The sequence below is a fragment of the Narcine bancroftii genome, chromosome 12 (genome assembly GCF_036971445.1).
Source record: "Narcine bancroftii isolate sNarBan1 chromosome 12, sNarBan1.hap1, whole genome shotgun sequence".
Taxonomy (NCBI): Eukaryota; Metazoa; Chordata; class Chondrichthyes; order Torpediniformes; family Narcinidae; genus Narcine; species Narcine bancroftii.
The window spans coordinates 89,156,276-89,228,364 of NC_091480.1; the positions used below are offsets into that span (position 1 = coordinate 89,156,276).

The 72,089-nt window shown below is 39.4% G+C and overlaps 2 protein-coding genes and 3 long non-coding RNA genes across 5 annotated transcripts; 4 read left to right on the forward strand and 1 right to left on the reverse strand.

The window, feature by feature from the left end:
• Window positions 1–20,927: 20,927 nt before the first annotated feature.
• On the forward strand, window positions 20,928–25,429 carry dlx3b (distal-less homeobox 3b). The gene is made up of 3 exons (XM_069906326.1): window positions 20,928–21,513; window positions 22,873–23,063; window positions 24,226–25,429. The coding sequence occupies exons 1-3, from the start codon at window positions 21,180–21,182 to the stop codon at window positions 24,529–24,531; spliced, it is 831 nt and encodes a 276-aa protein (XP_069762427.1). The 5' UTR covers window positions 20,928–21,179; the 3' UTR covers window positions 24,532–25,429.
• A 4,330-nt stretch (window positions 25,430–29,759) lies between these two features.
• LOC138746477 (uncharacterized) lies at window positions 29,760–32,475 on the forward strand. Its single transcript, XR_011346981.1, has 3 exons — window positions 29,760–29,937; window positions 31,511–31,599; window positions 32,213–32,475. It is a non-coding gene; the product is annotated as an uncharacterized lncRNA (long non-coding RNA).
• On the reverse strand, window positions 32,465–38,614 carry LOC138746475 (homeobox protein DLX-6-like). The gene is made up of 3 exons (XM_069904669.1): window positions 38,032–38,614; window positions 37,247–37,440; window positions 32,465–34,432 (listed from the first exon to the last, which is right to left on the reverse strand). Exons 1-3 carry the CDS (start codon window positions 38,330–38,332, stop codon window positions 34,184–34,186), a joined length of 744 nt encoding a protein of 247 aa, XP_069760770.1. The 5' UTR covers window positions 38,333–38,614; the 3' UTR covers window positions 32,465–34,183.
• LOC138746478 (uncharacterized) lies at window positions 38,553–41,247 on the forward strand. The gene is made up of 2 exons (XR_011346982.1): window positions 38,553–39,410; window positions 40,672–41,247. It is a non-coding gene; the product is annotated as an uncharacterized lncRNA (long non-coding RNA).
• A 10,512-nt stretch (window positions 41,248–51,759) lies between these two features.
• Window positions 51,760–53,825, forward strand: LOC138747455 (uncharacterized). Its single transcript, XR_011347506.1, has 3 exons — window positions 51,760–51,841; window positions 52,485–52,590; window positions 53,761–53,825. It is a non-coding gene; the product is annotated as an uncharacterized lncRNA (long non-coding RNA).
• Window positions 53,826–72,089: the final 18,264 nt, after the last annotated feature.

Consider the following 72,089-nt stretch of genomic DNA (forward strand, 5'->3'; position numbering starts at 1 on the left):
CTTAAAAAGCATGTACTTATATGGAAAAGTCTGTTCAGAAGTTCTGGAAAATTAGATGTTTGTCTGGTCAAACATGCAACTTGTGAGCCACATGGCAGACTCCCTTAACGACGAGACGAGCTGCCTATGCCAATGCTTCTTGCTGTAACAGAGTTCTCACGCTTGGTAAAGCAACACTAAAGAAGGGTGAAATTTGTAACCATATTTGCATAGTTTTACAAGTAAACTCAGGTCTATCTTCACATTACTGACTGATCATGTCACTTCCACTGGACCCAGCAGTATCCAGATCACCATCTCCTGCACATGCACAACACGACCAAGTTATTTTTAAACCGATGATCTCAGTCAGTCCACTGACTTACAAATGCTTTTCCATGAGGTGCAGAAGGTGCAAACCACTGTTCCTTCTAAGCTACGCACATGTGCGCGGACGCACACATTTTGCAATCAGCGTAGAAAAGGAAATTCAGGTGCGCACAAAAGATTAGCTACCTAAAATAATGTTGTAATTAATAATTATATTTATTGAAAATAATCTCTTGGCTAACTCTTTCTGTTAACTAGTTAGTCGGTTTTTCAAATATCACATTTGTACATCACTCATTTATGTCACCGCCCCTTTCCTGTCCCGGTTTGTGCATTTACACAAGCGTTCAGTGCGCACATACTTTTGCCACAGGAAAAAAAATTGCACAACGAAAGATTTTTGCACACACTGACTCCTAAACGTTAGAGGGAACATTGGTGCAAACCAGACAGTAGAAGTCTGGAAAAATATTTTATTCCACGTGTGAGGGTAGAGTATAATCTGGGCAAATGCAAAATTTTCAAAAAACTGTGGCAAAATGTTTTCCCTTACTCTCTGTGCAAAGATTGTGAATCTGCATTGGTCTTCTTTGTTAAATTCATTCATCTAATGCTCCTTTATTAAATGCCAAATGGCTTATTAACACACCCTCCTCTTGACCCATGCTACCAATGAACTTTGTTGTCTACATTCAACGCTCCATGGTTCCATTTGATTTTCCACAAACACAACATCTCACTGCACCTTTATTGTGTTTAATAAACACCAGTCCCTCTGATGATTTAGGTAGAAAGTTAAGTGCAAAGTATGAATAACGGCAGCTTTTACTGTGTTGAACAATCTCATCAACGACTGGAAATTAGCATGACCCTCAATAGTAGAAAAATCAGCCAGGCATCTCTGCTGGAAAATGTGAATGTGTAAAGTCACTTGACAACAGTATCAAGGACGTTGTGATTTCCTCATGACATAAATTAGCTTTTAATTAGTCTCTGATTACAAAAAAATTATCTGATTTAAGTCCATTGATGTGGAAAGTTAAATACCTTGGCACTTTTCAGAACAAGGCCCAAGGATGTCCAAAGCTAGAATGACTCATCCCTTAAGTCTCCTCCCCTTTTGCCTTGGCTATAAAGGTCACATTACCTCCCCCTTTCCTGCAGTCCTGTACCTAAATCCAGGCCAGCCAAAGTCTTGTGTGCATTAAAGCCTGTTGTTCCTGCAGCCTTATGACTCTGTGATTATTGATAGAGCCAATCAATTCATGAACATGGAGTTAGATAGAAACACCATGGAATGGAAGGAGAAGGGAGGCACATATCCTACTCTTCAACATTAATAGACCTTGTGGGCTTAGCCTTGGAGAACAAATTTCATGCTCATCAATACTGATGCAAACTCTTAATTTTTATTATTCCTTTTTAAAATATTTTTATTGAGTTGAACAAAAACCCTTTACACAAGGTAAACTAATGATAACATAAATCAAATCATATCATATACATATCACATATCAATTGTAAATTAGAAGCAGACCATAATTATTACATAACTTATTTCATTTGGAACAACAAATTCTATAATTATAATATTTAAACAATTAAGTCATGACTTGTACAATGTCCAAAAATAATATTGAATACAAAAATTATAGAAATAATACACGTAAAATTCCATTATATAAGATATTTTATAATTGTCTAATGGGATCATTTTGTTCTGTGATATGATTGATGATCTATAGTTAAACCCCCCCTTTACTTATTAGTCTTAATAATAAAAAGGAAAACAAGGGGGCTGTTATTTGATTCATATTTACAATATATACAGATAACCTTGTTTAGGGGGAGGGGTAGATTGGTAGGGATAATTTTTTTTCCATTTGTTATTATTCCAGTTAAACTTTATTTGTAACTAACCTTTTAAATACATTATTATTCCTTCGCATATACATTTCAAAATACAACCTTACAATTAAAAAATAGTTCATTCACGATAGTTTTTTCTACATGTGAATATTCCAATCTTTATTTAAAGATTATTATTTATGAGTTTACAAACTCATAAAAACACGTATTTTTATTTCCCATATTTAAGAATTCTTTAACATGAGAAGACGTTCAGCCAACTTAATGACAGGTCAGCCAGTGATGCCATGGATCCACATTGAACAGACAGCCGACAGAAGTTGGTGTCTGAAAAGGGAATCACCCACTGAGATTGTAATAACATTGCAGGCAGCTTTTGTCAATGTCAGTAGTGAGTGTAACCTTAATCTTAAACTTTGAAGGACGTATCTATTGCCCTTCATTTCAATTTTAATTGCTATAACTGTGGATGAATGATATAATAATACTGAGGAGTAAAATGTGTGAAATGTAAGGATTCCGAATTTCCTGCCAGCAACGCACCAGCTGTAATACCTTGCGACCAAACCATTATGACTTCAGCAGATTTACCAGTGGCCGTGTCCTCCATAAAGCCAACTCCTACCTGCCAAGTACAGCTTCTATCACAAAAGATGACTTGAGCCCCAAAAGCAAAATTGTCCACAACTAACTTACCTGCTGAAATAGTCAAAAACCCGTGTATCCTTTTGAGAAGTACCTGGGCCTCATTCTAGGGACTTCAGTGCAAGTGGCTACAGAGATGTTGGATGCTGAAGAGGTTCCAGGGGATTGAGAAAACTTCAAGAACGGATGGAGTCAAAATATTGGAAACTGTGGGCCAGTTAAACTGACATCAGTCTTTGGGAAGATCCTGGAAACCATTCTTGAGGAGGTAAAAGTAAGGCACTTAGAAAATCATAGGACAATTGAACAGAGTCAATGAGGTTTTAGAAAAGGAAAATTATGTTTGACAAATTTACAATAGTTCTTTGAAGATGTGGATGGATAAAAGAGAATCAGTTAATGTAGTGCATTTGGATTTCCAAAAGCATTCAATAAAATGGCAGATTACCAAGGGACTGAGACTAATATATTGGCGTGGATAACGGTAAATTGAACTAATACAGCAAAATCCCAATTCTACGGAATTCAAGCAACCCATCAAAATAAAATTGTGGAAAATAAATAGGTGAAAAATACAGAAATTTAAAATTGGCTCCTCCTAGTGGTTACTTTGCCAATCGGTAGCATGCTGTTTCAAGCAACCGAAAAATTCACTGATTCGGCATCTACCAATTCCTAAAGTTGCCGGATAACGGTGGTTTTACTGTAGTAAACAGAAAGTTGGGGAAATGAGATGTGTTTGGATTGCTAATCATTAGTTAGTGGAATTGCATGGAGATTAGTGCTGGGACCGCAATTATCTATATTAATGACTTGGATGAAAGATACTGTAAACTAACGCTGATTACATAAAGAAAGGTGGGTCAGCAGACTATGAAAACAGACAAAAGGTTTGCAAGAGGATGCAAAATGGTGAAGTGCATGGGCAAGGCGTTGACAGATGGGAAAAGTGAGTTTATCCACTTTGGAAGAAAAAAATGAAAGGGCAAATTATTAATTAAATTGAGTAAGACTACAAAGGGAGTACAAATGGTTTATAGGGGTTCCTAATGCATGAAAGCTGCCATGAAAATTTACCAGGAAGACTCGAGGGATGTTTGGTTTCAAAGGTAAAGGGGTTTTGATGAAAATTTCCAGAGCACAGGTAAGATCACACCTCAAGTATTGAATACAATTTGGGTCTCCATATTTTAAGGAAGGATATTTTACATTACAGTTGATGTAAAAAAAGGTTGATTTCTTGGGTCAAGGGATTGACATGTGAGAAAAAGGCTGAACAAGTTGGTTGTGTAGTCAGTGGAGTTTAGAACAAGAGGTGGTGTTGTTGAAATATAAAAGATACTGAGGGAGATTGACAGGATGGATGCTGAAAGGATGTTTCCCCAGTGATGGAATAATATCAGAATAAAGAGTAGTCCACTTAAAATGGAGATAAAGGAGAACCGATTCTCTAAGAGGGGCTTGAAATATTTAGACTTTTCTATCGCAACGGTCTTTGAATATATTCAGGACAAATGTTGCCGGAGATTGATACCGCATGGAATACTGAGAGAGAGTAGACAAGTGGTGTTGCATCCAAGAGTGGATCAGGAGTGATCTTATTGAATGTCAGAGCAGGCTCGAGGGGTCAGGTAACCTACTCCCATTTCTTCTGTTTCTTGTGCTCTTACGCTGTGAATCTTATTAAATAACTAATTACTAATAAAAAAAATTATAAGGACAAATCCAAATTTATAGAAAAGCTCATTGCTTAAGATTGTGTAACAATATAAAAACTTAAACTTGATTGCTTGAAAAAATATGAACCATTTATTATTCAGATTTCTAATTTCAGATTTATTGCCAGAGTATATGCATGACATCAAATACAACCCTGAGAATCTTTTTCCTGCAGGCGAGACAGAATCACCACTTCCTGGTGGTGCAATAAGACTAAGATTATGCATTTACCTTAGTCCTTTGAACCTCGTTTCTGCATTTCAATTAATAAAGGCAAAATGTCTCTGCTGTCTCTACCTCAAAACTGCAGGTGGATATCCCAGCATAAATGTGGAGAAATCAAAACAGATGTTTAATTTTTCAATTTCATTTTCATTTTTTGGAGTTCAGTGGTGGGAGTGCAGTTGAAAGTACAGGAGCAAGTAAATATCAGCCAGGAAATTTGGAACATCCATATTTGTGCACTCGGGAACTTTCAGGTAGAAGTACAGATGCTCCTCTACTTCGATGGTCCGATTTACAATTTTTCAAAGTTTACAATGCTCATTATAGTTAAATTTTATGATTAAAATTTGTTTTTTTTTTCAGTGTGGAATTATTCAATATTTAATTATAAAATAGGCTTTGTTTTCGATAAATTTGCCCGGCTGTAGGTTACGCTAAGTGTTCTGAGCACATTTAAGCTGGGTTAGGCTGTGATGTTTGGTAGGTGCAGTGCTGAATTCTTTTATGACTTGAGATTTTTCCACTTACGATAGGCTTATCAGAAGGTAACCCCCCCCCCCATCGTAAGTCGAGGAGCACCTGTACCTAAAATTCCACATTAAAATTACAGGACGATTTAATTTTTTTGTATCTACAGTTGACTTCTACTGTATATTGAAAAAACATAATAAATTGCTAAACATACATATAAGGTCAAAATCCAAGAGAGAAAGAAAGGAACTATCCTCAAAGGTCCTCAGCTCTGTAAAATATTTTATTATCTTAAATTGATTCAATGAAATCAGTGCAACAAATAAGGAGCATGTGTTCCACAAGTTTGCAACTGTCATACATCATCATCGGTACATAGAAATTACAATCAAACATTTTTATCATCCCAGAATAAATATGGAAGTCATCGCCAGGTCAGGGAGAAAAAAAACAACAAAATTAATATTTCATTGAGATTGGAAAAATATTTTAAGATGTCGAGAAAAAACGATGGAAAGGAAGAATAAAACAGATCAATAACAATTAGATGTTTAATGACCAAAAAAATGATAATATGTCTGAGTCCAGAAGACAGAGGGCAGAGGGTCAAAATAAAAGCTCAGCACATGACGGTAAGGGACATTACGTCAGAATCAAATGTCAACCAACCGAGATAATGATTTAAGAAAAATTTGTTTATTCAGGCAAGGTTAGCATGGTAGTTAGTGCAATGCTGTTACAGTGCCAGCGATCCGGGTTCGAATCGGCGCTGTCTATAAGGAGTTTGTATGTTCTCTCCGCATCTGCGCAGGTTTCCTTCGGATGCTCCGATTTCCTCCCACCCCTCAAAAATGAATGGGGGTTGTGGGTTAATTGGGTGTAATTGGGTGGCACGGGCTCGTGGGCCAGAAGGGCCTGTTACTGTGCTGTACGTCTAAATTTAAAATTTAAAACACCTTCCTCCAGGGATCAGTGATGACTCCATCATCAAATCTCATTAAGGCTAAGAAATATTTGCTTTTGGACACAAGGATATATTGGGATGAGCTGAGAGAATGGACTGAAGATCAGTCATAAACTTATTAGAGGCTGGGCCAGAGACAAAGAGTCAGATGGCCTATCCCTATTTCTATTTAGAGTGTTCTTCTGTTACATTTAGATTAGATTTTAACATCAAATACTTAAGGTGTTCCTTTTAGCATTCTGTCAATGCTATGGAAAATTTAAATGAAGACAGTTAATAAGAATTCACAACTAAAATTATCCATCCTTATTAAGCAAGTAGTCAGCTTTCAAACGGAACATTTCCTTCAATTGAGCGAGTGTGGAATAACTACATTATGTTGCTTACATTATTAGCATTATTTTTCAAAGTAAAACTTTAATGTTCTTCTCACCTGCCAGATTGTGTTTGAAAAGCACAATAGAATAACCTAAAATCCTCCCAAAAAGGGGAAATCATTGTCTCTAGTGGTTTAAGTTAAAAAAAATTGCAAGATACACTTTGTGATTTTAAAAAAGCCTTGCATTCCACTGCAACGACATAAAAGGCCAAATCTGAAATGCCATCTGCAGAAAGTAATATTCTTCAACCTATATGTTTGGTGCCAGTTGAAGTAGGAATTTATTCTGAGTTATTCAGATCATCTTTCCATATGTCTCAGAAATTATTATGGTTCTCTATATTGATAGGAATATAATGTTCCATTACAAGTTACACCTTGCCTCCTTCCTATTTGATGTTCTGTGTCTATTTACCTACACATCTCTGGATCAGGAAAATAGATTAACGTATGACCAAGGTTCACACATGAAGGACTGTTGCATGGGGACTGAGGATTGAGTGTGATTGAGGAGATACTGTTTTCCATGTGCGGATGGTCCCCCCGATCGGGAGTGCAGAACTCGGGCTACAACTTCGAGCTAATGGGCATGCCATTTAAGACTAAGATGAGAGGAAGTCTGTTTTCTCAGAGGAGTGATAATCTGTCCTTGAGCGTTGTGTAGAGTGAGTCATTACCTGAAGCTGAAGAGGAGAAATTAAATGGAAATGGCGAGGTATGCGGATCAATGAGACAGTGGAATAGGACCAAAGATCAAATCAGCCATAATTGTCATAAAATACAGGGTTATCTCAGGGGACTGGAGGTCACACTCCTGGTCCTATTCTTTAAATTCTTAAAATAGTAGGAACATGTAATTAAGAAAAAAAACTCCCCTGTGCAAAACTAGTCACTCACATGCAAAGACTTATTTTGACTTGAATGCACTTGTCTTTATGCACTGGTTGCATTTCAGTGGTGGAAAGCTGTTCACATAATTATATATGGTTTTAAAATGTCTCAAGTAAACAGACAGTAGATTGTGTTACAGACCAGGCAGAGAGAGAGAGACCTATGCCTTGAAGAAAGCTGCTAACCTGCTATAACCCTGTCTCGAAGACTCAAAACATAGACAGCAATGCTTTATTTTTTTATACGTTCCCAGGGACTGACAAGTTGATTCTTTCAATATGGGCTTCATCTGGCTAAGATCTGAAGGGTCTCATCTGACCTCGCATGAATATTTGTCACCATGAGAGGGAGCTTGAAGTTTACACTTTTGGGATCAGTATCGCTTTAAATAAATGTCAACCATGACCAGCAAGTTAATTTTCCATATGGTTAAAATGCACATTTGCAACTGCTGGGGATTTCAGGGGTGATTTTCAATTACTGACTGTCTGTTTCTTGCCTGATAAATGGGCAGCTGGCAATTGCAAGTGGGGAGAGGGTTGGGGGTGGGTGGAGGGGGGTGGGGAGCGGAAACACCTTGGCCACTCTATTAAAACCCAAGGACTGCCGGTTACAATTTCCAGCCGGCTCTTTAAGAGTTTGAGAAACAGGACGATCTGAAACAGGGGAGTAGCTGCTCAAATGTGCAAACCAGGTGTCTACAGCGCATGCGAGGCTCTGACTGCAATTTTCAGGTACCAGCGGGTAAAATGTGTTCCCTCCACTTTAAAATTTAAAACACCTTCCTCCAGGAATCAGTGATGACTCCATCATCAAATCTCATTAAGGCTGGTCTTGAGGATAGGACATAAATATAGACCATGGCCAGATCAGCCTTGAATTTATTGAATAGTGGAGCAGATTTGATGGGCCAGATTACCTACTCCTGCTCCTATTTCTTAGGTTCCTATGTCAGGTATCGATGGAGAAAGAAACAATGTTTATGGCCCAAATGTGCTGCATAAGAAAGGGCAGCAATTCCACAATTCGGAATATGCAGAAGTTCACAAACATTCAAGATTCTTGACGGCTGTTTCAGTGCGGAGATGTGGCTATCTGGCTGTCAGAGTATTTCTGTGGATTGCCGATCAGCCAGTGAGCTACTTAGCTCAGTGTCAGATTCATGTTAAAGTGCTTCACCAGGTAACAACAGCAGGTTCAGCAATCAATGGTTCTGTAGAAATTCTAAGCCCCTATTTGGGCTGAAAATCTTTGCCTTTTTCTTTGTGGGTGAGATTTGTCCCATTAACTATTTCCAGCCCTTTCGGTTTGCATGTGCGAATTCCAGCATCGACAGTATTGTGCTTCAGTCCATTAGTTCTCATTGTATTGTGGAAATCGCTGTGAAATGCTTATGAAGTATCGACCAGGTCATTCCTATTTTGTTTCTGATGGGGTCTAGTGCAATGGGATATTTAATGACATACTGCTGATTGTATCTATCCCACAGGATCATGACTCCGTTTGCCCTCTGTGAAAGTCCAACCGGTAGCCTGGTTCTGCAAAGGAATCAAAAGGTCTCCCACTTCTCTGCAACTAGCAATCTTTAAACAGATGAGATCAAGGGCTCAAAATGGCAAAGTGTATATTTCGAGCTGCATCGAAGGTTGCTTCCATTAGGCTTAAGACCCGCTTGCAGCTGACAATGGGATACTTCCCAGCGAATTACTTGTTGAGCTCTCAGCGCTGGGATCATGAGAACTGTGAATGCCATCAAACTCATAGGATTCTTGCTGTTGACAGAATGCCTTGGAGTCACTCATACAGCACCTCAATGCTCACAGGTTCAACAGAAACAGGCAGATTCGACAGCCGGATGAAAAAAAAAATAATGGCTAATGCAAAGCATATTTTCTGAAAGATCCTTTAGCATTTTGAATGTGTGCGATACAAACCGGGTCGAATTCCTTCCACTAGTTATGTTATCCAGAATGATGATCTTTCAAAAGGAATGTCTTGTGCACAAATCAAGGTTATTTTTCATAAAACTACTGACAGGAGGTATTTCATTCCAATGTAATTTTATAAAATAACCTAAAGATGGAATTTAAGTTAAACAGGAAAGTCAGGAGAACTTCTTCAGGGTAGGCAATCCCAAAGATGGAATTTGATCTATTCATTTTTAAATTGTAAATGCATAGGAAAATTGTTCTACATAGGAATAACCTCTCACATCAAATTAGTGTTAGTCATTATTTGGATCAAATGATGAAAGGAGACATCCACTGACAGGGGGTGTTGATTCACTTCCATAATACATTCAGATAGATTTTGGTTAAATTATTTTGGATTGGATTATGTTGCTTACCAGTTGGTAGAGTTAAAAGAAAGTCCATTTCTGACCTGCTGCGCTTGCTCTTTACAATGCGAAAGACAGGAACTAGCTGAGAGTCAGATGTCAGTCCCACTGGCCTTTCAGTTCAATGCCAGCCCTTTGTTCGAAAGAGGTCGTTGAAAAGGGAAGTGGAAGGAAAAGATAAAGTGGAGGTAAAAGTGCACATCATTTTATTTTTCTTTTCATTATATATTTTTTAATTATTTTCTGTCACTTAAATGTGTTTTTTTTTTGCTTTAACAAAGCTTGATTTAATTATTAAAATCCTTTGAACTGTTTTTGAGTCTGATAGCCTTTAACAACAGCAATCCATCAGTCCAGTCTGGGGTCTGTGTTTCTGGATCAGCAACCTCTGGCCTCTTCGCTGCTCGAAGTCCGGGTGTCTTCTGGGCCAGGAGGTGTTTGAACCTTCAGGGCTGCAAAAAGGTGCTGCCGGAGCAACAGCTGGTGGTGGGGGGGGGCTTAGAGGAACGCCAGTGTGTGTTCAGGAAGCAGGCTGGGTGGAGCTTGGTTGAGAAAGAGCGAGACCCAACCCATTGCCACTGTTATAAGATGTGAATGGTGAAGTTCACAAGTTTTTACAAAATGATTTTATTTGCTCACATAATGATAAAGTGAACCCATCTGAAACAGGCTTTCTGTTTATTTGCAATAAATATATTATTCCCATTGGAATGAATAACTCATTTATTTTATTGTATTTTTCCTTATGTGAAAGAATCTTTATGTTTATTGGATCAAGAGCTCGTTAAATCTCAAATTACTATATTCATTTAATTACCTTTTTTTTAAGTTTGCTACACTATTTTAAATAGGCAATCCCGGTGACCAGGTTTCATGTATAGCACATAAAGGAAATAAATTATTTCTTTCCAGCATTGATCAAGACCAAGTTCCGCTCTTCTTCCAGTCACATTGAAGAGCCTTCTATGCCCTCTTTAACAAATGGCCAAAGCCCACCATCATTTAATAAATAGCATTACTGACAATAGAGTCCATCCTTGTACTAGAGCAGTATTTAACAAATACTGTGGTCTGCAGATCACTTCTGACCTATTGCTTTATCATAATTGACACAGTGAAGGCAAACATCAATTCAGATTTCAGATCAGATTTTAGATTTGTTGTCAGAGTACATACATGACACCACATGCAACACTGAGATGCTTTCTCCTGTGGGCCAGGCAGAATTTCCACTTATTGGTAGTGCAAGAATAAAGCTTTACACAACCTACACGTAAAGAAATGTAAACGAACTGACTGTGCAATACAGAGAAAAGCAATAAATTGCAAAAGCGAGAGTCCTTAAATGAGTCCCTGATTGAGTTCGTTGTCGAGGAGCTGATGGTGGAGGGGTAGCATTTGTTCCTGAACTTGGTGGTGCGAGTCTTGTGGCACCGAGACCTCTTTCCTGATGGCAGCAGCGAGAATGGAATATGTGGTGGGTGGTGTGGATCCCTGATGCTTGCTGCTGCTCTCCGACGGCAGCGTTCCCTGTAGATGTTCTCGATAATGGGGAAGGGTTTTTACCTGTTGTGTTCTGGGCTTTGTGCTCAGGGGTGTTGTTGTCCCCAGATTGTGATGCAGCACACTTTCCACCACAGAATACAGAAGTATTTCATAAAACAGGGTTGCAAATTTCATGGAAAAAAAATTTAACATTCTCAAAAAATGTTCCCATCAAAACTAAAATACCATTGGTGGTTTGGGAAAGGCTCAAATCACCTCTCCCCTCCTTGGCCCATAGGTTTGTTCTGCGGGTGCATGTTGAGTAAAGAAATACTTCAAGTCATCTGTGGGTGAGAAAAGGTTAAGAAGCTTTATTCTCTTTCTTTTTAAGTTATTTTTTATTGAGGTTTACAAAAAAATACAAAAATTAAACAGTACAATTATGTAAGGAAAACAAATTGTAATAAAAAGGGATAAAAAACATAATTCAGAACCCTACCACTCTACAAGGTTAGGAAAAAAAGAACTAGCGGTGGATATCAAGTGAGTTCAACCTGGAAATACAGTAGGCAGCACAGCATCGAAGGGCATGACAACCCTTTAATGGTCCATAAAAGGGTCCCATGTCTTTATTAATGAGTATTTTAATCTTTAATGGCATATCTATTTTTTTATAAACTTAAACAAGAAATAATATAATTTAACCATTTTGTGTGTGTATGTGTGTGTGTGTGTGTGTGTGTGTCTGTGTGTGTGTGTGTGTGTGTGTGCGTTTGTGTGTGTGTGTGTGTCTGTGTGTGCGTGTGTGTTTCTGTGTGTGTGTGTGTGTGTGTGCGCGTGCATGTGTGTTTCTGTGTGTGCGCGTGTGTGTGTGTGGGTGTGTGTCTGTGTGTGCGTGTGTGTGTGTGTGTATGTGTCTCTGTGTGTGCGTGGGTGTGTGTGTGGGTGTGTGTCTCTGTGTGTGTGTCTGTGTGTGTGTGTGTGTATGTGTGTGTCTGTGTGTGTGTGTGTCCCTGTGTGTGTGTGTCTCTGTGTGTGTGCGTGTGTGTGGGTGTCTCTCTGTGTGTGTGTGCATATGTCTGTGTGTGTGTGTGTGTGTGTGTGTGTGTGTCTCTGTGTGTGTGCGTGTGTGTGTGTCTGTGTGGGTGTGTGGGTGTGTGCCTCTGTGTGTGCGTGCGTGTGTGTGTCTCTGTTTGTGCATGTGTGTGTCTGTGTGTGTGTGTCTCTGTGTGTGTGCGTGTGTGTGTATGTGTGTGTCTGTGTGTGTGTGTCCCTGTGTGTGTGTGTGTGTCTCTGTGTGTGCGTGCGTGTGTGTGTGTGTGTGTGTGTCTGTATGTGTGTGTGTGTGTATGTGTGTGTATGTGGGTGTGTATCTCTGTGTGTGCGTGTGTGTCTCTGTGTGTGCGTGTGTGCGTGTGTGTCTCTGTGTGTGCGTGCGTGTGTGTGTCTCTGTGTGTGCGTGTGTGTGTGTCTGTTTGTGTGCGTGTGTGTGTGTGTCTGTGTGTGTGTGTGTGTGGAGGTATGTGTCTCTGTGTGTGCGTGTGTGTGTGACTCTGTGTGTGCATGTGTGTGTGTGTGTGTGCGTGTGTGTGTGTCTCTGTGTGTACATGTGTGTGTGTGTGTTTGTGTGTGTGTCTGTGTGTGTGTGGATGTGTATCTCTGTGTGTGCATGCATGTGTGTGTGTGTGTGTGTGTATCTGTGTGTGCGTGCGTGTGTGTGTGTGTGTGTGTGTGTGTGTATGTGTGTGTGTGTGTGTGTGTGTGTGTATGGGTGGGCGGAGTGTTATCTTTCAATTTAATTAAAACTGCACTTCTGGCTATCAATGATGTAAAATATAAAATTCAATTTTGAATTAAGTCAGTCAAACATCATCATCTTGAAATGACCAACTAAAGGGCAAGGTTTCAAATTAATGTTAAAAAACACTGATAATGTTTGAAAAATGTCTTTCCAAATTTTTTTATAAACTAGGGCAAGTACAAAACATGTGGATTAAAAAGCCTCAGAAATTTAACATTTAGAGATAAGTATTCAAAGATGGCATGATTAATTGAAATCATGTATTTAGTTTGAAAAAATAACATATAGTTTACATTATAAGCATATTTGAAATGTATGGATCTGAGTATATGTTAATTTTATATATATATATATATATATATGTAATGCAGAGGCACTAATCTATTTATGTAAAAGGCTCCGTTTTTAGGTCGAGATAGGGGTAGATTGGTTTTTTTAAGTCAGGTGGTTGGGTGGGGGGAGGGGTAGTATACTAATTTACTAATTTATTACTTTGTATTTTATTAATGAAGAATTGTAATAGGAGTATTTTATATATACATTCTTGTATTTTATATATTATAAATAAAGTTTTAAAAAATTATATTTATCACATAGAGGGTTCATATCAGACATAATTAACTTTGGACATATGTACTCTATGGACCACTTTAAATTGCAATAAGCAATGTTGTGCACAAAAGGAGGCCATATTAATCAAATTACAAATGGAATCCCAAAACCTCATCAGAGAATGAAAGATTCAAATCCTGATCCCAGTGTCTCATGATCTTAACTTATGAGGCTATTCTTAAATCAAGCAAAATGTTTAAAAAAAAAGAGATATTGAACCTTTATGAGAAAGTTGTCAATCAAGAATATTTGCCTCAGGAATTGCAGAAAGTCAGAGATCCGAACAAAAGGTCTAACTTGTAATTTTTTTTTCAAACGCGTTGATCGGTCCACAGAAGTCCACACAGTAATCATAATGAGACAATGGTCAAACTGGGATTTTAGTGTTTAAACATAACAAAGCAAATTCGATTTTGGGGGTGAGATTTAGTAAACATGTAATATTCAAGTAAAATTTCATCAGATGCAAGGATCGACAATGAGATAGACAACAGACTCGCCAAGGCAAATAGCGCCTTTGGAAGACTACACAAAAGAGTCTGGAAAAACAACCAACTGAAAAACCTCACAAAGATAAACGTATACAGAGCCGTTGTCATACCCACACTCCTGTTCGGCTCCGAATCATGGGTCCTCTACCGGCATCACCTACGGCTCCTAGAACGCTTCCACCAGCGTTGTTTCCGCTCCATCCTCAACATCCATTGGAGCGCTTTCATCCCTAACGTCGAAGTACTCGAGATGGCAGAGGTCGACAGCATTGAGTCCACGCTGCTGAAGATCCAGCTGCGCTGGGTGGGTCACGTCTCCAGAATGGAGGACCATCGCCTTCCCAAGATCGTGTTATATGGCGAGCTCTCCACTGGCCACCGTGACAGAGGTGCACCAAAGAAAAGGTACAAGGACTGCCTAAAGAAATCTCTTGGTGCCTGCCACATTGACCACCGCCAGTGGGCTGATATCGCCTCAAACCGTGCATCTTGGCGCCTCACAGTTCGGCGGGCAGCAACCTCCTTTGAAGAAGACCGCAGAGCCCACCTCACTGACAAAAGGCAAAGGAGGAAAAACCCAACACCCAACCCCAACCAACCAATTTTCCCCTGCAGCCGCTGCAACCGTGTCTGCCTGTCCCGCATCGGACTTGTCAGCCACAAACGAGCCTGCAGCTGACATGGACTTTTACCCCCTCCATAAATCTTCGTCCGCGAAGCTAAGCCAAAGAATATTCAAGTCAAGGTTCTGGATTCTGAACGGCTGAGTAATGTATTTTGGGAATTCATGTAAGTGTTGGTGTCAGCAGGCATAGTTCAAATATGTTAAATGACTGTAATTACAAATATTGTTTCAGAGCAAAATTCAATCATCTTGCAGAAGGCCTCATTTGAGACTTGGTACATATGTACACTGTGCACGTGCCATTTCAAGATTGAAGCTACTCAATATCCGCGTAAGATGTTTAATGCAAATGGTGTGTTACTTGTAATGTTCCCATTGTATTTTTAACTGAATAAAACAAGTCAATTTCTCCATAGCAACAAGTAGTTTGAATTTCAGGAGTCTGAAATAACAATATTAAAAATCGGGAAATATTCAGCGAACAGTCACTAGATGAATTATTTAGGGAACACTGACAGCAATGATTGAAACTTCATTCTCCCTCAGGTGCTGACATATCAGCGATCCATTTTGAGTATTTTCCGTTCATTATTTCAACTGTTGCAATGCTGTACTCAATGGTCTGCAAAAGCTCATTACTGAAATAAGAACAGAAAATGCCACTGAATTCTGTGGTCACCAATGGGAATCCTGGATGGTGTATGGTCTCCCGAGGGCAAGGGTCAGGGTGGTCTTGGAGCAGCTGCAGGGCATTCCGAATTGGGATAGTGAAATACAGGTAGAGGGGGGAAAAATCATGATGTGGCCCTACAAGCCAAATTTGGGGAGCTAGGGAAAAAGTAGTACAGTACATCGATGGTAGTAATCTCAGGATTATTATCTGTGTATGAACTAGTCAGAGGGGGAATAGCAGTATAGTTAGGACAGTGGTTTTCAACCTTTTTCTTTCCACTCACATGTCACCTTAAGTAATCCCTTACTGACCACAGAACATCTATGGCATCCTATGCAATAGGTGCTCTGTGGTTAGTAAGGGATTACTCAAGGTAGTATGTGAGTGGGTAAAAAAAAAGGTTGAGAACCACTGAGTTAGGATGAATATGTGGCTTGAGCAGTGGTGAAATGGACGAGTTTCAGCTTCCTAGGGCATTGGAACCAGTTCTGGGGGAAAAGGACAAACCTGCACACCTGAGCAGGATCAATATCCTAGGGGGAATATTAGCAAGTCCTGCTGGGGAGGGTTTAAATTAGTGTGGAGGTGGGAATCCAAGCAGAAAGACAGAGTGAACCAATGCTGACACAAAGCAAAAATTGGAAAAGAGAAATATAAGAGTGGGGTACATAAAAGCCAAATGCAAAAGGCACAAAGATACTAAATGGATAATTAGTGTAAGACACTTTATCCAAATGCCCTTTGGAATTCAAAGCAAGGTCAGTGAACTTGTGGCACAAATTAACAGAGTTGCAGAAGGAAAACCAAAAAGATCAGATTATTATTTAGGTGGTGAAAAATTGCAGCATGCGGTCATGTAGAGGGATGGGCATAAATTGAAAAAGGTTGGTTTGCAGGTGCAACAAGTAATCAAGATTCAAATGGAACGTTGGCCTTCATCACTAGTGAGGTTGAATTTAAGAGCACGGAAGTTCTGCTGCATTGTACAGGGCACTGGTGACTGGGCTGCCCCTGGAGTATTGCATGATCTCTTTACTCGAGAAAAGATACACTGGCTTTCATGTCAGTGCATAGAATGTTCACTAGGTTGATTCCAGAGATGAGAAGAGATTGAGTTGCCAACAATTACTGTAGATTCACTGGAATTTAGGAGAATGTGAGAGAATCTTATAGAAGCATACGAAAGGATGACAGAGATAAATGAGAGAGGGACTAGAACTACAGAGCACAACCTCACCTAGATGCTACCTGACTAAATATATTTAACACACAGTTGGAAAGATTTTTGCATCAAAGAGGAATTAAGGATTATAGTAAAAACGCAGGCAGGTGGAGCTGTCCACACCCAGATCAGCCTTGAATTTATTGAATAGTGGAGCGGGTTTGATGGGCCAGATTACCTACTCCTGCTCCTATTTCTTAGGTTCCTATGTCAGGTATCGATGAAGAAAGAAACAATGTTTATGGCCCAAATGTGCTGCATAAGAAAGGGCAGCAATTCTACAATTCGGAATATGCAGAAGTTCACAAACATTCAAGATTCTTGACGGCTGTTTCAGTGCGGAGATGTGGCTATCTGGCTGTCAGAGTATTTCTGTGGATTGCCGATCAGCCAGTGAGCTACTTAGCTCAGTGTCAGATTCATGTTAAAGTGCTTCACCAGGTAACAACAGCAGGTTCAGCAGGTGGGCACACAGGAATCAGTGGTTCTGTAGAAATTCTAAGCCAGTAGTTGAGCTGAAAATCTTTGCTTTTCTCTTTGTGGCTGAGATTTGTCCCATTAATTATTTCCAGCCCTTTCAGTTTGCATGTGCGAATTCCAGTATTGGCAGTATTGTGCTTCAGTCCATTGGTTCTCAAGCCATTGTGGAAATCACTGTGAAATGCCTGTGAAAATTTATTTATAAAACCACTTTCTCCAAAAAATAAAGTAAACAGAGTAGATGTTCAAAAACAATGGTCTATGATTTAAATTATTTCACAACATAGAGAGTGAGGAAGGATATTGGACAGTGGGGATATCTAAGGATCGAGATCATTTGGCAAGGTGGGTCAAAGAGTAGCAAATGGAATTTAACTCTAACAAGAGTTGTATATTGTTAAGTGAAACCTGTTTGGACTTAGGGAACAGAGTGACTGGTGGGCCCATGGAAGTGTTGTTGAAGAGAGAGTCCTAGATCTACAAAAGCATATCTTCCTAAAGTGGCAACACAGGAATCCAAGATGGTGAGGAAGGTATTTGTCACGTTTCTGTTCTTTGGGCTGGGTAGTGAGTATCAAAGTTGGGACATGTTGTACAAGGCGTTGTTTTTTTTTAACAAAAGTCTATTCAAACAGCAACAACCCGACAAAATGCAAACTATACACAGATCTGCATTTAAACATACCATTTATATTGTGAGAAGTTTGCAATAGGCAATAAATCAATACCTTCCGTCTGTTACATACAATTTACATTTTCAAATTAAAATCCCCTTGTTACTATTTACCCTTGGTGGGGGGGGGGGGGGGGGGGTCACTGTTGCCAGGGTGGTCCATATCTGAAAGGAGTTCACACGTTCTCCCCGGGTCTGCCTGGCTTTCCTCCAGGTCCCTCCCTCCTTTCAAAATGCAAGGGAGTTGTTGGTTAATTGGGATATTTAGGTGACACAGCCTCATGGACTGGAAGGCCTGTTACCGTGCTGTATGCCTAAATTTTAAAATAATTAAATTTGAAAGCTGTAGGTTAATTATGTTTGATGTCATTCAGTTCTGATGAACAAGACTTTCTGAGCACATCCATCATGTGATACACCTCACTTCTCGCCAGGCACGCACGTTATTAAAGCCAAACCAACATATGCAGGTGATATGTCAGAAATATACAATGCAGTCACAACAGTATTACCTTTTTGTTCAGCATGCAATCTTTCCTAGTCTTTAAATCATTTGTAGTATGTACTCTCCACTGTATCCAACCAAGTACTCAGATTTTTTAAAATGTACAAATATTTCAATATTCCTATTTTTAAACACATCATAAATTATAGTATTGTAACAGTCCACTTAATTATTAATCAAATTAATTAAGATGTGTTTGCGTTATCCCAGCTAGCTAAAAATGAAATGCTGGTGGCAAGATGACTAAAAATGGGCTTTTCAGATAGAGAAATCAAACAATAAAAGAAAAAAAAATGCACATTCAGGATCATCTGAAATAAATAGAAAATGCTGAAAACCCTAAAGGGGCCAGCAGTATATGTGGAAGGAGAAACAGTTAAATGTTTCAACTCTCGGACTTTTCATTCCAACTGGCCAACATGGTCCAATCCACCTTCAGACGAGTGAAATCGGACTTGGCAGTTCTATCCTGAGGAAACACTAGGCGGCACCGTTGTACATTGAATCGTTGCCTGTCATCCCGGGAGAGTGGAAAGAAGGAGGTTGACTCAATCGTTTGGTCAAAGTTATTTATTTAAAATGTGATTAAAGCGTGATGTCTCTTCTCACATTCTACAGCAGGCGAGTAAATGAGTGTCATTCACTTGAGGATTCGCTCTGTTTATTTTCCATGTGGTTGAATAATCTGTCAGAGAGAGATACAAGTGTATGGGGGAACAATTTTAACCAAGTGCGTTATTGTGCCTTCCCCTAACAACTAAATTGATTGTATCCCATTCTATTCACGCCGCACACAGTCAAAGGACCTCCCCCCACCCCCCCTTGCATTTATTGATTGCATGTTTGCCTGCCCCAGACCAAACACTTGGACCAGAAAGATCCAGGGCGGAGTGGGCTTTGGATTATTGCAATGTTCCAAATGCTCTCTTGCAGGTGACCAACATGGTCATCTCTCGCTGGCAAAGGTGCTGCATCTCAGCCACCGGGTGTTTTATCTCTTGTTGGCCCCTCTGAACACATGGCAGCGAATATATATCTCTTTAGAACCCACAGAAATGCCAGTCTCGACGCTGCGAGATGGGTTGATGAGTTCCTCCACCGTGTCTGTGCGCTTTGACTGCAATCACAGCGTCTGCGGGCTTTCGTGTTTCATTCCAGCTAAGAGAGATGTTCAGCCTTTTAACGGGGAAAGAATCTTAAGGTACTTCAACTGGGGTGACAGCTGCCCGTTCGGGAATACTACGGCCACTATTGGGAGAATTGACCAAAATGTACTGGCCACTCTTTATCGATAGATTCATTTGATCTTCACTCGTGTGGTTTCACGTGCTCTTTGGAAGAAGCTCTGTGCAAATTGGTGGTGCATTTTCCGCTTCGGATTCAACAACTACTCCCATTGCCTGTCAAGCAACCGACAACGTGCCATGAGAGTACCATGTAGTGTCAGGGTGGTGTCCTCTTTCTGACCAGAGTATTAGACAATACCATCGGAGAAAGGCTTTGTTCAAAGGGTGCACCTCAGAACCGCTGGGACGAACTTTTTGCGCGTCTGTTTTATACGACGGGGATGGCAAGAAGAAACCAAAATGTCATGGGCACATGCTGGTCGTAAACATGCCCCTTTCCAGCCACGTTCGGCTGGAATTGCTCATTCAAAATATAAAGTTAATCATTAAATTGCATGCAAAGTATTGTGTTGTGCTTTGCAAGATTTGTTGGGTTCGCGTGAGCATACAATTTAAAACGTTTATTACGGAAATGTTTTCTGGGTGGGGGGGGGGTGTTGACATTTTAGTTCTGCAGCGCTTTCTCGGTCTTCCTGCGGGTCTTAACTCTTTCTGGCGTGCCAGGTAAGCAATGAGTCATCCTGACGGCGCCTCTCGATAGAGTGACTCCGCGGGGATACATGTCACGGACAACCTTTCTGGTTTCCACCTTCTTCGAGGCGTGCGGAGGAAGGGGGTTTCGCAAAAGGAGGAGACAGCATTGTTTTCTGTGGGTGTGTGTGAGGCGTCTGAAACCATGCGGAACCTGCCGCGCAGGTTAGACCACACCTAACAAACTCCCAGCCAGCAAAACGGATGAGCTGTGGGTTTGAAGTCATTTTGCAGTTTGTCCACAGTTGGCATCAAAGAGAATTTAAAACGTGATGGCAGGTAGCGATAAATCCATCAATATAAACCGTATTACACCGAAAAGAAAACTATTTTCTAAAGCAAACCCCATTTGACTGAAACTTACTGGAACTCAGCAAACTTCGAGAGGAAAGGTTAATTGCAGATATTTCAAAGCACCTCGTGTAATATGCGTGTCGAAATCCCCTTTCAGTCCTTCTGAGATGCACGAGTTACAAAACAAAAGTTGCCCGGGTTAACTTCAATTGTTCTTTAAGTTGCCGAGCGGGGGACGAAAAGAAGCGTGCCAGAACTTGTCTGAGTCTTTTAAGACTCTTTTATGGGTTTTTTTTTGGAGGGAACATCTACCAACGGGCAGACATGTTTAATAATTGAGAAAGAGTGATAATGGACTTGGCTCCACAAACACGAGCGTGGGAAGTTGAAAAACTTGGACCGATTCTCCCGGCTACATCTCCGCAACCAATCGGATTCCTGTCTCCACCCTCCGTTTCTGATAATTAGGGGTTTAACCACGCCGGGCTCGTTGGGTTACATCAGTTTGCCTTGAGTTGCAAATGCTATAAGGATCTCGCTTCTCCGGAGCAGAGTGATGTGTGCATAGTTTGTGCTTTTCGGTTGAAAGATCAGATTTTTGTTTCCGTTTCTTGTGTTAAATCTCGGAAGAATGAGTGGGACGTACGAGAAAAAGCTTCCCGGTCTCCTGACGGACATTCAAGGTTCGATGGGATGTCATCCTGCGAAAGATTCTCCAACTCTTCCAGAGTCTACGGCGACAGATGTTGGTTACTATAACCCACAGTCCTGTCACCCTTCGCACGACTACTATCCAGCTTCAGCCTACTCTCAACCAGTGAACCATTATCCGTATCATCAGTTGAATTTGAACAGTCTTCCCGGGCCTGGCTCCTACTCAGAGAAGCCCGAGTATGTTTACAATAACTCGTACCGTCAGTATGGCCATTTCCACAGGGATCACCAAGTTTTGGCTGCCGAAAGAGGTAAGGGCTCGTCGAATTCCTGTCTGCGGCTAGAAACAGTTTTTGGAAGAGACGGAATGCCATTTCCAAAGTAATTGCTGCATTCTGCGACATGGGAGGAGAGCCATCGGTTGAAAAGACTGTCGGAGAGGGGTCTGTCTTTGCATCCGACTGATCGGCGGCTTCTGGCCGGTCACTCCATATTCCTAATCTGTCCATGCATGGTGACCCGAACCTGCCGAAACACTGAATGCACGTACTCGAACAGAGTGGCTGCACGGTAGATTTGACCCACCGTCTCCCGAGGCGAATCTTTCGGCTGTCTGGCGATGTTTAACGCGCACCCAAGGCACGGCGCTGCCCAGTCCTGGTTTTGTTGAGGGAACCACTGTAATCTTGACACGGCCCAAGTGACCTGGAAGGTCTCGGGGACCGAATACGCAAATTGCATGCACGTTCACGAGAGCAGCGGCCAGGATAAGAAAATCAGGTCTTCCCTGCTAAAGTGAAACCGGAACGCCGCGCAAATGTGAAAATCGCGGGGTTCTGGGACGGGATTTGTTTTTAAACTGTGGGATTTGCAGCGATCGGAATCGTGGAGGAGGTTGGAAATTTTCAGGAGCGCGGTGTGTCAAGTGACTTCCCCCTTTTTAATTAACGCACAAAGATTTGGGGGGGGGGGAGTAGGAATGGGACAGAGAAACTCTATTTCTAGACACACTTGAATAGATGGGGGGGGGGGGGGGGGCGGGTTAGGACCACCACCGAATTGCTGCTCCTCGTCGGAACGACCGCGGTTGGGTCACACTCGGTAGGAGCAAGCGAGAATATGGGGCGACAATCCTGCAGCCATGGTTCGGGGATTGTCAATTCTACTGGTAATAATAAAGATTGCAGGCGAGAAACTCCCGAGTCCGAGTATCTCCGTGGCGTGGTGAGTGACATCGCTGGAGTAACGCGCATTTTAATCTGTCACAATGCCCCCCATATGGGCGCACTCCAGACGTCAATATATAAAGTCACCAATACATAAACAGATTACACCAGGCATGAATGCAATGGAACTGGAAACCTGAAAAGAGATTTCCAGTATTCTCAAATCAGTCAATAAATCTCTCATATTTTGCAACCATAATAATTAAAGTTCTCCCTCTTTCAGCAATTTTGTGCAATGGAAAATAAAAGTTGACCTGAGTAGTAGGATGAGAAAGGCCTGGAGAATTCAGACAATTAACCACCGTGATGGCCTTGTACCATTCGTCGGGTTTTAATGTTATATTCCATTTCATTTATGCCACATTCCCACCGTGAAATTCTTTTGCTGTGTTGTGACATCTGGACCAGAGAGAATCTGTGTTTGAATGTTCGTGTTGTGCTAAGTTTCAGTAAAAGAAGAACCGGATCCCGAAGTAAGAATTGTGAACGGGAAACCCAAAAAGATCCGCAAACCGCGAACAATCTACTCCAGCTTCCAGCTGGCGGCTCTGCAGAAACGTTTCCAAAAGGCGCAGTATCTCGCTTTACCTGAGCGAGCCGAGCTCGCTGCTTCTCTGGGACTGACGCAAACACAGGTACACTCTAATCCCACAGTATCGGTGCGCCCAGTGCTTTTGCATTTCTCCCTATTACACCCCCCCCCCCCACCCCCCCAGGCTAAGGCTTGTCCTGGGAAGACGAAGTGGAGATTTCGATTCCACGCCCGTTTTGTTATTAGAAAGGCCTTGCCTTTCTTTCTTCACCCAGTCCACCAGCCAAGTTTCCTCCCAAATACCGCAGGTGTCTCCTCCGAACGTCCTTCCCAAACATGGTACATAATCTGGCAATACCATATCACTTGTACTTTGTTGCTTTGTTTTGTGAATCTACTTCAGGCTAAATAATCTTTCATAACATTTTGCCTTCAATATTTACCCTATGCCACTGTATCATTTTCGTATTGACAACCCTTATTCTTTATCATTAGAAAATAAAGCTTTGGGGAAGAAAAAGTACCAAATAAATTATGATAGAAAAGCTTTGACATACAGAGTTGCGGGTAAATTCATGGCCAGAGCTAAAGAAAACAGGAATGATGTGTATTCATAGTTCTAGATAAGTGACAAAGTGAAGTTCAGCAAATATTTATGTCCACATCATTCACTTTGAATGTACAAAAGTCATAGAATTTTTTGTTCCTCAGTCTGAACTGGAGAGGTTATTACCAGTGGCTTCATAGAAATAAGGGCCATAGCATTTCTGAAGCTCAGTTATTCGAAGAATTATGTCCCTCAGTTCTAATTTTGTTGTTATAATGCAGCATTGCCTGTTTGGTAAATGAGTTGTGACTTTAAGAGGACTAAACAATCTCCTCTACTGGAGATTTTATTGGACAACACAGGTTTTATTGGAACAGCATATTTCAGTTCAAAGTATTTCAGAAGAATTTGTTTTTTTCTGTTGCTTTCATTGTATTACTGAAAGAGGGTCCATGAATATCAGACACTCGATTAAGTGTTATTTTAGTAATTCAAAGTTTACATGTGTTACAAAGAAAATGTGAGACACTGACCATCAAAAGGAATCAGATAGCCACGAGAAAGCAAGTCGGTCAAAATAATTTTATGACAATAATATAGACATGAAATTCCAAGTGATGAATTATTTTGGTTCATCTTGTCATTATCGATATACATGTTCTCTGTACTTGATAATAAAATATTTCCTGTCAATTCTAAAAAAAAATTTGTTTTCCAGGTAAAAATCTGGTTTCAGAACAGAAGATCCAAATTTAAGAAATTATACAAAAATGGGGAACTCACAATGGAGCACAGTCCTAACAATAGTGACTCAATGGCATGCAATTCACCTCCTTCCCCAGCTATTTGGGAGAGTCACAGTTCGACTCGGAATCCCCTCCAGCACCAGACCCCACATAATTCTTCTCAGAGCTACCTGGAAGACTTCAATCACTGGTACCCAACGCACCCCTCAGGCTCTCACTTATCAGCAACGAGTTCGCTACACCAGCCCCCACCTCAGAGTACTGGAGCAGTATACTAAAACTTTTATTTTTACATCGAAACTTTGAACTTTTTGCCTTTTACTGTATTGGAAAACAAAATCAACTTACATGTATCTAGCGCATTTTAGCATTGGGGTGAAAGCTCGTTAGAAAATGAATAAATAAATTTCAACATCTACACCATGAAGAATGAGGGCAAAAATAATTAGCCATCAATTACTACAAGTACTTTCAAGAGTCCCTGCACCCCTTTTATTTTGTATGTGTAGTAACAGACATCTGTTGTAAATAATAACAAAACTGTATATCAGTGAAAATAGATCGGAGCATTTTGTAACTGTCAGTTGTCGCTGCACACATATCCCAATTTCAGTAACAGACAATATTCGGCATTCTTTGTGTCTGTTTTATTATGTTATTTAAGGTTTTTTTTTTGCTTATTGGAGTGGTTAAGTTATTACTGCCTGTATATTATTAGATTAGGAGCCAGTTTGTTTGATGTAGCAGATAAATGTATCCAATGAATTATGTCCAATGCAGTATGATGTTAAACACAGAATTCACTGTAAAATAGAAACTCAACTTGCAGTAGTAATATGATGGAGCACAAATGTTTTGACAAATAACAGAAACTGTATTTATGATATTCTGTCTGAAGTTATCTTTTTTTTTCTAAAATAAGTGTACATAAAATTTTACACATCAATTGTAGAATAATAATTAAGAAACTATCCTTGCGGGTAATTTTGAAGAACCTGTGTGACACTGGGAGAGGAGTGTTCCTCAAAGAGATTCAACATTTCATTGGAACTATTTGGCCTGTAAATGACATGCAAAAGACAATCACCTCTGTTGTAACTTATGGTCTGTTTTGTACTAAAATATTTTAAATGTTCTTGAGAGTAATGTTAATAAAACTCATCATTCCATGACTTACCTTATTTGCCTTATTTTGCAAAAAGAAATGATTATGCCATGAATAATATTGACAAGAATAGCTACTCAAACCTAAACTCGTACTTATAATATTGCCTCATTAAAAACACCATAATTAATGGAACATTCATACTTTCACATGAAGTTCCTGGAAGTGCCATTTTGAAAGTGCTCCAGGTTAGTTTAAAGAATACGATGACCTGAAGTCTACACCTGTATTTCACAGAGGACAATGGCATTCGATCTATAAAAGTATGAGATAGTTCACCGATTGAGATTCTAATCCGTTTCATGGATCATGCTTCAATACAACATTCCAAGAGCAGAAAGTGTTAAAATGATGTATAACTGAATGAAAAATATAATTCTGCAAAAGGACGGCATGTGGACAGCAAATAGTTAAAAGTGCACCCTTCATCTGCTATTAAAGCCAGTTTGGTTTGAGGGCTGCGTGCAAAAGCTCTATAGGCGACAGCGAGGCAGACATACTGGAGACACTGAGTTGTGTGGAGCAGGATTTTATTAGGCACGACTGCCAGAAAAAAAAACTGCTCCATCGCCTGGGGTTAATATCGTGCTAGAACTCACATACCAGCAAGTGCATCAAAGCTATTGCAATTGCCAGACTGACTGCAACAGAAGCTGCCCGATTTAACCCTATTCTTACCAAACTCTGCTTCGAATACAATACAGGTCCTCAAGGCAAGGGGGACCTGTGCATCATTTAAAACTGAAACGGTGCTGGGGTTGGAGGAGGGGAGTGGGTGAAGATTATAACTTCATCTAAATGACAAAAGTTTTTGTGTTATTCCGCCCTACCTTTTCTTTAAATCTTAAGGTGGAAATCCAGTTCAACCATTTTCATTTTCCTCAGGTAATCAACTAGAATTGGAGATGTAAATTATCAATTCAGGGAGTGAGTTTTAACAGCACTGGCCGTGATAACTTTTAAAATAATTTGACACATTCCTCGTTCAGACTTTCATCGACAGTAAATATAGCCGGAACAATGCTTTTGTAACCGCTCATTAACATAACCTTACATGTATTAAAATGTAAATACATGCCCTGTACAAGATTTCACTGTTATATGTACACACTGTGCATAAACAGATCCGCGGGTGGTCCATTTTATAAGCTTTCTGGGAATATGTTCTGCACATCTGAACGATGATAATACTTGAGGACGCGTTCAGGCTCCGCCGTTCAGGCTTGCAAGTGCGATGTCCTAACAGATCTTGACTTTTTACATCAACTGGGAAGCTCGTGAGTCAGTGATGTCTCTCCAGTTGTGGTCCTAACAATCATTAAGGCTGCATAACACACACGCTACATTAGCAAAATACCATAGGTGGTCATTAAAATGATATAACGGAACGCTTACAACATTGCAGTTGAAAAGATTTTGTATGTCTGCTGCAAAGGACACGTCGCGCTTTTGAACAACCCCAAATCTACATGGAAGGACAGGGCAAGAACATTTAGAATTGCTTTACTCTGCAGGATACGTGTGAGGTACACAAAGGCTGGTTTCCACGTTGACAGGGACCAAGATCTGGTCTGAAATTATATTTCTAAAACCAATGGTCCCCATTAATGTAAAAAGAATAATTGGGGAAAAATATAATTTGCACCTCGATGAATGGTGCGGATTCAGTGGAATATATTTGCGCCTGATCAAATCATTTGAGAAGGCGAAATTCCGGACGCACGAGTTTAAATAATTCAATTATATCTCCGGAAAACACCCAAGACCAGTGTTGTTGAGAATCTAAGTCTTTAAATGTTGACTGGAAGAGAGAAGCTAGGTGCATTTCTTAAAAGTCCACTTCAACAATTTCATTGAGCCAGCTTTTCACTTCTTTCTCGTTATTAAAAAGGCACGTTTACACTGTTTCACTGATATTATCCGTAATTCTATCCCAGAAAGTACACTGCAGCTTTTGTAATAAATAATTTACAAATAACTTTCCCACTTGTCCACGGATGTTCCGCTAAAATATGGAATGGTTGTGGTGAAAGGTTACAATAAACGGCGTTGGTTTTTTAATCGTGTTGCATCAATACCCAGTGGACGACTTCCAAAGTAAAACTACGAGATGTGGATCGGTTTAGTAATATGGCGGTGTGGATATAATGTAGAGGAAAAAAAGAAAAATGATTCATTCTGGTTGATAACCCCGTTCAATGTGTCCTTGCCACGTCAGGAAGACTGCAATGTAAACAAAAATCCAATTTTCTGTTCAATGCATTGCGGACCCCACTGCAATAAGCCCCCAATTAGGATTTTTTTTTCTTACAAAAGGTATACGTGGATAAGTAAAATATATAGAGATTTTGTGGGAAGAAATCTTTGGAACAAAGGCGCCTGTGAGAACCCCTCGTACCTCCTTCGAAACGTAGGTCACCCAAAATTATGCTCAAAGACCGGGATAAGGAATTAAGATGTGTCGAGGTCTGCATTTATTCTCAATTATCGGCTACTGCCGGAATGAAGTTTGAAGAGAACATTGTCGCTGAACAGGTGTATATCTCCACCAAATTGCGGGTGGGGGGAGCTGACGCTGTACGAGTTCAGCTCATTCTCGAAAGTTTTTTTTTGTCACGACTATGTTTATGGTTTTATCGGAATCGGCGTGTTACACCCAAAATATCTGTTTGAGATGCAACGAAAAGATTCTGTTTCTCTGTTTGACCTTCGTGTTCATTTTTATCTGTGCAGGTGAAGTGGTGACTTACAACCTGGTTGCTTTTATTAGATGTTTTGCTGTGGGAAAAAAACTACTTTGCTTTCACTTCTCCTTTTGTAATTTTAATTACAGATACGTCGACTATGGTATATATTGAAAATACACTCAGACAAGTCTGTAAATATATTGTGCCAGTGCGTGGAAGTGTTACAATTATCTACCGTGCTTGAACCATTGGGGATGTGGATGAAATGGTGGGGGGAGTTTAAAACTGGGGCCAGATTTCTGCATGCTGGGATATATTAGGTGACACAGGTAGAGGGAGCAGTGGACTGCAATCGTTCAAGATGGTAGAGATAATGCTGCTTTTAACGGAGGGCGCCTCGCAATACAAGAACAGCTCGTAGTGACTTCTGTTAAAATCGTGTTTTAAAAACAGCCATTAAGTGAAATCGTTGCGCCGGGTTGGAAGGGGGTAAAGATTGAGGGGAGGGCGGTTAGGGGTGGTGATGTAGGGGTTATAAATGAGAAATTGGTTAAAGCTCTTAATTCCATTGTTCATTAGCTTTCATGTCCTCGGGTGCTGCGTAGAATATAAGAATGGTTTTTTTTTTCCCGTGCACTGTATCTGAAAGGAAAGGACTAAGCGTATCGAATGTCGGTGCAGATGTTAAACCACGAAATGCATGGCATATCACGGCATGTTGAAAGCATGACATGCCATTTAGAATGTAGGAACTTATCTTCAACACACTCTTTAGGTGTGTCTCATTGTGGAGTGTTTGCATTCAAATGCAACAAATGCATCGTGCCTCGAAGAGAATAAAACACTCAGCATCTTACACATGATGGCAGGATATTGTGGAAAACAGCCCGTGGTAGCCCATGCAGAGTTAAAACGAACATCCTTGCAGCTATTTTCGTACTATTGGAACCGGGGGCTCTAATCACACTTTCGCTTGCTTAAAACCGAAAATAATACCGAAATCTAGTGGTGTAATTATAATTTTATTTGCAACTAAAGACTCTGACCGTTAGACATCAAAGCGAACAGCAGAATTTAATTTCCATTTTAAGAGCCCAATCTGACCTCAAAAATATTTTTCAACGATTACAATGGAAAGTATTTTAAGTATGTCCGAGGCAAGTCCCCTCACCTCACCTTAAAGGGCCACCTTCCCAACCTCTCTCGGGTAGGCAGAGAAATATTTAAAAAAAGACACTCAGAACCTATTCGCTCTGGACCAACAGATTTACTGCAGAACGTGTCCCAAAGGCTGGTAATCATAAAAAAAAAACATAATCCGAACTGTAATTATATCAGTACGATTTGTATTCATCAAACAGCCCCAAGTTCGTCAAAGAGAAGAGTAAATAATGAATTCAGTTCTCTGGAGTTCCGAAACCTTTCCAGTAATTATGCTGTTTGGAAGACTATACGTAGGCTGTCCAGATTGGACTGCTATTATTATAATCTCAAGCTTTAAAATTACCTATAATTTGCAAAGATGAGCAATTTCTCTATTCAACACATTTTATCCCATCTCTCGATGAGTAAACATGGCCAGTAATAAAGGCTAATTGAGCTGAGAATATAAAGGGGACGCTGATAGCAGAATTAATTCACACTTGGAGCTTTAACCAGAGCTTGCTGCACCGTCGTTGTTAGCTCCATTCCCCATACTTTTACTGAATGTATTTCAGGGGGAGAGAGAGAGAGAGAGAGAGAGAGAGAGAGGAGGGGGGAGGGGGAGCTGACAAATTGCCATTCTTTCCAGGCTGAAAAAATAATTTCTGTGTAAATACCAGCCGTAACAGGTAAGCCGTTCCCTTCTCTTATCCTTCTCTGAAATGCTCTGAAATGGATATTTTCTCGACTAGAGTTAAGAGATGTAATTACCCTATATATTCAGTGTATTGGTTAATGAGAGGGAGAAACTGCGGGGATGTCCAGCAATATTGCAGATCAGCACGTTTAAGTTTCGATTTGAGGAGAATGTGTGTTCAGTTCACCCCTGTGGTAGTACGTGGTATGGTTTTTTTTTGTGCCTCGAAGCCATTCTTAACGTTTGGCAACCTGATTTTGCTCATGATCTTTGTTAATCCCACAACTTTTCTGCATCGATGCTCGATCCGTTAGGGTGCGCCTGGGATACATTTTCTGAAAACCACGGACAGGAATATCGGCTAATTGTTCAAATCCCACAACTGTAGTCGACTGGGTAAACAAAAGCTTGATTAGATCAGTCAAATGCACCGTTTTTAAAAAAAAATCTACACCCAGTGATAATTTCCTGGCGTTCTCCGTTCCCCGATTTCCCCAAAAGATATACCGAGTATTATTTGTTCCCTCTTATCAGGCAGGTTTGTTGATACATTATTGATTACTCCAGTGGATGAAAATTACTTGCAGGCCTGATGTTGTAAGTGCGGGGACTGAACTGAACTCAATAGGCAGGTCATTGGAAAATATGCTAACGTTTAAGAGGAGAAATTTTAAGGCTAAAGTATTTTGAGATCAAATGTGTCATAATAGATGGTATTTCAGGTGGCAATGGTTTAAACAAAACTTGTTCGAAACTAGATAGGGATGGTTCAAGACTCAGTTTTCTCTTGGGATCACTGCTTGCTTTCTATCTCAACAGTAATTTCGGATCCTTTGGCACCGCTTTTCCTTCCTGTCACTCACTGGGCAGTGAGAGGGATGAGCGGAGTGGTTTGGAAGCAGGGGGCAAGGGGAGAGTTGCTCTTTATCCAACCCCCACCCCCTCAAAAATGGGTTATGGAATGTGAGGATTTAACAATTCAGCTGTCTTCTGTCCAGATCTCGACAATAGGTTGTCCATCGGTACAATAGCTGCCTATTACCAGCATGAAGGACAAATATTTAGCAATACAGAGAGATGTTACTGTGGCAGCACAAATGGCTTTGTAATGCAGATTTCTTGGTTTGCTTTCTGAATCGATCCAAAACATATTTCATTCCCTTTTATCAGTATTTTGTTGATTACAATATACACCTGCAAGTAATTTAGGTAATAACAACTCAAATCTGTTCAACAAAACTGCAGCCGGAGCATCTGCCTGATTTCGCGTTTTTTTTTCCACTCGGAATTGTTACATATTAAGCAGTGCATTTAGGCGACCGAAAATTGCTGGTAATTATCTTGATGGAAAGCGCTTTATTCAGGGAGCTACAGTCAAAATTGCTCTAATTACAGCCCCTTTCACACAAGCATAAAAAAATCTTAAAATAGCAGAGAAGTGGGTTTTGCACACGGTTTCCAGTGCAGATGTTACGGGGGGGGGGGGGGGGGGGAGGGAGAGAGAAGGCTTGACATGGGAGCTTTTATGCATTAAAATCTGTAAATACCTCTATCTTGTCTTGTAGACTGACTGACAAAAAATTGGGAGAGCTAACCATGGATTTCAATACATGTTGTAGTTTGAGGCATGACAGGTAGCGATCAGAGACACGTGGTAAGTAATACGTTTCTTAATTGGGAATGTTAGACACAGGTGTATATGTCAGACCTTTGAACAAGGAATATAGATTTATTCGCTTTCAGCTTTTTGTGGGGAGAAAAAACCCGTCGACCATATTGTTCCTTGCCTAAAGGCTGAAAGGCCGTTATTTCCGACTGACAATCAGTACATATTATTACTTAATCAATCACTTGGGCAGGACGGATTTGTGTTTACTTGGCTAACCGCAGACTTGCTGTAGCAGATTCTTAATAGTCATTAATATTAGTAAAGAAACCTTAAAATGATGGCATAGGGCTTGTAAAAATGTGCTATTTACCCATTTATGAATGACTTGTATGAGAATTGGCCTCCAAATAGTGAAATGCACCGTAAATTCTCTCAAACTTTCATCTAAAAATAAAAGTGCAGGGCTAAAGAAATATTTGCGTCAATGGAGTTAAACCTAGACTTTGTGTTACGCCAGTCACGGATTGCCCCGAAAAGGCAGGGTGAGGTGAGTTCTAACCCACTGCGCGCACACGGAACAGGAGAAAGATGGGTGATGACCTATAATTAGTCAATGGGTGACAAGTACTAACTTCAATTTTTTTCAATTGAATTTTAGGGTCATGAGATGGCGTGCGTCATTCTTAAATAGAATATACATCCTCCCCTCACGCCGCCAAACCAAAAATAAAATGTTTCATTGGACTTGTCCTGCATCTGCTCCAAGTAATGTCGTTAGTTTGGCAGTTTCTTCCAAGAGATGGAGATGCAACAATAAAGATAAATTTGCTATCAAACTCTTGGTCTAATTGAACATCAATGAAGGTAACAAAGGAGGTAACCCCTCGGTTGCCACACTCCAAACAACAGCTGAATTTTAAAAGTCCAAGGCCTTTTTAATCAGAAAGACATAACAACATTTCGAGAAATGCACCAATTCTTCTCGGCAAATTAATATATGGTCATGCAAAAATAAAATCACGTTTCTTTCACTTTTTTTTTAAACGTGACCGCAGACATTTCATATAATTTTTAAAATCTAGTAAGCTTCACGTCTATGTTTGACCTCGGGGAAACCTAAGTAAGAAATTGTGTCGGGATGTAGAATGAATGGAATAGTTTGATCAATTACATGCAATCGTCCTGCCCTTTCCTTTACACATAATTACAGTTAAGTCCACAGTTAGTCGGCATTGATTTTTTTAAAAAATGCTATCACTCTCCGGCTTCTATAATCCTGAGAAACGTTCTAGTAAATCGAGTAGCCATGTTTGTCCGAATTGGGTGTATATAGGATGCTTTGAACGCGTATCACTAATTTACTTAGAATAATGACATAATACAGATGCACTATTTACAACTAATTTAACAATATATACACACGTGCTGTGTTTCATCGTTCTGTTCTCCAAGACCTTTTTTTTTGCCTTCATATTGCTTGGAGGAGCTAAACGTGTCCCTTTTATTTCCCTCTATAGGCTGTATTTCAAATGGGAGGCACATTCAGTTGTTTCCTGTGTTATAACACAATCGATGTCATCATTAATTGCGCTGTTTATTGTTGGGGGTGGGTGGTGATTCGGGAGAGAAGAAGGAGTGGGGGACCTTCCTCGCAGTCATTGGACTGGCCTGACCCAAAGCAGGTCTTTAAGTATTTTGAACACTTGCAGTCTTGATTAGCAATCATCTAAACTTAAACATTGCAGATTAGAATGGTTGAAAACACTGTGGCGAAATTAGACTTGAGCTGTTGATAAGCTAAAATTGGGGGTTGGGATGTATTTACACCATCCTTTTCAGACTTTTTTTGTTGCTAAAAACGTTGGAAATGCACTGCATTCCCCTTGGAATCTGCCAACAAATATTTGACTTTTTTTTCCAGAATTTTAGATTGAGCATCAAACCCCTGCACTTTGTTCAGTCATTTACTCTTTGTCGATTCTGGGATAGTAGCTTTATATTTCCAAGTGTACACATCTTGGCAAATGTAGGTGTATGAATTCATCATATTCATTTCACTCTGACGAAAATGCATGCCATTTAGAAAATACCCCCTGAAAATTCCACGATGATACTTTTCAACTAAACAGGTGTTTGCAGTTTTGTCTCGAAATCCACGCTTCAAACTGGAATTAGGATAATTAAATAAAATGTAGTTTACATGGCATTTATCCCCCACAGGGATTAGGGGGCCTGTCTGTTAACACTTTGAAATACAGCCTTATTAATTTTAACCAACTAAAATGGATTTGCATCCTGAAGTTTTCTTACATGGACATTAAAATTGCGCTTAACAGAAGAGCTATAAAATCAGTTGTTTTTTTGCAATTCACAACATAGATAAATGATGCATCAAACTTCTCCAACAGATTTCTAAACATTGTACAAGGTTTGCATTGCACTCATTAGAAGAGGAGCTTGACTCTATATACCCATTGCATTTCTAGAACAAACCTGTTTAGATACGACTGAAAGCACAAAGCCATTGCTATAGCAAACCAGTCATATTTTCTGGTCCATAAGACTATCTCAAATCGTATGACCTTTTTTGTTTAAATGAGTCTGTGGGATAAATTGTACTCCTGGTCAATCACATCATCTGGGGTCTTGGCATGGTATCCTGGTGGGGTGATGGGTACCATGACCCAAAACTGTTAATGTAACTGTTTGGCAGAGTGGCACCCTTATTTGCCATGGCAACGTCCCAGACTGGTGGGATATTAGGTGAACATGGAGACATAGCAGCAGATGTAGGCAGATGGTCACCTTCTTGCACACTGGAGCCATGTTTCATTAGCTTCTTATACTTGGAGCGTTTGTTCTGAAACCAAATTTTCACCTGAAACAAATTACACATCATATTTACTGTTTAAGTTAAAGTGAATATTTGGGGGTGAAACACAAATTTGCAAATTCTGTCACTGCAAAAAGTCAACTCATCTAGCGGTGTCCATAAGGAGGTAAAGATATCTCCTTGAAGGGCTCAGGCCTGAAATGTTGGTCATGTATCTTTACCTCCTCTGGATGTTGTGAGACATCAGTATGTATTTTTACTCTGAATACTTGGTTCAAATCACAAGATGATTTTTTTTTTTTGGTAATGGATTATTCAGGTGATCCAAGTAAAAGTACAACAAAGTTTGCATTGTTTGAACGTGAATTATTTTGTAAAATATTTTTTAATGTGAAGGAGTAGTGTGGAATATAGATGGTTTTAACATACTGTGACACATTTCCAATAGTCATCAAACCAGTGAGGTGGCAACACTCAGGCTAATCTACAAAATGGCCCATCAAAATATAATTGCAGCAATCACATTTTGAATCTTCCATGGGAAAAAATGAATAACATTGTATGTAAAACATTTTTTTTTTGCTTAGATATGGACACAAAAAAATAAGGCTTTTATTCAGGTGCAGAGCTAATGTTCGTGAGGCTCACTCTTTGACCTGGAGTTTTGTACAAATGATCAATCCAGTAGTGGATTTGCAATCGTGTCCTTAAGGAAAATGTAATTCAGTTATAAAGTACATTTTTAGCATAGAAGTTGACATTTTTTAATATGAGTTGGCCTGAAATTAAACTCACATTTTTGGCCAGTGATATTTGAGGGATATGGAAAATGGCCAGTTTTTCTGCAAACCAAATTGAAAACATTTCTTGGGAGGACGTTTGCAGTGTGTTGGCAGTGAAGTGTTTAGAAGCGAGTTTCAATTGACCCAAGTTTTAGATTGAAAATACGTGCTAATTTGGATTTTACCATTCACTCTCCGATCTCCTGCAAGTACCGAAAACGTGCAACGCTAAGATAGAATGTGCAATTTATCTCTGGAGAGTAACAAGGTGGGGGGTGGGGGGAAGAAAGAGAATAGGAACACACCAATTAAATGCACTAAGTATTAAATGAGTAACACGCATTAGGATACTTTCACTTATTATTTCCCAGAAGTGTCGTTTTAAAGTATTCTTGCGGATGAGTTGAACGTTGGTGGAAAATGAGTGTCCCTGTAAGAACTCTATGAGATCAGAGGCGAACTTTCAAAGAAAGCCCCTTTCTCTTTGAAACGTGTCTATTTTGTCCTTCGTGTATGCTTGAACAAATTTTGTTTAGATACGTGGTGGAGGGAGAAGGGGTCCTCCTAAAGCAGTCGAACTGTGCAGATGACCTATCTACTACACCTGTATATTTTGTATTTCAAGCGAATTTAACTTCAGTGTTTCTTTCTGATGGTCCAGTGTGTCCAGTGTTCGGCCACACTGTTCAGCATAAATTTGAGCTCGAGGGGTTGAAGCTGAGATATGAAAGATTGCAGCGCCTTTTACTATTGTTTTTAAACAGTTTTCTACGGGCGTTTTGAAGATTCTCAATTAATTTGAATATTTAGTTTAAGATCTGTTCTAATAATTAGGTTCGGCAGTTTTAATCGGGATTACTAAACCTAATTTAATTCAACATGATTTCCATTTTTAGACACAAGCGCTCTTTTTTAAAAAAATCGAGTAACACATTCAGAATGATTGTTAACATTCAAACGAACTTAAAATACTGGTGGTGGGATCAACTTTTTTTTAAACGCGAACTTCAGGAAATTCATTTCAACCGAAAATATTGGGAAATCCAGGGAGCGAAGACCGTGAAAAAGAAAATCTCCTGCACAAGAGGGACCAATTTGGCTTCAAGAATACTGAATCACCTTTACAAGCTTGAAACAATTCAATAACATGACAAGAAAATAGACATTCATATAATCTTGGCAGTTGCCCAAAATATTGTTGATACTTCAATAACATGTTGCTACCTTAGGGTACTTGCTCAAAATTAAAAAGTGCATGATATGCCGTGTTGAAAGGTATTTTTCTGCTGCGTGATCTGGCTACCTTCGCTCGGATTTGTTTTATGCACCGCACGACCCGACGTTTTGAAACATTAAAGGGTCTATCTTTCACTGCCCGTGGCCACCTTGAATTAAGTAAATTTGAATTGAGGATTAGAATTTGTAGACATTGAACACGTAGTAAAATTGACGATGAAAGCAAAGGCGTTATCGTCAAGTGTTTCATTCCGCAAGTTTGCAAGCCTACATTCCGGGGTTTTTAAGATTAAAAATTAACCAATGTATCGTTCCTTTTAATTTCTATAATTGAATGGAGGAATAATGACAGATGAAATATTTTTTTTAAAGTCCAAGAAGGAAACTCCAAAAAGTGGCGCCACGAGAACTCAGACATTCTGATGGGGATTGGTAAAATGCTTGGGTATAAACACGCTCAAATTGCATCTTCACAGACAGACACACTGAGATTAAACTAACCCGAGAAGGGACGTTCCTCCGTGGAATGTTAAAACTCATTACGGCTCCAAGTGTGGCGAGATCACACAGGAGTAACCGCGGCTACTGCTGGACGTTGTAAATGATCGGTAATGACGAGAGTTATGCAAATTCAGTGGCCAAAGTTACCCAGTTCAACTCCACGACGGTGGAGAAGTTTCGTCAATGGCAATTGACTTGGGTCAATGTGGATGGTTGACAAGCGCGCACGCTGATGTCGGGAGCTGCGCGCTTGCTGACAGCAACAAAGCGCTGGTCTTTGCTTGAGGTGGACCCGCGTACTTTCAAGAGGGAAGAATGTGTTCTGGGCCGCCAACCCTACCTGTGTCTGGGTGAGTCCGAGAGAGGCTGCCAGTTCTGCTCTCTCCGGCAATGCCAAATACTGCGTCTGCTGGAAACGATGATTGAGAGCCTGCAATTGTAAGCTCGAGTAAATGGTCCTCGGTTTTCGGATCTTTTTCCCTTTTCCGTTCAATCGGATCTCTCCATTTTCGATTACAGTCGACTTCTCGTGTTCTTGGAGAGAAATTGGAAACACTGAGCCTTTTGAGTTTTTCAATCACGACCACCCCTCCCTTATTCCTTCTCTCCCCCCCCCCCCAAACGGGACTAAGCAAACGGCCGTGAACCCCCCCCCCCCCAAATAACAAGTGCACAGTGTGAATTCTTACACTGAGGGGAAAATGATGTTTGACTCGGTCAAGGCCTTGCAGGAACTTTCAACCGATACAAAAAATATACATCAAAGAGTCACATTTCCAAATTCTTTCCGACGGCAACATTGGGTCGGGGAACATTCAGGCAGATTATTGAATTGGACAAGTACCCCAGCAGAGTGGATTTCTCGTCAAACAATGGATTATTTCGCCAGTCAATTGCTCAGACGGAATGATGGAGGACTCCCGATTTCCCCAGCATTAAATTAGCCTAATTGCACGAGTCTATTTAAAGACCGCAATTAAAGAACATTTTTGTTTAATGAATGCACAAATCATTAAAAGGCCTCTCGAATCCCGGCACCGCGATCCTGCAAACGCTGTCTCAAAGGAGACATTTAAGTCATCGTGTAGAACCGGGGGTAGGGGGTTGTGTCCGAGCGGCACTTACCCGTGTCTTCTAACCTCGTGTGACCCAAAGTGCTGCTGTTCTGATATGGCATGTACGGATTAGGTGCGTGATTGCTAACTGGGCTGGGGTACGGGTATCCCAGCGATCTGCCATAGGAAGAAGCGCCTGAGTAGGAACCATCGTGCTGAGAGTGTCCGCTCGAGTGCAAGCCGTGCACCGGATAGTGTCCATGGGACATGCCAGGGGAGGTCTGCTGAGCTGGATGTCCAAACTCCAGAAAGGCCGACTTGGAGGAGTCTGGTGCTAACAGACCGTCAGCCATCGCGGTCATAGTCATCATTTACGAGGAAGTGCACGGGACTGACAAAGAATTAGCAGCCTGTAGGAAATTGACATGGAATTGAGGCGCAACATGAAACTGACACAGAGGCCGATCCCCAACCAAATCCAAGCAAGCGTCTTCTCCTCGAATTTTCCAAGTCGAGGTGATTTCCCCACTTGGAGGCTGAGTGAAAAAAAAGAGGGTTAAGTTGAGAGAATTCCCCGTGAAATTCAGCAAAACTTCTGGATTTGCATGGCTGCTTCATGCATATGGATCTGTTATGCAAACGTATCCAATTGGAGGTCTCCTGCCTGGCGATTGGACGAAGGGCGTATTACATCACTTGGCCGGCGGCGATCCTAATTAACTTTAATTAGAATCAGTTAATGAAAGCTGCATTTCCATCAGCCCATCCGAAATAATCGACAGACAATTCCATCAACACGTTATAACATGCTAGGAAAAGTGCTCTCTGAGTCCAACGATGGCGTGCACCGAAAAGCTCGTCCACAGATATTAAATGAACATGGGAGTCATCCGAACGCACCACCAATGGACGTTGTTTCATCTTTCCAAAATAACGAAGCGGGGAGTCAACACGAAAAACCATTGACGAGAGAACGCTGGCTACTTTAGCGATCTCTCTTGGGCTTCACCTACCGTCCTGTCTCGCTTATTCAACACTCTGGATCCAGACAAAAGTTCACTCAGCCCTGTTTATAATGAAACCTAAAATGGCTCCATAGAAAATGCACACGTTATATCATATTGAGAATAAGAAGCTTTAAGCTGTGTTTCCTTCCACCAGTTCTATCTGTCACTCCATATTGTTACAATCTGGGACTGCATTCCACACACGTTAAAAAAAAAACCTAAGCATCGTTTTCGTAAAGCACGATTTGGGACATTTACCTTCTACTTTATCCCTTAATTATACCTGGTCTCTTCCGCTATCTGCTAATCAATGCGGCAATTTAAATGACATTCTCATGTGATACCCACTTCAACTATAAATGTCTTTAGTCCTGTCACAAACGGCGAGTTGTTTGGCGTTGTCGCTGCAGGCTTTCCAGTTTGGAATGGCTCGTTGCATCAGGTATTTGTCACGTTAGGGGGAAATGCTTGTATTGATCATTTTACTGAGAAACTGACTGGAACATTTCCAGAAAAGGTCATTTACTATTTTTCTGGGGTTTTTTTTTTGTTGCAATTGCTATGTTCATACCTCGCTGGGCGTGTCGTTGAGTTGCCGGCTGATTCTCGAGTCTGTGTGAAGAGAAAAGACAACGGAATTTTTGAAAAAACAATCTGAATGCAATATCCTAATAATAGGTGGCGGAGGGAGGGGTTATCAACAGGTGAAAACGATATTTACACGAAGGATGAACGAAATGTCAATGCGTTTTTTTTCCAAACGCCGCAAAATGCATTTACTTTTACACACACGAGTCGTTGGTGAAAGATGATGGATAGGGAATCGTTATTGACAGCAATAGATGGCGGCTGGGAATGAATGAAGGAGGTACCTCGCCTCCGTACACCTAAGCAAGAGGTTCAAAGGTGTTGGAAAGCATGCGGAGCGTCGGAGAATTTCTTTGTTTAGCTCTGTATGTTAACCTTGGAGTGGAACACGCGAGAAAGAAATCCGATCCCATCCTTTCTCTTGACTGTCTGGGAAATGTACAATATGAAATACTCGGGCGATCTTTAGAATTCACCAACAATGAAAAAAAGAGGGGGCCTTGCCTTTATTTTTAATTGAAATCGCCCGTCCAAACGCCAAGGCGTCATCCGATGGATCTCAAGTTCTCTAAACAAAAAATATATAAATGATATGAAATCAAATCAAGCAGCCTAATACTTGTAGATACCGGGACTAATCTTTCTAATTTACCGACTGCAAAAGCTGGCACTGCCGGTCAGAATATTTCACTCTACTCTTTTTTTGGAGGGGCAGAATAGAAGAGTCAAAAGACGAGACAAAGGCTTGTCGCTTACATTTGTCTGTAATTGATCTCTCATCTCTTCAGCAGATCCGAGGTATTTAGAAAATGGTACAAATACAGTCTCATTTTCTTGAACAGTGGCAGATATTTTCTGAAACCTCAAAATACATTAAACGCGAAATAAGCGCACGCCCTGCAAAAAACAAAAACAAATACAGGTGAATGCTTTGGAGTTTTAACTTGTGTGGACAAACGTACAAACTGAAGTCACTTTTTAAAAAAAAAAGTCCTGCGTCGAAGCGTATTCTGTTATTTCTCTACTTTGACCGCACTGTTTTTAAAATTAGTTTTGTAAAATAAAAAAAACTCAGCGGGCTGCAGTTAGTATTTAACAATTTTTTTGCCTTCCAGCGGTCGGTAATTATTCCTGAGCTGGACAGCATGAATAACCCTCTCATTGTGAGGAGCTCGTTCCGTTCCGTGGGTTTGTTTTCTCCTGCTGGGAAGATGATTTGCAACCTTCCAAATGCAACAGGACGGCCATTCAAAGCCCAGGGAAAGAGAAAGGATTTCATCGAGAAAAGAGAGGAGCGAGCTATTAAATAGTTAATTATATAACAGGTGCAGCTAGCTTCACTGGGGATAATTTTCGCGATTTTGTTTCCTTTCAATTTTGATCTGAAATGTAAAGCTCTCAGCTCGAGCCGAATGAAAATGTAAAATATTACTTATCTCAAATCTGAAGCGCAATGACTTGAACGCCCGCTTAAATAAAAGCAAAGGATTATTAACACAAATACTAGGATAAATGCAGAATGTACAGGATGTTTGCATGGATGGGGTATGTTAACCAAAAATCTAGCAATTATTGTATATTCAGAAGCAATGCTAGCTTCCTGTTTCCACAAGTGCACTCGGTTGACCATTCCCTGATTTGCAGTTCAGCGTTGTGCAGCTTCTCTCAATAAAAGCTCTCTTTGGACCCTTTGTATGTTATATAAGCCACGTGTCACATTTTTAAATAGTTTTTGCAAAGGTTTTGTACGAGCCTGGGTTAAATGTTAACAAGCACTTTGCAGATATGATTTCCCTGCTTCATTTTTTTTGCATCACCTCTGAAGGTTGCGCTTTTAATTTGCGTTTATAGATATTTAATCTAGGGATGCACACATTTAATGCAAGTGTAAAACGAGCTGGTTATTGGACCGTCGAGTCGTTTAGATGCGTTCACTCGTTAAACTGAACAACGTCTGCAAAAATGTCATCTTCCTCTCCTGCGCAATCTTATTACCAATCCCCTGATTCGAAAAATGTATGTGTAAGTGTAAAATGTTCGAACGCCTGTTTGTGTTGATGTCCTCAATCTTCCCTGACGTTCGAAAACCATATTTATATAATTTGAGGCTTGTGGAACCGTGATGTTTTGTTCATATCCGTCTATCGCACTTTGGTATTGGAAGCCGCTGCTTGGTTTTCATCTTCAGTAATGATCCGACAGGACTTGTGTCATAGATTGATACCGATCACAAGTACTGTTATGTGCCCTTGTGCCCAGATGTTGTTTGTGGTATGCAATGAAGAATAATGCCACTTTGCCAAATAACTGCTGCTATGTTGTGTAAACAAAGCGTCAGAAGATTGTGAAAGTAAAGGGTTGAGTGAGTTGACATGATACAGGTTTTAGAATTTTGGAGCACAATTGGATTCAAACACTTTCCATTTTCGGTCAGCCATCATTTTTACACAATAAGTCAACCCATTGAGTATCGACTACATATCGCCTCTGTGTCGTGAATCTTAAATCTCCTTTGCAATATTATTTGGAAAGTCGCACCAAACATCTCGATAAAGAAACTTTAGATGCTCAGTCATGTATAACAGTTGGTCTTTCAATTGGGCATTTATGACCGTTTAATGGAGCGGTCTTGTCGCTTACATCTTGAGCTGTACAAGATCCTCAACGCAGCGGTAAATACAAAGATTAAGACCCTTTCTTACGTGTTTCCTTTGAAAGTATTTAACCCGTAACTTTATCACTAGCTGAGGTGCAACAGCTTTCAAAATGCAAGCTTGATTACAGCTTAACTTGGAAATATTTAGCAATCATGACTGTTCGGCTCTCTCGCCATTCCCTTTCCTCTTCGGTTTCAACGTGTTTTAAGGGTGAAAATGTATTTTTATGAACATTTCCATCAGTGCCATTGTATAAACGGAACGAATCAGCTCCCGAGCCAGATCTGCAACGTTGCGGTGAACACTGTATGATAAAACAGAGAACGCGTTACAGAGGAAACAAACCAATTAACGGCAACAGTTTAGGAAGATGAGAAAGTAACTTATTTTCATTAACAATGAGGCGTTTGATTTTATTGAGAATTGAGAGTTTGTGGTGAGAAGGCTTGACTGATACAATTAAGGAATTCATATGTGTGTATAAAACCGTTCTTTGTGACATCCATCCATTACGTGTGCGTGTACACGAAGAATCTCGAGGCAAACCAACTTTCAAAGAATTTTTTTTTCCCCACAAAGTTGTCGTTACCCTGATAATTTAGTGGAAAATGTATCTGTAGACAAGAATCGAAGCAATCTTATCGCATGCTCCAGGTTAGAGATGTATTTAAGTTCATTGCTCCCCCACGTAATTTTTTAAACTTATTTTCTTTTGGATGACATTTTAAGGCATCCCATTTTAGTTTTAACACACCTGAAGTTGTGATCCTGAACGAACATCCAATCACACAGAGTTTCGCCGCGGAATTCCCCTCACCTATTACATTTTAACACATTGACATTAAAATCTAAAAGCAAAGGCTCGCTTTATTATTGGCAATTGAAACATCATATTTTTCTTCAATTTATTTTAGATTTTAGAAACACATATTTAACATTGCTGGATTAGCAAATCGTGCAGTGCAAGACTTAAATCATTTGGTGACAATTCAAAGTGGTTGTCATAACACGGAGAAGAACCGAAAAAAAGGAAAGGTACCCTCTTTTAAAAGCTATAATTATGGATATAGGAAGAACAAAGGCGAGCCCTGGAGCAATGTATTGGAGGCTTCGGCTTCAGTGTGGAGTAATAGAAGGAGAGGAGCTCTAATAACTAGACATGGGAACGTTAGAGCAGACATTCAGGCGTCTCAACACCCCCACTGCACGGTTTAGAAACGAATTAATAAGTTTTAAAAACAAGATCAACTAACATAGTGTAAGATAGGCATAAATAATAAATGTCCTATTTAGATGCACGAGAGGAATTGGTCTGTTTGATTGGGTAGAAAGGTTGCCCTTTATACACAAAACCAGATACTCGTCTTTAATCAAGATAAATATACTTTATCTTGCCAGAGTCAAGTTAAAGTGGGTAACCTTGGCTTAAGGAAAATTACTGATTTTACAATGGTGACACGGTGAAATGCAAAGCAGCCGTTTTGTTTCCACTCTAAGCATTCTTCTCTTTTTCGCAATGCTTGTTCCACTCCTTGGGTTGCGTGGGCTAATCTGGACGATTGCATGAACTCCAGCCTAAGCACCAACAACGCAGTGATTTTTCCACTTGTCCATCCACGTGGACAAATGTACACTTTCCCCGCAAGTCATCGTGTTTACGTCGCGTTAAGATTGATGATGTTTCCACTTTTAGGGATTTAGTCTGTAAAAAAATACGTTGTCAATTAAATGTTCGTTTAAACGCGTGCTAAATTACAATGCCATCTATTTTGCCATTCGTATTAGCAAGGTGATGTGCATTGATAAAACGTTATTAATGAGATACATTTTAAAATCGATTTGATCTGTTTTAAGTTTCGCACCTGCAGTTTTTCAAACTCCTAACTCTTGGCAATTGGTTTTAAAAGTTGTCGTGGTCCCCCCCCCCCCCCCCCCCCATCCCATGGTATCCACGTAATTTTATCTAAAACGTAGATGTTCCGCTGTGAACCACGAACAGCTGAACGGAGATCTCGAAATGCACAAAACTGAGAAGTCAACATTGGGGATTCTCCCCTCAATATCTCGGCCCTCCTTTTAGAACCAATTTTCTCGCGCCATCGATCTCCTGGTGGGGCAAAATTACCCTGTTGCCTTGGCTGCAACTAGAACGAACACCGGACACGGAGAAACCGGGCGAAGAGCTCCCCGAGAAATGCAATCGTTTCTGTTCCCATTGCACCTTCGTTTCCCCATCTCAAAATATGATTAGCGTCTCTGGAGGAGGCTATCTTGAACTTTTGCAAGGGCATTTGGATCAATTCCTTTCACGAATATCCTTATCTAGAGGACCCTCTGCTATCTTAGGCCACCGAATTTCTGATTGTTAAAGGAGTAAATCAATTTATTGCTCTTCCATTTTGCTTCTGGTTGAGCGCCTGCTCCTTTCGAAATCTTCATTCCTATTAACAGGATAATCATTTCCAAATCAGTGTAATCGTTTGAATTTAATTAATCGAGCAATTAAAGGATTTTTTTTTTGCTGCAAATGAGAGCATAATCGATCTTATATTTAAACCTGCATACTAACTTCAAATTGTAATTTGGCATTGAATTGTTAATAACTGTTTCCACCTTACAGACGAGAATACCTCTTAATCTGTCCGTTCCAAAACCAATATTGACGGTTATACCAACAATATTGTAGATTTTATCCTTGGGATTGAGAGGGTGGATAGACACTCATATTTACTTGCCACTTAATACTCCCATACGTCAGATTACGCCAAGCGTTACTCAGCACCAATGATCATTTTCCGATGGCATAGAAATGACTATAATCGCGTCCTGCTTGGTTTGAGCTATTTATTAGCAATAAACAACGCTCAGCTGTGTTTCACCACGATTAAAACAGTTGAAAAGGCTCTTCCCATTCAATGGGCATTAACGTTCCCCATCCTGCGAGGCAGCTTCAGGTTGCACCGGTTCGGAATTCACTCAGAACGCCTCTGCTCAACGTCTAGGGTTTCGTGGCACCTCGACACGACACCTAGGTTCAGGGAAACTCGAATCGACTGTTTACCATATTGCACCGTGCTGCTGTGACACAGTGAATTTTAAAATCTTAATTTGTATTTTTTTTAATAACACCAAACACGAGCCGTCAACCCAAGGACCACAAGCTTAGCAGATCATATTATTATTTAATGTTTAATTCTCTACTTCAAATAATGGAGCGTTCACAATGGTTTTGTTAACCTTAACGTATTATTAACATTAATGTATTGTTCACCTCCTAATCAGCAGTTTTGATCTGTAGTTTACAAATAACAGCCCATAAGCAAACATATAATCAAAACTGAGTTTGAATTCTTGCAAAAAAAATCTAAATACGACACAAACGTCCTCTTCTAAATGAACGCGTATTGGAGCTATTTGCAAATAAAAATAATCTTATTTGCTGGTAGGTTTGGAAAGTGAGTGTTGTTTTCTATTACATTTGTGGTACTGGATAGTGGCCAACTATCTCATAACCACTGGATGTGTTTAATCTTGCAGGTTTTGGAAGGCATTTGCGGAGAATGACGGCTGGAAGGGTACTAATCCTGCGGTTCCCGGGCCCGTGCGGCCCTCATTTTAGAACCAATTTACTCGCGCCATCGATCTCCTGGTGGGGCAAAATTACCCTGTTGCCTTGGCTGCAACTAAAGCGAACACCAGACGCGGAGAAACCGGGTGTAAAACGAGACCCCCCCCCCTCCCCGTGCAATGCAATCGTTTCTGTTCCCATTGCACCTTCGTTTCCCCATCTCAAAATATGATTAGCGTCTCTGGAGGAGGCTATCTTGAACTTTTGCAAGGCATTTGGATCAGTTCCTTTCACGAATATCCTTATCTAGAGGACCCTCTGCTATCTTAAGCCACCGAATTTCTGATTGTTAAAGGAGTAAATCAATTTATTGCTTTTCCAATTTGCCTCTGGTTGAGCGCCTGCTCCTTTCGAAATCTTCATTCCTATTAACAGGAAAATCATTTCCAAATCATTTTTTTAAAGAAACGTACATCTAAATACCATTTTTAAAAAAACAACCCTTTTTAGATAATGTTCAATTTACTGTTATTTTAATCTTAATTCAATACACAATCACTGAGAAAATGACTTTAAATACAAGTGCAGTCTTCACTTTGTCGAGTCAGTATCGACTTTTTGTTTCACTCAAGATTTTCTGTAAACTAATGGAATTAATCCATACAATTTTTATTCAGTCTGAGACCCCACTCCCTCCCGGGGAGTGAAGTCGACAGAAAAATTGCAAATAAGGTTCAAAAACAGGTAAAAACCCAAGCACATTAAGAGAATAACATCCGGGGGAAAATGCTTTGATCAATTTAATAACGCACAGTGCGGGAGAGAAGGCAGCTCAGAGCCAAAACGCTCAATTAAGGTTCAAAATGGACTGTACTTGCATTTTTTGTTTTGTTCTGCCGCAGAATTCTGAATACAAGGAGAGCAAATTATACACCAAATCGGAGAGGGGCGCGGTGGGTATCTGGATATGACTCATTTGGATGAAAAGAATGCTTTTCCATCGATATAAGGCGTCGTGGGTTGGGGTGGGGAACGGGGTGGGGGGGGGGGGGGGTGTTTAGGAAATTTCAATTCAAGGTTCTTGTCACAGGGGGGGGGGGGAATCAAGCCAAATTAGCACGAAAATTACAAATGTGCGATCATGGTTGAACAAACTCGCACTGCGAGGGTGCTTATTTTTGCAGTACAACATTTGGACCCCTTATTTATAGTCAGTCCATTTCGCCGCAATGTTTCAGAGACTGATAAACAGCTGAACCGAAGCTTCCCTCCACAGAACCTTTTTATCCCACCTGTGCAGCCTGTTTTCCCATCACGCGTCTCTCCTCTGTTCTATTTTAACCAGAGCGTGTGTGTAAAAGGTTTCAAGCGAAAACGCCCTGTGGAAGCCAGTGGTCCATTTAAAAAAAAATGGATTTGGGTCATGATTTGCACCCTCTCAGAATTGTGTCAACTTTTACAATTCAGAAACCGCTCAATATTCTGCAAGTGAAAATAAGCTGTTGGAAAAGTGAACAATTGACAAAATTGTGAATCGTTTTAGAAAGAAATAGTCCAGAATTAATGTTTCAAGGCACAGTAACAAACAAAATAAGATTTTTCCCCTGAAGAAGAGGGGAAATACCCAATAGTGGTTTCCTATCTTATACATTGTCCACTGTGTGTTTGGTTTGGTTTATTGCAACTGTAGTTGGCGGTTGAGCTTTCTGGCATATATGGAGAACCAGTATGTTAATGATCAATGGATCCCATTTACTTAGAGTAGGTGTTCCTGAAGTTATCTAGACACATTTTCCTTGAAATTATTTGTACTCAAAGGCACTTCACAAGTTGCAACTTGCACCCAATCAGGTAACATCTTACAAGTTCAATGTAGTATGCAGAATACATAATTGAAAGGCATTTGCTGCAAATAAAGATTCTGGCTCATTAAGGTAGGAGACCTCATTCACAATTATTTTTACTTATGAGCTTCAACCACACACTAGTCTTGGCGCCAAGATATTCATTATACCATATTTCATTTATTAAATATTAACAGAAACATGCACAGTTACTTTTTTGAATTAGGAAATCTCCTCATATCAGTCAAGGCTTTATTGCAGATCACAGTTCAGTTTAATCCATTTCCTCAATTAATTCCTAGAATCAAAGGAGCTCAAAGAAAATGTCCACACAGAAGATTTGAGTAAATATTTTGGACTTTAATGATAAAATGCAATTGCCTTTTACACTTCACTTGTATAATTGAGAGAAAAGAGAGTTTTGATCCAGGAATATTAGCATTAATAATGTTCAATCGAGTATTTATTTTGTTAGATAAACAATAGCCAATTTAAAATGAATTCAATATTTCTACAATAAAGGAATCTCAGGATTGTACGTGGACTATTGTTATATCATTTGTTTCGTGTTTCAGTCAGATCATGTTTGGGTAGGAACATGGTCATCTGAAACCACTGAACTGGGGTCACTTCACACACAGCACATGAGCTGGAGACATCCTGGGCAATGTCAAATTGGAACTCCGATATGATCAAGAATTCAGTGAATGTCCGAATCACTACCACAAAGGAATGTGTTTCTCTGATCTTTCCCACAGCACCTTGAAGCATACTATCAGAACTAGGAGCTTAAATAGGCTGGTTGTCAGAGCTTGTTTTGAATTAATTGGGTGCGGATGCATTTGATCTCAAATGATGCCTGGCACAGGGTGCATAAAGTAAAACAAGGTTTCTAATTGGAGTCTGAAAATCTAGTATAAAGACAAAGGATAAACCAGGAAATGATTAATTCATTATGAGTTTTGAATGTGTTCTTTTGGTAGAATTTAAGTAACTGAATGATGTAGCAACTTAATGCTTGTGCAAAAGGATTAGCTCTCATTTTTGGTCTGATTTATTTGCACCTCTTATTAAACGATGCTAACATCACATGATTGAAAAATCCTGGGACTTCTTTTTTTTTTATGGTCTGCTTTTGATCAGTTACCAGACCTTAGAATTGTAAGTTAAGAATAAATTCAAAGAAACAGGGTAAAATTTAAAATAAAACCTAACATCTGATAATGATTGGTGCAACAGACGCCATTCAAATGGACTCCCTATGATTCCATGTGGCGTCACACCGCTGGATAAGAGAGCCATTTTCACTCTATGAGAACTTTTCGATGATATTTGTGCCCATTTAGCATGTTAGGATAAAATTCCTATTCTTGGTGTGGTAATTAAGGAATCTGCAGATGCAGAACGTAAAAGAGCTGGAGAATCTTAGCACATCAGGGCAGCATCCAGAGAAAGTAAAAGGGAGTCAATGTTTCAGGTCTAAGCCTTTTCTTCAGGAGAATTGAAAATCAGCGAGATGTCTGAATAAAATGGTGGAGGGATACAGATTAACAGGTACTGACAGGTGAGAGGGCGGAGAAGCGAAATAAGCTGAGGTGATGGGGGATAGAGCAGATTGCTCAATATAGTTCTCCGATAGGAGAAGGAAGGGAAGGGGTGGGGAGCTCGAGGAGGGGAGACAAAGGGATGAGGGAAAGAGGGGGTTTAACAGAAATTGGAGGTCAATATTGATGCCATATGGCTGGACACTGCCAAGATGGAATATAAGGAGTTTGCCCATGAACTTGGTTTTCCAAAATAATCAAAATGAATCAAAACAGATCAACACTTTGGATTCAATGAACTTTCATTTAAGATAGGTGAGTCAGCAAAGGTTCAATATAACCAAAATAAATGTCAGGTATATTTTTTTACAAATCACATGTTCACCTCATTGCACACTATGATATGTATATCCAAAGAAGCTCAATTAGAATTATTTGGATCATCATTTATCAGCCAGCTTTCCCTTATTATTAAATTTCTTCAGGTACCTTCTCAGTTTGCAGAGCCTAGCGGTTAGCGCAACTCTATTACAGTTCCAGCGATCCGGGTTTGAATCCAGCGCTGAGTGTAAGGAGGTTGTACGCTCTCCCAGTGTCTGCATGGGTTTCTTCCGGGTGCTCTGGTTTCCTCCCACCCTTCAAAATGTAACAGGTTTGTAGGTTAATTGGGGTATTTGGGTGACATAGGCCTGTTACTGTGCTGTATGTCTAAATTAAAGTTTGGCTTTCGGTATTTTTCTTGCCACACTGAAATGATTATGACCAGCGTAATTCTGTCATCAGCACATTGAGGAAGAATAAGTTAACTGAAAGGATATCAGTGCCTGTGCAATTTTATTTCTAATGGGGGAAATTACTGAAATTTATTGTCTCCAAATCTTCGGAAAATGAATAAAGAATGTACTACTTAGAATTACAGTCATAGAGTCATTGTGACCAGAAACAGATCCCTCGGCACACCATGCCCAAGCTGACTGTTAGCTAATTCTGATGCAGGGTCCCAATACATTGACTATCCTTTTGCCTCTGCAGATGCTGCCTGACCCAATGAGTTCCTCCAGCAGTTGGTTTTTGTTGCTTCAGATCCCAGCGTCAGTAATTTCCCGTGTCACCAAATATCCATCAGTGTGAATCCCATTTACTGGCACTTGGTCTATAACCTTCCAAGCCTCGTAATTCAAGTGTTCATCCAGATATGTCTTAAAGGTTATGAGAGTTTCTGTCATTACAGCCATTGAGGCAGTGCATTCCAACTTCCAGAACCATTCTATATGTGAAAACATACTTCCTTATATCCCCCAAACTTCTTACTCCTTAACTTAAACCTTTACCAGGTTCCCGCTGAGCCTTGTCTGCTCCAATTACAAATTGGCCTGTTCACAGGTAATGTGGATAAACTATTGGAGAAGGAAACAACTAGCACTTTTCTACCTATTTTAAAAAGCTCCATCTATTCCAGTCATCTGATACAGACACAGATTGAAGATACTGATCAGTACTTACAGACCTGCATGCTTCCATGCCAGCCAATGTTTCTACTTCTTCAGTATATCATTGCTCTAGTAATAGAATGATAGCTTGTTTCTTTACTTGCATGTGATGGATTTTTTTTTAAGTATTCCCATTTTGGCACCTAATTGAAAGAAAAACTGCATTTATTCATTTATTTATCTATCTATCCATCAATGCATTTATCTGTTTATTTATTGTTATAGATAAAATGCTTGTCCTGTATATGTATGATTTGTCTGTATGTGCGTTATGCCTGGTTGTGTGTCTGCATGTTTTGCGCCGAGGATGCTGTTTCGTTGAGTTATACTTCAACAATTAGTTGACAATAAACATGATAATAAGAGCAAATGGTGTAGCTGATGTTTTATTGATCTACACAGGGTTTCCAAGAAAATGGGGTAACATGATGAACAATGTGATTATAAAAGGGATGAGCACCCAATAAAACAATAGTGAAAAGTAATTGGCGCTTTTACAGTGGCAGCAACTTGGGTTCGAATGCAGCATTTTTTTTTGGAAGGAGTTTGTATGTTCTCCCCATGGTCTGCTTGTGTTTCCTCCAGGTGCTCTGGTTTTCTCCCACCCATTGAAAATGTATCAAGGTTGTTGGACAATTAGGTCTAATTTGGTAGCATGGGCTTGAAGGGCCCGTTACCATGCTCTAGGTCTAAATTTAAAATGTAAAATTGTACCTTTCTACCAGAACAAATGGCAGCAAGTCTGTTAAATATGTAATGTTAATTTCTGGTTCAGATAATGGCAGGATTGCATTAACTGAATGTAAGGGATCGATGCATTTCAGATAGAGAAAATACTTTCATTTCTCGTTTGTAATTTTTATATTATTTGTGAGATAATAGAAAGCATGTACACACTTTGAAAAGACTTTTTTTTTTTATTATAAGCCAGCAAATTTCTACGGAGGACCAAAGAGTGAATGAACATTTTAAACTAATGAGCATAAATTGATTCCATAAGTAGTTGACCACTTTGAATTTCCATGGTGTTAAATGTTTTTACTTTGTATAATCAAGGGACTGTTTTGTCTGCATTCCCAGAATAGATCAACCCATTTAATGAACTGTGTTCACATAACATGAATGGAACTGAGCTTTCTAATCCATCACTGACCTCGGGAGGACCATCCTGGCACACATCAGGTAATCCCACACAGTAAAGTGGGGAATTATACTCTTTTGAAACCAAATGCCTTCTTCGGTCCTTATTTCCACCAGATGAAATTTGCAAATCATACTGGCTGTTATAAAACCACATGGGGACCAGATCTGTGGCTTTAATACAGTGGCTACCTGAATACAAACTAAATTAAGGGTGCATGCAAATAAAGCTAGCAAACATTTTTAAAACCATCAACTTTAACAGGAAGTAATCTCAAATCTATCTGATCAGATTGATGGAGATGATTGGAAAATTAAAGAGAAGCTTAGGACAGCACAGTTAGCCCAACATTGCTACAGTACCAGCAATAGGGACTGGGGTTCAAATCCCGCACTGTCTGCATTCCTTTGGGTGCTGCAGTTACCTACCACCATTCACCATATACTGGGGGTGTAGGTTCATTGGTTGAAATTGGGCAGCACGGTTTCGTGAGGTGAAAGGGCTGTATGTCTAAATTTTTTTTTAAAGTTAAAACATTTAAGAAAAGCTGATACCAAAATTATATTTTAAATTTAATTCTTGGATATCATATTCTTTCATATATCTGAGTTGTAATATTGTGAACTATGCAAAATTACAGAGCAGATTTGAAATGTTGTAATCTTATGGTTTTCGTTATTTCAGTCAATGGCAGGCCAGCTACAGATCTTCCAATATCGATACATGTGGTTACACCGGTGCCTTGGCAAATGTGACTGGATTTGATGAATTGATTCTGATTTGACTCAAGGTTAGTGTCTGGTTGTTTATGTATGATTAAAATAAATATTTTGTTTACATGTGTAGCTCTCACAAATCAATCTGTTGCTCTCACAACGAAGTGGAGCAACACTGAATGGAACCATTCCTGTTTATAGCTCTGGATATGAGCTGCAGATACCATAAATATGAATTTTGTTTTTGCTCTGACAACACAAGCATCATGGGGGAAAGTAGCAGTATTCAGAGAACACAGGGGTGTGAGCCTTTCCACATGTAGGAATGCCTGGGAGAGGTGAAGAGTAATGGGCAAGTACCACCTTTCATTGTGAAGCATGGTTTGACTTTTTGAGTGGGAACAAGGGGAGATGTTTTCTATATTTTATTGGAACAGATTTCAGTGAGAAATTTTTAAGATTAAGTGTGGCAAATGCATTGTGTTATACAGGTGTAGGAAGAATCAATTTGAAATCAAAATTTAAGATCCATTGTTTTCAATACTTTCAGTGTTTTAAATATTTCCAATCGTTTTCAAAGTGTGCTGCATTTATAATTGTGATTTCCTTAAGTTTCTCAATGGATGGACATCAGAAAATTTATACAGTGTCAACATGGCGAGGATTGAGAGCTCACATTTAGCTGCATCCTTTACTTATCTCTGATTCTCGACGTTATGAAATACCTTCCTTCTCTTGAAGTTGGGACACGAAAGGAAGAAGACTTGAGGAGGCTACCCCCCGAGTCTTGAAGATAATAAATTATAAGGTTCAGAGATGAAGATGTGGATGGCTTGATTATTTTTCTATATGACAGATTTTTATTGAGAGACATCTTCCAAGATCTTAAAGAAGTTCCAACTTTTTTTTGATGAGCGTTATGGCATTGTTCTATACCTAACAAATACTTCTCTGTTATATTGTAAATTAGCTTGTGTATAGATTTTAAGCAAAATAATTACTTGAAGTCTAGATTATCTAGTCTTTCATATTGTTAAAATATGCAAATACTTTTTTCGTAAAATGTAAAGAGGCATTTTCCAAAGCACACTATCGAAAAAATGCTTTGAATGGATCATAAAATAAGAAATCTAAAATCTAAATATTTCCCTTCTTAAGGTGCTGCCTTTGTACATAATACCTCTACTTTCTGAGAACAATAAGGACGTTCAGCATGTCACCTTGTCCCTCCATAACTTTTACAGGTGTGTCATCGAAAGCATACATATTGGATTCTTGCTCTACTCTAGATTGGAAGATGCCAATGAAGGTAATGAAGGCACCTCAGAAACGAACACATATATCAGTTATAAAATCCCAGTACAGCCAGTAACAACTACATCTCATATGAATGAGTAAAATAGCAAACAATATATGCAACAAAAAAAAAACCTGTTGTGCTGCATTTCTGAGCTAGCTCAAGTTATCTTGGGGAGATGTTTGTTGTGATGAAGTCTCTGAGCAGGTGCAATGATCACTGTTGCAGGCCTGGTATAGAATGCCGATGTTTTGGACCTTCTGTTCATAGAAAATGAATATTGTAATGACCCTAGAGGACCCCAAAACCCAGCAGCAATAGAAATTCACCAAGACAAATGCTTACTTAAAGAAAAGTTGCTTTTAATTATTTTTAAACATGAAAACAGGATCAAACTTTAACTTATTACTAATAACTTACCCCCCCCCTTCTAATTCTAAGCACACAGATATGTAATGTGTATAAAAGTTCAAAAAAAGTTCTTTGATTCACAGTCCAATCTACTTCTCACTCCTCCAAGTTCACTGGTATCAGGCAATTCTTATACTATGCACAGAATTTGATGTTTATCAATTTCACCAGGCTTTGGTGCTTAAAAGGTAAATGGTTACCACTCCGGGAGATTCTTGTTGGTTTTCAGGGAGACACTTGTTGCTCGTTGGACACCCACAACTGATTCCTCCTGATCAGCCACTTCAGTGTCTTGCCGAAGAAATTTGCCCCATCAGGGTTTTCCAGATGATAACTTCTTTCTTTCAAGTCACCACAGAGTTCCTTTTTGTTTCCCTTATTTCAAGTGAAACATTATGCAGCCAGTCCCGTCCTCTTATATGGACCACAAGAGTTTTGACCAGGCTGAACTAAGAACTCCCAACACATTTTCAAAATGGGGTATGACAAGTTTGCCAGCTTGTCCTATTCCAGTCCCAGCTGCTGCTGCTGAACTGTAGAACTGTACTCTCTCTCTCTCTCTCTCTCTCTCTCTCTCTCTCTCTCTCTCTCTCTCTCTCTCTCTCTCAGAGAAAATTACATGACCCTCTTAGAATAGCCAACTGCACTCAGACAGACTGCGGCTCTAGACCTAATCTTCCGAGTTCGTTCATCAGTTGTTTTCCCAAACAATAATCCATTACTCCACAGCACGTTCAATTAATACATACATGTGAAGTCCTTATAGGCATCCTTCAAAGTTTTTGGAAAGGCACATGGAGCCTGGACTGTCTGGCTTGAGCAAAGCTCTGGCTTTTTAAATGAGATCTGTTTTGAAGTGTTTGTATGTGACCTACACTAAAAAAAAACCTGCCACAATTTATCTCCTTTTAAAACATATCTATATACAATATAAAATATAACATAACCTGTCACAATGTTTCCAATCTATCACAGTTTTAGAAGCCATCTAATGCTTGAGAGATTTCTGGACCTTGGATTTTTCATTTGCATGCAGATGAGTTGAAATTGGTCAGATGTAAGGCTACACAATCAGAAGGAAGGGGCCACGTTGCCACCTGAATATTTTTGAAAAACTAAAAGGTAATGGTTGTAGCTCTTTCCTGTAGTCCCACAATCACTACCTGAGAAAATACAGAAATCAGTTTTGGTTGTTCAATATCAGGAGAACTTGGTTTCTTCACATGGCTAGCATTTGTCACTCCAGGCACACATTGTGAATCTGCAAGATTCATTCTCCCACGCTTAAAAAAAAAACAGAAATTCTTTCCAGAATGGACTTACTAGAAACAATTTTAAATCTGAAATTAATATACATTGTTTCTTGAGTGCTTCGAAACAAATATGTAACTATCCAGGCATGGGTAAAAAAATCCACGCAGCTTGTTGTCAGCAGAATCCTTGTCTGATTTTCGGACTAAAATGTAATTTTAATGATAAGATATTAAATATACACACGTTGCAATTTGCAACATGATTCATCTAGGTCTATTACATTTTCAACTAATGTTGGTTCTGTGCACAAATTACCCACATTCAGTTAGCAATTAGGAGAAGATTAAAACTAGATTGATTTTCAGTCAATGGAAAATTCACATAACAGATATTTATTTAGCAAGAGCATTGCAGTCAAGTGATCTTAAAAAATACTGTTACATTAGAATTTCTTCTGTATGTAATAACATATTTAGAGGTCCATGACCATGATAATTATCATTCATGGGGCTTAAATCAAAGCCCTGTTTGGCCCTAAACCAACCAAATCTTTGAAACACAATATGAAGCAAAATCCTACCATTACAGCGAGGTTTGAAATATTGGTTTAGTTATCATTTGTCCCAAATTAGGAAACTGGCTCATTATTTGGTCCATCATTGGATATGCGTCTGAAAATGTTCCAGGACTAATTTCTACCCCTTTTGGGTGGAGACTTACTTTCCTGACAATATGTATGACATTTATAGCCCTAAAATCATCCCATGATAGATCCACACATGTTCATTTGAATATTTTCTCTCTGCAATGTTTAGTTCTTTTTAAAATATTTTTGTTAGTATTTAACATACAGAAACATAGAAGATAGGAACAGGAGTAGGTCATTCAGCCCTTCGAGCCTGCTCCACCATTCAATGAGATCATGGCTGATCTTAAAGTTCAGTACCTCGTCCCCGCCTTCTCTCCATAACCCCTAATTCCCTTATACTGAAGAAATATATCTAATTCCCTCTTAAATATATTTAATGAACCTGCCTCTACTGCCCTCTGTGGCAATGAATTCCACAGATTCACCACCCTCTGGGTAAAGAAATTCCTCCTCATCTCAGTTCTAAATGGTTTCCCTATTATCCTCCAACCATGGCCCTGGGTTCTGGATTTTCCCACCATTGGAAACATCCCTTCCGCATCCATTCTGTCCAGTCCTGCAAGAATGTTATATGTCTCTATGAGATCCCCTCTCAATCTTCTAAACTCCAGCGAGTACAATCCCAATTTGCGCAATCTTTCCTCATAAGTCATTCCTGCCATTCCAGGTATCAGCCTGGTGAATCGCCTCTGCACTCCTTCCATTGCAAGAACATCCTTCCTTAGATAAGGCGACCAAAACTGCACACAATACTCCAGGTGTGGTCTCCACAAGGCCCTGTACAGCTGCAGTAAGGTATCCTTGTTCCTATACTCAAACCCTCTTGATATGAAGGCCAACATACCATTTGCCTTTTTAACCACCTGCTATACCTGCATGCTCGCCTTCAGTGACTGGTGCACAAGAACCCCTAGGTCTCTCTGCACTTCCCCATCTCCCAATCTATTGCCATTCAAATAGTAATCTGCCCTCCGGTTTGTATTACCAAAGTGGATAACCTCACATTGATCCACATTGTAGTGCATTTGCCATGGATCTGCCCAGTCCCCCAATTTATCCAAATCACACTGGAGCTTCCTGACCCCCTCTTCAGTGCACACAACCCTTCCTAGCTTAGTGTTGTCTGCAAATTTGGAGATATTACATCCAATCCCCTCATCTAGATCATTAATGTAAATTGTGAACAGCTGGGGTCCCAGTACAGATCCCTGTGACACCTACTGGTCACCGCCTGCCACTCAGAAAATGAGCCGTTTATCCCAACTCTCTGTCTCCTATCTGCCAGCCAGTTCTCAATCCACATGAACACTTTGCCCCCCATCCCATGAGTCTTGATTTTGCATGCCATTTGTTTATGTGGGACCTTATCGAAGGCCTTTTGGAAATCCAGGTACACCACATCCACTGGCTCTCCCCCATCCATTTTACCTGTCACCATCTCAAAGAATTCCAATAGATTTGTCAAGCACGATTTACCTTTTGTAAATCCATGTTGACTCTGTCTGATCCCTTCTCTGCTAGTCAAATGCTCTGCTATTACATACTATTATAAACTGTTATGGGTTATATTATATTTTATATTATATATAAATATGTTTTTAAAAGAGATAGATTGTGGGGGTTTGTGTTTAGCATGCAGGTCACTTCACAAACAGAGTATCATGTCACAAAAGGGACCTCATTTAAAATGGAAGAGCTCTACTAAAAGTAAGATATTGAGGCACCAGTACCTTTGCAAAAACAATTAAACTGCTTTGAAAGTAACTTCAGAAGTATGTGAAAATGGATCGAAGCCCAGGTTCAAGTGCTGATAAAGATCTTACAAAGATTGGGTTTGGAGTTTTGGGGAGGTGTTCTGGTTTTTACATGCAGAGAGCGAAAAAATCAAACAGGATTTCTCCTTGAGGGAGAGAGAGTACACTTCTACAGTAGCTTTTGGGATTTTGCAACATAACAAGCTGGCAGGCTTGTTGAAAAGCCCATTTTGAAGATGGGTTGTGAGTTCTGAGTTCACATGTTGAAAACCCCTTGTAGTCCTTAAAAGAGGAAATGGCTGCTTAGAGTGTTTGTCCAGAAATAAGGGAAATAAAAGGAACTATGTGGTGACCTAGAAGAAGAAGTTATCATTTGGAAAACCCATGATGGGGCAAGTTTCTTCAGCAAGACGTGGCTGATCAGAAGGAATCAATTTGTGTCCAAATCTCTTTCTGAAAACTGACAAGAAACTTCTGGAATGATAACCATTTACCTTTAAGCACCAGAGCCTGGTGAAAATTCATAAATGTTAAATTCTGTGAACAGTATAAGAATTGCCTGATACCGGTGAACTTGGAGAAGTGAGATTGGACTGTGAATCAAAGAACTTTCCTGAACATATAAACATTACTTACACTTTTGCCTAGAATTAGAATGGGGTTAAGTTACGTTAAGTTAATAGTAATAAGTTAAAGTTTGATCCTGTTTTAGGTTTAAAGAAAATTAAAAGCAACATTTGTTTAAGTAGCCATTTGTCTTGGTGAATTTCTATTGCTGTTGGATTTTGGGGTCCTCTGAACTCATAACAAAGCAACTGAATGATACAATTATACAATATTTTTCATATAGGAAGAAGATTTCAAGTATGCACATCATTAGAGAGACCAACAACATTGGTAATAGTATAGCAAAATGTAACATCAAACTAAAAGAAAAAAAGAAAGAAAAAGAAAGAAAGGAAAAATGAAGTTAAAAGTCCTTTCAAATGAATTTTAACTTTCTTCTTTTTCTAACAAAATAAAGGAAAAGGTATACAATTGTCTTTCCTTCTCATTCTGTAAAAATTTTTATCAAAAGTTGTATTATTCACAGTTGAGTAAAGCCATTATCTGTTATATTATCCAATTTAAAAAAGAAGAAAAGATAAAAAAAAGGGAAACCTAAACAAACTAATAAATGATTAAAAAAAAAATTAAATGCACTAAATTTTGATTAAAATGCGGGAGTGGACTTCATGATATACTCAAAATATCAGTGGCCCATGGAGATTAGGGTGTGGGGTGAGTGGTCACTGATGTTTATCTATGAAACAATTTGCCAGTAGAAAACCTTTTATGATCATGCTAATATTTTTCAAAATGGAAATGGTTGTACTCCAGCTGGTCAAAAATTATGACCCAGTGTTCAATTTAAATGTGGGGAACTAGAAAAAAAGGGCAATTAAGAAGACATGGAGCTCTTGCTAAATGTAGAGTTAGTGATTGCTTTGCATGCAGGAAAAGTTGTTAATTTCCTCATCAGTTAGTTCCAATGAAGAAATATGTTTGTACTCTCAGCTAATGTGATCTTTGAGTCGCAACAAATTGCAAAAAAAAAATACACCAAAATTTGGAATAGGATGAGAAAATATTTCTGAGATCAACATTTTAGAACTCATTCAGTTCTTTTTCTTAAAAAAAAAAGAAAAGCCATCATCTACACTGGGATGGATTGGCTGCTAGCACTTCCATCCTGATAGCAATTCAGGAAAAAGGTTTTCAGGCAGTGTTTCCTACTGTTGAGTCAGAATAATTTGTTTTCACCTGATATTGGGTCTGAGTATTCCAACATTGAATAGACCTTAATCGTACTTAATGGGATGTGAAACATTTTAGAATGTCCTCAAACTGCAAAAGAGATGATGTACTTTGAAACATAATCCTTTATTTCCCTCTTTCGCCCTCCTTTGCATTCACGTCATGCTGAGATAAGCGCGTGCGTGTACTTCCGTGACTGCCCCGCTGACCATGCCAGTTCGCCGCTGCAAATATATGCACCACGTCAGATCCTTATTTCCCTCTTTTGACCTCCTTTACATTTCTTTTTGTCGGCTTTTATTTTTTTCCTCTTCCTCTTTGCCTTCAATATCTCTTTCTACTTCACAAGACTCCAGATTTATCACTATTGTTGCCAAACACACTATTAAAAAAAATCAAATATAAGTAACTGAGAAATTCTATAATCAGAAAATTACTTCACTTCTCGCAGGGAGGAACAATAAAATGTCAGAGAATATAATTTGTGAGATTTTCTTAAAGATGATATCATCTATGAGGCTGGTCATGACACTCTTAACAATATAACCTCCCAACTAGCCTTTGCCCACTTCAACTTGTCCAACAGATGCACAGTAGATGTAATTTTCCTAGCACCCCACTGGGCCATAGAAATCCTGAAGACACCAATACCAGATTACTATTCATAGACTAAAGCTGTTTAAGACATTTAAAAGATTTTTGGGTAGGCACATGGATATAAGAAAAAATAGAGAGCTATGGGTATGAGGTAGGGAAGTATTAGATTGTAGTGGAGTAGATTGTAGTGGGTGGCACAGTTGGCAGACTAGTTAGCGCAATGTCTTTACAGCGCCAGCAATTGGCACAGGACCTGGGTTCAAATCCCGTGATGACTATAAAGAGTTTGTACGTTCTCCTCGTGTCTGTTTGGGTTTTCTCCGGCGGCTCCAGTTTCCTCCACACTGGGGTTAATGGGTTGTAGGGCCAAATTGGCTTGTAAATTTTTTAAAAAAATTAAAATGTATACAGGTCAGCGCAGCATCATGGATCAAAGGGCCTGTACTATGCAGTAATGCTCTATGTTCTGTTTATTACTTTCAATAACATAGACCCTAGGAAACTCATTCCCATATTTCAAGATCTAGGCCACTGAGCCACCCCCTGTAAATTAATCTCCGACTTTCTCTCTAACTGTTCACAATCAGTAAAGATAGATAAAAATATATCCATGATCGCATTCACCACCAGTGCCCCTCAAGAATATATGCTCAGTTGTCTACTAAACACCTATGATTGTACACCTAAATACCACTCCAATTCCATCTTCAAATTTGCTGGCGACACCATGGTGGGGCGGATATCAGATAATCGAGTAGAAAGGGATTAAAAGTGTCGTGGCAAGGTGGGCAAGTTAACAACATTCTTCTCAATATCAATAAGACAAAGGAGATGATCATTGAGATTGGGAGAGGAGAATCCACACCCCTGTCCACATGAATGGTGCTGAAGACAAAAGAGTAGATAGCTTCATGCTCTTAAGATTTAATATCTCAAATAACCTGACCTGGGACAAGCACATTGACATAATGGTCAAGAAAACTTGCAAATCCCTCTACTTTCTCAGAAGACTAAAAAGGTTGACATGCCCCTCTTCTGCAGATGCACCATCAAACGCACCACCAGGTTCAGGAACAGCTGCTCGCCTTCCACCATCGGACTCCTCAACAACAAACTCAATCAGAGACCCATTTGTCATTTGTTTATATTTGTTATCTGTTTACAGTTCTTTGTGTACATATTTATGCTGTTTCCAGTTGGGTTTTTTTTTGCACTACCAATTAGTGGTAATTCTGCCTCACCCACAGGAAAAATGAATCTCAGGCTTGTATGTGATGTCATGTATGTACTATGACAATAAATTTGAAATCTGAAATACATACTTGCTGAGTGTATCACAGCGTGGTATGGGAACTGCTCTGCTCAAATCAGAAGAAGCATCGGAAAGTAATGAATGCAACTCGGAACATAACATACACATCCTTCATAAAGATGAATTCCACCTACATCTCCCACGGCCTAGCAATGACAGCCAATACAATGAAAGACCCAAACACACATTCTTCTCCCTCCTCCCATTGGGGAGAAGGCTTAGATGCATGAAAGAATGCAACAGTCTTAAAAAAATTTCTTCCCTCTCAATTTATTTTATACCCAGAACCACCACCCCCCCAACCTCCCCCCCCCCCCCCCCACCTCCATAACCTTCCAGTTGTAAATGCAACCTTTGCCAATAAGTTTCTGGTTCTGTCAGATATATTAAATCATCATCTGCAAACAGATTAATTTTATGTTCATCTTGGTCAACCCTGAACCCTTTAATGTTTGGAACCCATTGAATAATTTCTGCCAAAGTTCTGTAGCCAATATGAAATGAGCCAGATTTAGTGAACATATAGTCTGCTAGATCTGGACGGTGGAAATGTTGGAGACACTTGGCAATTCGTCACAAGATTGGCCTTAAGTTCATTATTTAGGAGTTAAATCCAGTTTATAAAGTTTTGACCTAATCCAAATTTCTCCAGTACTTTAAATAAAAAAATCCCACTCAGTCTATCAAAAGCCTTTTCCAAATCCTGGGCAACTGCCACATTTAAATCACCTCTTTTCTGGGCCAAATGAATTATATTAAGCAATCTGGTTACATTGCCTTCTGATTGCCTTTTCTTAACAAATCCTGTTTGATCCTTATTTATCAATCTTTGCAAAAAATTCACCAATCAATGGAAAAATTAATTTGGAAATACCATATGGGGGTTTGCAGCTCCCAAATTTTAAATATTACTATTGGGCAGCCCAGATGAAGTTTGTCACTTCCCTCTTTGACAGTAAAGATAAGACTTCATGGGTAGAAATTGAACTGCACAAAGTCGGAGAGAGAGTAGCAGAAGATTTTATATAGAAATGAGACACTAAATCTATTTCTGGTGTGACAGAAGGAGAAGAAGACAAAATGAACTGACCCAGTGTGTAAAAGTAGAAGACACACAAATTTCTTGTTTATTTTCATTGTGTGATGACATTGTTTAATGGGTTTAATGTATCATATATGTTGAAGGTTGAATGGGTGGGGAGGGGGGGTGAAGGAGGGAGGGAAGGGAGGGGGGAAAAGGGGTGAAAATGACACTGTGTATATTCAAGAGGGAAATGTTTGTGTGTATTTTGGTCAGTATGGTTCATAGTGTGAAAAATTAAAAAAAATTAAATAAAAAAAATCTATTATTGGTGGAAAGGAAGAACCTTTAACAAAGCATATTTTGAATACTTTGTACAAATTAAATCATTTAAATGGAACAAAAGGAAAAATATCCCCAAAAATGCCCTTGACTCAAAATAGATTAATTCCTTTAACAATGGATCATAAAATTCTACATACATGGTCCCATAAAGGGATCAGGTATGTGGAATATTGTTATTTTCATGGGCTTATCTATGTCATTTGAAAAGTTAAAAATAAATAAAATACTCTTAATAATACAATCTTCTGCTACTTTCAATTAAGAGCTTTTTTTCAGAGATGAATTAGGACTGACCATGATGTTACCAGCGTGCAGTGAAATGAAAATTCTGTTTCGAAAGGGGAACACAAGAAAGGTTACACTGCAATGTATTCCTTATTTCAGTCGGACACTCCTAAGCACGAGTTATATAAATCAAAACAAAGAAGAGAATCAGACTTGAATATTAGTATTGGTGATAAGAACTGATCCGATTTATGTCAGGACAGCATGGCCAATACAATTAATAGAGATTGGTGCAATATAATTTTTTGCATCTGCTATATCTTACCCTACAGAAATTGCATAAATTGAATTCTACTATATTGGATATAGGCTTCAGCTGCGGTGAAGAAATGAGAACCTTTTTGCATTCCACCTGGTCGTACTCTAAAGTGAAACCTCTTTGGGAGAATTTAAGAATTTTATTAGATCAAATTATTGGGAAACAATTACCACAAAGTCCAGAATTGTTTCTCCTAGGAAATACTGTGACATAAAATCTAAAATGAAACTGTCCAAGTATCAATTAGAATTTCTTAAAATTGCATTGGCGGTGGCCAGGAAATGTACTGCGGTTACTTGGAAGGCTGATTCCCCTTTGGTTGTAGCTCGATTGAATGCGGAAATGCATAGTTGAGTTCCCCTGGAGAAGATTACTTACAACTTAAGGAAGAAGTATAACATGTTTTTGCAGGTATGGCAGCCATATTTGCAGAATGCAAGGTTGAATATTTAGGGACACTTAGTCTGTCCCTGATTCTACGTCCTGGATCTTTCCCATACTAGAGATCTAGGTAAGTAAAGGAGTTAGACCCTATGAACTGGACACTGGATCCTGTCAGTTCCTTCTTTCTTCTTTTTATTTTGCTCTTCTGTTTGTTTTTCTTATCTATCTTTCATTTTTAAATTTACTTTTAGGGCTTTGTTGAGAGCGGAGGGGGAGATGGAATGTTTGAAGATACGGACAACTTGTACCATAGATTTTTTTTTTCATTTCAATTTATGTATTTAAGTAACGGTTATTTCTTGATGCATGTTCTTCACAAAATGAAAACAAAGTATTCAAAAAAAAATACTATAAAAAATAATAAGAGGGCATGAAAAGTGAGGCAGATTCAGGAATCTGATGGCGGCGGGGAAGAAGCCGTCCTTGTGCCATTGAGTGCTCGTCTTTAGGCTCCTGTACCTTTTTCCCATTGCTGGCAGAGTGAAGAGGGCACGGACTGGGTGGTGGTGGGGGGGGGGGGAGTCTTTGAGGGTGGAAGCTGCTTTTTTAAGACACCCCAATGTAGATGTGACAACCCTGATGATAATTAAATTTTAACAGTGATTATCAATTAATAAAAACATCTCTATTTTGATGCTACTTGTTTGGATGGTGAATATATGGGAGAGGAGATAACGTGTCGCTTCCTTTCAGTAGGCTAATTACGTGAGGTACTTAGATACTGATTAATGACATGAACAAACTTTCCTCGTACACAGATGGATAGGGTTAAGTACAAATTCTGCCTGCAGCAAGTAATATCTGATCACTGTAATGTTGTATTTAAGAGCAGAGCTAATATTTTATAGGGAAACAGTCATTACAGATGTTGTTAGGCCAGAGGCAGATCTTTGACATTTTCTTTTTAAATTTTAATCACTAGAGTGGATGACATTATACATTTATCTTCGTGATTAGTTTCTGAATCATGCCATACGGAGGACATGTGCCATGATGAGACTCCGGGTCACCACTGAATGATGTGAGTGAAATCATTTCAGTTTAACTTTCACAGAGATATTATATTGGCAAAGCCATATTATAATAAACAACCCACATACCAAATGAAGTGTAACCAGACTGTGACACCACCATTAATTGGAATTCATGTGCTCACAATTTGACCGATATACTTGCACATAAAGCTTTGAGCCGGTGAATGGAAAACGATTCAATAAATGAAATCCTGGGTGGACTAGGCTCACCTCACTTGCTGCTCTGAACTGAGCTCAGTTTCTATTCATGGTCAGCTTCTGATGGGACTCCAGCCATCTTCTGGACATTACCAGGTAGCAGGAGACAGTAAAGAAGCAACAAGTACTGCAGCGCAGGGGGGAAATCTGGAGAAAAATGAGAATGAAGAGGTCATTGTTTGGTTTAGTTTATTCATTCGATGCATGTGGCCGAATCCTACGTCTTGTCTCTTCATTTGATGCACGTGCTCCAATATTGGGTCGAGTCTTTTCAGTTGATGCACGTGCTCCCACTTCTAGGTTTTGTCTCTCAACTTGATGGATGTACTTCTAATCCTGGGGTCTAGTGTCATCCTTTGATGCATGCACTGCCATCACTACTTTAGACAAATTTCATCCAAAGCAGGATATTGTACCATGAACCTGAGAGTGCAGGGAAATGGATCAAGGATAAAAACTGGGTTTGTGGCATCACAGGAATTCTTTGTAACTCAAAGCTGTCTCTTTTTCTAGCAGTTAATATAAAATAAATCCTCTCCTTCAGATGCATTGACAAAGTCCTTAGATCTTTTATGTTTTTCTTGCAATGCTACTGATTAACTGAACAGTTCTAGTAAAGATCAGACTGATGAGGTGGAAGTGGCATATCATCCAAGATGAACATCATAAATTACAGTATGAACACAGACTCAGAAATTTCACAGGTTGGTAGCAATGAGGTTTAAAAAAAAGCTTCAATTTTCTCCTTGTTCTTTTTCAATCGATGATAAACGTGAAGTGGGAGGGAAGGAAGTGTCTAGTGGATTCTACAGTTCCTTCTGAAGTGGAAAAGTAGATGTAAAACATTTATGTGTGTGAAGTTAATCATAATATTTCTTGTTACATAAACTGTACAATGTCCATATGCAGACGGACAGGTACTTGCTGCAGACGGACAGGTACTTTACCAAATGAACTACTACAATGTACATTAAATTAAATAAAAAATTGTAAGAAATACAAATGATAGATAAAAATATTCTTGATTATCAATAGTGCAACAAAAAAGATGCATGACAATATTGCAGACTATCCTTTTGTGGGCTTGAATGACTTAATGATTAATGGTCTAAATGCAGATTAAAGAGCAATGTTCCCTCTAACTTTTAGCAATCAGTGCGCATAAAAATCTTATGTTGTGCAATTTTTTTTTCTTGTGACCAAAGTATGTTTGCACAAAGGTAAACAAAATTGTTTCAAGATAATTTTGGCACAGCCTATCTCTCATGGCTAATAAAACTGTATTGACATCGTTTTAATGTAATACAAGTAAGATTGCATTCTAACTTGTTTACAGAAAGAGTTAGCTAAGAGATTATTTTCAATAAGTATTATTATTCATTACAATATTAGTTTAGGTATCTAACCTTTTGTGCACTGGTTGCAAAACATGTGTGCACGGGCACACACCAACAGTATTAAAGAGTCTGATATCCATTGGAAAGAAACTGGCTTCTGTACCTTCCAGAAGTTAGCTGCGGGAATAGGGTGTCTGGGGGAATAGGGTCCTTCCTGCATGATGTTGGTTACATTCTTGAGGTAGCACCTCACACAGATATCTTTAATGGATGAGAGCCTGTGATGGAATGGACTCTTTTTGTACCTTCTTCAGCCTTCTACATACACTAAAAAAGTCGACAAACGAATGACCACATCGACGTAATTTCCAAAAGTGACCGTTAATGTTTCCCGACATGTATAAATCAGTTAGAAAATTATAAACAATTTAAAAAGCCAGAAATTCAAAAGTATTTAAACCAATGAGAATGAAAGCTCAATGATGGCTAAGTAATTTAAATCAACATTTCAAACCTAAAGTGAGCTGAGGAACATTTCACCCTCAATTCAATGATGACCTGTAGAAAACATATATTTTAATAATAACAGGAAATGCTAGAAAGACCTAGTAGAACATATCTCAGAGTGAGAAGTATCAATATTTCAGATCAAATGACCCTATTCCATTGAAACTGATCAAAGGTTTTTGACATAACCTGATCTGCAATAATTACTCTTTCTCGCCCTGCAGAATGCTGCTTGATTTGCTGAGTATTTCCTGTACATTATTTTACTACAGATTTCTGTTGACTGCTCTTAATTTAATTTTGTATACATTTCAATACTTATCACATGAAGACTTTTCAAAAATTAAATTTTAAATTAAAAAAAAATTAGACATACAACACGGTAACAGGCCATTTCGGCCCACAAACCTAATTACCCATTTGACCTACACCACCCCCCCTCCACCCCCGGCCCCGGTACCTTTTGAATGGTGGGAGAAAACCGTAGCCCCCAGAGGAAACCCACGCAGTCACAGGGAGAATGCACAAACTCCTTATGGACAGCGTGGAATTTGAACCCCACTCTTAATTTCTGGCGCTGTAAAGGCATCGCCTAACCGCTGAGTTAACCGTGCCAGCCTCCAAAATTTTGCTTAAAAATTTGGGAGTATCTAGCATTCTTCTGAACATGAAGCCTAAACTCTTGCTTGACAACTGTAATTTTGTTTATTTCAAGTCCGTTCAGTAATTGGTTATGGATCAACAGGGTCCTTCTGTTACCAGAGTAGGCATGATATATGAATTTAACAACAGAAGGACTATAGTTTATTTTAAAATTCCTGGGTTATTTTTGGGAATTTAAATATTTAATCTCTCTGGAGATTAAATGTGATTTACACATATACCATACATATGATTTACAAAGACCAATAAATCGTTTCCACGCTTTAGATAAAGGGTCAGAAATTTGGGCAGCCTGATACAGGTCCTTCAACCCATCATTCTGCAGGACAATCAAGTACCCATCTACACTAAATTCAATTGTTTTATTGCTTCTAAATATTTTGTCCATATATTACAACATTTCATTATTATTTGTTTCTCTTCAAATCTAATGAAATATTTTGCAAGATCCTTCACCATTCAAATTTTGTTTTTACAGAGGAAACTCTCCTCTGTATTTTTATAAGACAAACTTTCAGAGTATTGGCTTTTAAAACGGACCATCTGCAGCATACTGAAAATATTTAAAAGAACTCATGCGTGCTGTTGCAATAACATGCCAAGTTTGTTAAAGCAACTGTATATTTTGGTATCACCACAATATGTAATTTAAACAAGGCAGCAGATTTCAAATGTGAAATATATTAATGAAAATGCTTCAAGCCAGAAATGAAAAGAGTAATAGAAGCCATTGGAGATTTGTATATACAATATGGAGAATTCTGATTTATCAAGAGCAAAGGACACTCATTAACTTTTGGGTAAGTCTCCAAATCCCACAAAATAAATCACTCACAAACCCAGCATTAGGTATCTCCTCGTGTTTATTTTTTACCAACGGCAGAATACTTAAGAGAAAATACTGATTAAAATCCAAAAAGCATCAAATTGTGGTGACAGTATTTAGTTACTTGCAGAAACTGATCATTTAATGTATTTAGACCAGCAAGGAAAATAAATTGGGGTAATGCCAATTTTTTACCAGCCAGAGATATAATTTTCTACAAGACTAGATAGAAGTAGCTGGGTGAACGTGAATCAATATAGGAACAATTGGAGACCAGTCAAATGATCGTTATGAAAGTTTACACCTAAAATATTCTCAATGAAAGCAAAGGGGAACTCACAAATCAAGGCTGAAGTGTTTGTTGACCAATAGATAAGATAAGATGGATGGCGTAGTGATTAGTGCAATGCTATTACAGAGGCAGCGCTAATCCAGCGCTGTCTGTAAGGGGTTTGTACATTCGCCCCGTGTCTGCGTACCTTTCCTCTGGGTGCCCTGGTTTCCTCCTGTTCATTGAGACGTACTGAGGTTGTAGGTTAATTGGGTGTATTTGGGTGTCACTGGCTTGTGGACTGGAAGGGCCTGTTTACCGTGCTGTATATCTAAAAAAAAGATGAATTATGACAAACATCAATGGTTCATTATTACGGAAAACCTGGCACAAATAAACATGCCCACAAATGCCCACAAATAAAAATGCCCACAGATCTCTGAAAGCAGCAGGATATTTAGATTCGACGAAAATGAAAGTATCGAGCACACTGGAATAAAAAGAGAAATTCTGATTCCTGCAAGTGAAAGTTTTTTAAAAATCCCTGCAGGAATTGGAAATCTGAAATAAATACAGGCAGTGCTGGAAACCCTCAACGGGTTAGGCAGCATTTGTGGACAGGGAAATGGAAGAGTTCTGTTTTGTAAAAGAGTTCCAACCCGAGTCATTGACTGACCATTTCTCTCCACCTGTGGTGCTTTATCTGCTGAGCCACTCCAGTTCCTCATTGCTCAAAATTCCAGCATCTGGAGTTCTTGTAGGTAATTTTTCAGGTTCAGCTCCCTTCACTGCAGGAAACAAATGAGAAATGCAAGAAAAGGCTCTGTTAACAATAGTAGAGGACACAGTTTATTTCTAAGGAAGACATCTCAAAAGCACCTGCAGATAATCTAGTCACCAGTGCAGGCAGGAGGCAGGATGGTATGAAGGATGGTTGAGATAGCTGCAGGAATCTGTGGGTTTAGAAAGGATATTGGTTTCTATTCTGTCTCCTGGTGACAGAGAAATTAAAGAAAAGTTGAAAAAAGAATCAGAAAGTGAGAACCGAGTGGAAATTGGTCTCTACTTACAGAGACATCAGGTGTAAGTGCTAGACCCATGAAAGGCACTTGACAGGTCACAGCTGGAGTACTCTACATTGATGTTCACTACTGCTTGAAGGATGTGGTAGCATCAAGCAGGATGTAGAAGAGATTTAGAGGATACAGCTGTCAGATCAGGGGAACTATTGCCTTGTGGAGAGACTGGTTTGCGTGCAATATTTTCTCCATAACAAGTAAGGTTGAGATAAAGTCTAACTGAAGATTACAAAATTATGACTGATCTTAGTAGGGCGAACAGGAAGGACCAATTTTCCCTTGGCAGGGATGTCAGCAACTAGAATTAAGTTAATTGGTAAAAAGACAAGATGAGAGTTGAGGAAGTTTTTTTTTTACCTGATGAGTTTTAGTGATCTGGAACTCATTGCCTTAAAAAGGTTGGTGAAGACAGAAAACCTCATTAACAAAAAGAAATATCTCCTGATGTCTTCTAATTCTGCAGACTAAATGCTAGAATCTGGCAGTAATCTAAATTTATACAATTTAGACTAGCATGAACACAATGGGCTGAATGAGCTTGGATCAGCTTTTATGCACCAGTTATCTACATTTCACAATCCTGCTGGGATCGGTCCTGTCAAAGATTGAACTTTCATCTTTGCATCATGTGTCCAGAGTGAGCCACAAGCTCAGACAATACAAAAGCAAAGGAAAATGAGAAATAGGAGCAGGGAATAGTCATTGGGTGATTTATGTGTGCCCCACCATTGATAAAGACCCAGCTGACCTACAACCTCAGCAACATCTGCATAATTCCCTGTTATCCAGAAATCTATTAATCTCTTTAGGTTTAATGAACTGAAATGACAACACTTCCATGAGCTTTATTCATGGATAAATCTCTCCTCATTTTAGTCCCAAATGTCTACTCCTTATGTTGAGAATAGAATTCCTAGCTTTTGCTGGGAGAAAAATATCTGTTGTAAAAAGGCCTGTTGACTGTTCAATTAAACTGCTGAAAAAATGCCCAAACCAGAAGGAATCTTCTGAAGGAACTCAAACAAACAAAAAGTATCAATTGGAGCAAAACAATAGTCATGTTTCAGCCGAAACCCTTTAGAGTTATAACGTCATAGTCATACAGCATGGAAGCAGATCCTTCAGCTCAATTTGCCCACATCAAACAAAATGTTCCACCAACACCTGCCTGCATTTGGGCTATATCCCGCTAAACCCATTCCATCCATATATTCGTCCACTTATTTTTTTTCTTAAAGTTTGCAATAGTACCTCCTTCCACAATCTCCTCTGGCAGCCCCTTCTATAAACACATTAACCTCTATCTAAAAAAAGTTACCCTTCAGGTTCCTGTTACATTTCTCCCCTCTCGCATTAATCCTATGTCCTCTGGTTACCAATTGTCCTGCTCTGGACAAAAGACTCTCTGTGTTTACCCAATTAATTTCTCTCATAATTTTGTGTGACTCTATGAGATCACTCCTCATCCTTCAAGGAAAATATTTGCCCAACCTCTCCCTGAACCTCAAACCCTGAGTCCTGGCAACATCCTTGTAAATCCTCTCTGCACCTTTTCCAGGTTGACAACATCTTTCCTGCAGTATGGTGACCAAAAGTGAACATAATATTCCAAATAGAGCCATTGCTACATAGCCTCCCACGTACTCGTTACTCCGACTGATAAAGGCCAATATGCCGGATGCCTTTTTGACCACCCTATCTACTCGTGACGCTACTTTCAATGTACTGTGTACTTGTACTTCCAGATCTCTCTCCTCTCCCCAGATCCCTACCTATCACTGTAAATCCATGTTAACATCCCCTGATGCTACTTGAGCCATGGATTTACTCCAGCAGATTGTGTTTTGCTTCAGATTCCAGTATCTGGAATCTCCTGATTGTGCATCTATTATTACTAGGAAACAGTCAGTCCTTTTCCTCAGTGATAGGTAGGAGCACCATTCTTGATCCACCTCCTGGCACTACCTGTTTAAATCACAAATAAAGTATTTAAACATAGAAAGTAAAGATATAAATAGGATATGTGACATTAGAATATTTAAGCTCAGTGCAGGTGCTTTCATTTGGCTTATATATTTATCTTTTATTGGCATCTCGACAGTCCATTAGACTATATTCTGTCTTTGTTATTTATCCCTAATTTTCTAAATGTATCCACTGTAACAATATTAACATTTGGGGAGAATTTATAAGATTTAGAGTAGGTCGCATACATACACACATTTTAAAACAG

Excerpts from the sequence above, each read along its gene's own strand:
- dlx3b (XM_069906326.1), top strand. The coding sequence starts at position 21,180 with ATGAGTGGGACGTACGAGAAAAAGCTTCCCGGTCTCCTGACGGACATT. Across the intron at positions 21,514-22,872 it reads AGTTTTGGCTGCCGAAAGAG|TTTCAGTAAAAGAAGAACCG; the intron begins GTAAGGGCTCGT and ends TGTTGTGCTAAG. Across the intron at positions 23,064-24,225 it reads TGGGACTGACGCAAACACAG|GTAAAAATCTGGTTTCAGAA; the intron begins GTACACTCTAAT and ends TTTGTTTTCCAG.
- LOC138746475 (XM_069904669.1), bottom strand. The coding sequence starts at position 38,332 with ATGATGACTATGACCGCGATGGCTGACGGTCTGTTAGCACCAGACTCC. Across the intron at positions 37,441-38,031 it reads CACGAGGTTAGAAGACACGG|AACACGAGAAGTCGACTGTA; the intron begins GTAAGTGCCGCT and ends TTTCTCTCCAAG. Across the intron at positions 34,433-37,246 it reads TCGGACTCACCCAGACACAG|GTGAAAATTTGGTTTCAGAA; the intron begins GTAGGGTTGGCG and ends AATTTGTTTCAG.